We start from the raw sequence: 72,089 nt of genomic DNA, 5'->3' as shown, positions 1-72,089 counted from the left end.
GAATAAAGGAAAAAGATGTTCATGAATTTATCGATGGAAGCGTGGTTCTGAAATAATATCCACTCGTGAAAGTCTCACTTCAGAATAGGATCTTCCGATTACAATAACATACATAAACTAAGCAAAATTTAAGAAGGAAATAAAAATGTCAAAATAACTTCTGTTTCCCTAAAATTATGTGTTTAATCTGATCATAATAAACTTTGTATAGGCTAAACTCAGAATATTAAAGTGCCTAAACTATTCTTGAAGTAATTAGAGTTCAATTAGGAAAAATACTCCTAATTGCCCTAAAAAACGTAGCTGTCACATACAGGGATTTTTAGGTCTTGCAGAAGTCGTGTTGCAACATAGAGGGTGTATCGCGACACAGTATTGGCGTGTCGCGACACAGCAGACAGTTTCATTCCAGGACTTATTTTTTCTTTTTTCTTTAGTGTTGTGACATTGGTGTCTTGGTGTCGCGACATGGACATTAGTTTTGGTTTGAATATGCATCTTTAGCTCCTGATTTGTACTACAAGACCATGTAACTTTATTTAGATATATAAGATGTAATAAAAACTACTAAAAAGCATAAATTAGTACTTCAAACATGGAAACCTAAATATATACTAAGATGCTTTGATTTAACTATTAACCAAGCTAAAGTTATGTGTAGAAAGGGATGTAAATAATAGTGTTATTCATGGAAAATAAATAAGATGAGTGTAATGAAGAAAAGAAACATGAAGAATTGATGAAATCCTACAATTTCATGTTGAAAAAATGAAATATTTTGTGTGATGTTATGTAACACCCTTCACCCGACCCGATCGTCAGGTTTGAGCTATGGAATGCTATAGTCAATGCTAGAGTAAATACAATCAAATATAATACATTGTAAAATAAAAATAATTTAAACACAACAATTACATAACATAATCACATCATACAACCTTTCTCGAGTTTATATGAGCCTATGAATGCTCTAAGATTAACCCAAAATTGAAGCAGGACCAATTTGCATCATTTTTAAAATTTTTCATTTAACATCGTGATGTGGAGGGTTTTCTCGTCATGACGTGACTAAATGTTTTGACCTCATTGTGATGACAGGGTTCCTCATCATGCTATGGTCTAAAGTTCAAGCCTCATTGCGAAGACCATTGCTTGACATTGCGATGTGGACTCTATTTTTGGCTCGAACTATGTCTTTTGATACTTATTTCATTCAACCGAGCCATGGCATGCAATTGGTGCATCAACACTCACTCAAACCTGCATAAGGACATTCCAAAATATACCTATTCACCACATTCAACCAAATTCAAGTAACCAATCCAACCTAGCTTTCAGGTGATGCCAAACCATTCCAACTTAACTTATTTAAGTTCAACCTAACAAATCATACATTAGTTCATTCTAAAACTTTATTTACCATGTCATTTCCCATTCATTTGGTTATAAAAACATCACATACCTAGTTTGACACTTAGCCAAAACATACACAACTTTAAAATCCATAATCAAAGCTTAACCTAAAGTTCAAGCAAACCAACATTTCCAAGCTAGCACACTTTAATACATGTAACAACCCGATTTTCAATGGTGCCAGAAATGGTGGTTTTGAACCACGTTCTCCAATAATTGAGTCCATAAATATTATTAAGTAATATTTAAATTTATATTGAATTTTTTCTAGTGAAAATTTTTAATTGGATAGTTAGTTAAAGTACAAATGAATTGACCCTAAAGTTAATGGTGTCAAAAAATGAGGTATCAGGACCTTCAATTCCGTAAACCGAGCTCTTAAACATTTTTATTAAATATTTACAAAGTTATTGTATAGGAGAATTGAATTTTGGATTAGTAAATTTGTCGATTTAGCGATTAATTAAGCTATAAGAATTAAATCGTAAAAACCAAAAAAGTTAATCACTATTGATTTTTATTAGTTAAAAGGATTAATTAGTAAATGTTCAAGGATATATGAAGAAATTGAGAGCCTCGTCATTACGAGCCCTAGCCCAACCACTCGAAACAGTGTCTTCTCTTTTCCTCTGTTGTTTTTTTTGTTCTCCCGACACCTCAAGCACCCATAGTTCTTCAATTTTCTTGTTTCTAAACATTAATCCTTCAATTTTTAGTAATTTCTTTCATAAATATATCCTCCAAGTTGTAACACCCTTTGCTCGGCCCAGTTGTCGGACCTGAGTTATAGGATGTTACAATAAAACATGGACTTACAAAACCATTAGAAAAATCTTTTTTTAAGTCATTATAATTCAATATGAAATCTTTGAACAAAAACACGTTGCTAGAAAGGAAAGGAAAGGAAAATGAATTTCTACCACTGTCTATCCGTTAGAAAACTGTTGACCTGTCATCAAATGTAGCTGTTAATTTGGGTCAATTCCGCACTTAACGAGCTTGTTTTATAAGCAATTTAGGATTTTATACTATGTTTTCAGTAGTTAGGCCTTAAGAGTAAAAGTTAATAAAATAAGTGTTTTTAACACATTTTGTGGATGTTGTGACCTAATAGGCCGATATGAGCCTTAGGTTGTGCTAATATGTTCAATTGAGTAGGATGAAGATATAAAGGCCCAATTGACATGGAAGCAAAGGACGAGTGATGTGCAAGCCTCCTAGGACGTCAAAGTACCAAACAAATGACACAAGGCTGGAAGTGGGTGTTGTGTCACACCATTCAAGGGGTGTGGCGCGACACACATTGACGTGCTACCCAAGTTTATCAGGGTTATTTTTGTCCACGCAATTAAACTTATACAAAGACCTAAGACATGCTGAAGACTTAATTTGCATTGCCGAAACCTTTATAAATAAGACATTAGGGGTTGAATGTAACTAAGTCGTCCTAGATACCTTCAAAAAACCCCTAGTAGTTTAGGAGTAGGATTAGATTATTTTCTTTTCGGTTTTTTCAATACTTTTTGTTTTTCCTCTTGAAATCAGTTTTGATTCAAGAGTCTATCTATTTAATTCAAGTACTTCAGTTTGTGTGCTTTTGCAATTGATTTAATTCTTTATTCCAATAAAAAGATTTACTACTTTGTTACTCACTCGATATTCAATCCACGGTTATTCAAATCTCTTTTCTCTTTCGAGTCTATCATGTTCTTCACATGATTTGTTCAATCAAGGAAGAGAATATGAATAACGTAAGTAGCTAAATCCCTTAGAGGATATTAATGAGTGAATAGAGATGTGATTAATAAATGATTTAGGGTTTCTTGAGAAAGATTAGTTGGTATGAATTACGTATGTTTAATCCACTAGGATTGACAAAACTAAAAAGTTACCATAGGCTAGATGAGGTTGAGAGATAAGTTAAATTAATTAAATCGTAATTTATCTTAGTTGAGAAAGTGAGGTCAGGAGATAAGCGAGTATTAACCAATCGATTAGTTAATTAGAGACCAGGAGATAATAATTGGTTAATCGGTAGCTAATTCACCCTAAAACCCTAATCCAAAGTTAGTTACAAACCCTAAAGCGAGTTAATCTTCTTAATTGGTTTATTGATTTATTTCGTTTGTTTATTTTTCTTTATTTATTTATTTTTATCTCTTCAACTTATTTTATGGTTTATCGTAATATAGGGATTAATTACTATTACTTGGACTTGTTATTGTAAAAATGTTTTCATTATTTATTCCATCCTCCATTGAGTACAATCATCGGAATACTTTCAAGTATTTTATAAAACTATATTACAATTTGACTCGTGCACTTGTGGACACCACCGGTCTTAATTCTTATATTTTTGGTGTAATATTTATTCTATCAACGGTAACACATTTATAGAGGGTCAACTGTCCTCTAGGAATTTTGATAACGCTATGAGTGTTCGCCAAAACAATCCACCGATAATTATCCAGAAGTAAGTGCATATTTATCGCATGCAAATATTTCTATTTCAAGCGTACTAATAGTCTACGCTAACATTAAACAAGTATCACAATAGAGTAACTACATATATATACACCTCATTCAAAACATTGTCATTCTTTCACGTACAGTTCTGCTAAATGGACCCCATATATATGCCATTAACCTGGGTAGAGTTAAAAATAATTCTATCGAAACATAAGCTAGATAGTGTAAATTGTGGATCAATTTGCCTACTGAGTTCCACCAAAACTCTACAAGGAAAGGAAAAATTAAACGAGGTAAGCATTAAATATGCTTAGTAAGTTCATAGATTTTAATACATTAAACTCACCTAGCAAAACATTTAAACACACATATAACTTAACTAAATTCTTGATCCTGTTAACACATTACACATGTACAAGTTGAGTACATCCCATTCAAACATATAACCTATCCATCATTTCGTTACTCATTCATACATCAATTCATACAAATCATACTGTTAGCATTTTTATTTCAAGAACAATCAACATGATGAATCAACGTGAATACAAAGGAATACGTGGGTAACCATCCTGTAACCTCCCCAACCCGTTCTAGAAGTTATGGCCAGGTCATGAAGACTACATTATTAATCAAAATGACTAACCCCATAGACCATAAAAACCCTATTTTATTTCACTTTGGTAAAATTGCGGTTACATTAGAATTAGTTTGAAAACTTTCACTTATTTAGCCATCTATACTTAAGATCCATTTTACTAATGATAGTGACGTTTTTGGGAAATTCGTTGTTTATTGCTTTGTTTTGAAAAAAAAACTCATTATCTTTTAATGTAGTGGAAAGATACTAATCATGTTAGGCTTTAGTTAAGTCGAGCAACATATCTGATTTGTGGAATTCGATCAACTCTTTGTGGATTTCGTGCTTCAATTAAATACAATTCCGGATTCTCTTAAACCCTCGTCTCTTGATTTGCTATTAATGTTCATCTTCTACATAAAGTTTATTATGTTTTTGAAATCCATGAGGAACTAATCCTCTTATGGGGGATTAGTAAGTGGAGGTATGATTAATTGATTGTTGTGTAGAGTTTTCTTAGAGGATCAGTTGTTTGGGAGAGAAAGAACTTAAACCCTAGGCTTGACGACCTTAGGAACTCATCTAGGTGGGAATTAACCCAAAATTAGTATGGTCTATCCATGAACACCTTAGCTCCGAACTGGTCTGGACTATGAGGTTGAGAGATAACTAGTTTTCCCGACTCGTTATGCTGGTGGAAGATCGAGAGATCCTACTAGGGTAACGACAAGTTGATTGAATAAGGAACGTGAAGCAACAATTATTTATAACTACCAAAGCGAACTAATCACCCATGCTCAGATCTAATTCAGTTTCCATATCAAATTTCTCAGAGTCTTCCCTTTATAGTATTTTATTCTTAATTTATAAAAATACCCAAAAATCTTTCTTTATGTTTATTCGTAATATAATTTATTTAAAGTACTAATAAGCTCTATTTGTGCTTAATTTAGAATTAATTTAGTGCTTGCCTCCCTTTGGGATGATCCTCAAAGTACTCACCTACTTTGTTGTAACTATATTAAAACTTGACTCGTATACTTGGAGACAAGTCGGTACGTTAGGAGGCAGTCAAGTTGTTGGAATCATTTTCAAGGAGGCAACATCACTATATTGATTTTAATTTTTTTACTTAATAAAATAATTAGGAAATTAACAAATAATAGATATGGGTTCTATATTTTAACTTTATTGACACCCTATTATTTGTTTTTTTTGTTTGTTTGTTTTTATGATTTCAAGGTATAGGAAGACATTCGCAAGGATTCTTACATATCTAAAATGATTAGCAACTAATTCTTTACAGTTATACCATAGATCAAGCACCAATAATATTTGACCTTTGCAATCTAATAAGTAACCTTTAATGACATGATGCAAGCATTGGGAGTTTTTTTTATGCAGTGTGGTTGCGCTCTAGTATTACACGCCCCATTATTTATGGTCCTCATTTTGAATTAAATCATTCATTACTAACCTGGATTTCTAATAATGTCAAATTTAATAATTATAAAATAGAGGATCTTATAGCCTTCCTCTAGTAGTTTAAACACATATGCAACACTATTGCTTATGTTGGGGTTCCAACAGATACTATTAAATTATTACTAATACCATTCGCATTGGATGAGAAAGCGAAAGCCTAGTTAGATGCAGTTCTACCTAACACTATCATTACATGAGCTAATTTTGTGTGATTATTTCTTCGACAGGTTTTGCCTATGACTAAGGTATTTAGTATTTATGAAAAATTATTTTAATTCAAACAGTGCATTACTAAAACATTAGGGCAAGCATAGGAAATATTCAAAACAATTCTTGGGTCAGTGCTAAGAGGAGACATGCATTTTGCGGTCTAAATCCAACATTTCCACGATGGATTAGATAGCCAAAATAGGAAAAAAAATTTGACATTATAACTGGGGGAAGTATCTAGAAGAAAATTGAAAAGGAAGTCATGGAAATATTATAAGATTTTAGTGAAAATGAATGAATTTACCTGGGGGAAACATCAAGAGTTGGAAGCTGGGCAACTGGTAGAATCCAAGTCAGAAAAGCAAAAGTGCAACAAACTGCAATCGATCATAGCAAATTTGGCTGAGCACGGTAAATATGAATCGAAAGAAAAGAAATGGGATGATACAGAACAAGAAAATGACCAGATAGCTCAATTTGATCGATGGCGGTACAGCAAGGGACAACCATAACAAATCAATCTAAATACAATAAGAATGGTACCCTCCATTATCAAATTGCCCGAGTTAGAGTTAAAGCAATTACCAAAACACTTAAAGTATGGATATTTGGGGGAATAAAATACACTACTGTGATTATAGCTGCTAGGTTAAGTTCGAAGCAAGAAGAGGCCTTGTTAAGTATTTTAAAAACTCACAAAAAAGCCATTGGATTGACGATTGCTAATATTAAGGGAATCAATCTTGTACTTTCAACATAAGATTAGATTAGAAGAAGGGAGAAAACCAGTGGTAGATGCACAGCTCCGGTTAAATACGGCTATGAAAGAAGTGGTAAAAAAGAATTACTTAAATGGCTGGATGCGGGTACTATTTATGCAATATCTGATAGTAAATGGGTCAGTCCGACATAATACATCCCAAAGAAAGGGGGATTTAAGGTGGTTTAGAATGATAGGAATGAGTTAATACCAACAAGGACAATCACTAGTTGGAAGGTATGTATAGACTATCAAAAATTAAATGATGCAACAAAAAAAGATCATTTCTCACTTCCTTTTATTCATCAAATGCTCGTTAGATTAACAGAAAATAGCATTATTGTTTACTTGCCGGATATTTTGGATATCATCAAATTTTAATACATCCAAATGATTAAGAAAAAACCACATTTACATGTCCTTTTGGCACATATGCTTTTAGACGAATGTCATTCGGACTATGTAATGCTTATGTAGTGCATGTCTATTATTTTTGCTAATATGCTGGAAGAAGACCTGGATCCGTTCATGGATGATTTCTCAGTATATGAAGAATCCTTTCGAAAATGCTTGGATAACCTCGAGAAAGTTCTACAAAGATGCGAAGAAACCAATCTAGTACTCAATTGGGAAAAATGTCACTTTATGGTAAAAGAAAGATTGTTGCAGGGAAATCAAATATCAAGGAAAGGTCCAAAAGTACATAAGGCTAAGATCTAAGTTATCAAAAATATCCTAAACCCTACAACAGCTCGAGGAGTGAGAAAATTTTTGGGTAATACTGGATTCTACAAGTGATTCATAAAATATTTCGCTCACATTTCTAAACCATTGGATCAACTGCTTCAGAAGAAGATACCTTTTATATTTGATCATGATTGTATCAAAGCATTTAAGATAATAATAAAAAAAACTTATCTCTGCACCTATAATCATTACTCCTAACTAGTCAGAACCCTTTACTATAATGTACGACACTAGCGATTATGCCGTGGGAGTAGTATTGGGACAAAAGAGAAACAACATGTTTGGAGCTATTCATTATGCAAGTTAGAAACTTAATTTAGCATAATTTAATTATACTAATACTGAAAAAGAAATGCTTGCTATCATGTTTTCTTGTAAAAAAATTCACCCTTATTTGATGGCAATAGAGTTTATGTTTAAACTGACCACTCTACATTACAGTACGCCATGAAAAAGAAAGAAACAAAAGGCAGGTCAATGAGATGAGTATTACTACTTCAAGAATTTGACCTTTGGATAATAGATAGAAAATGAATAGAAAATCAAATCACAAACCATTTATCTAGAACAAAAAATGATTTAGAATAGCAAAACTCTAAAGAAATGAATGAGACTTTCATAGATGAACAATTATTTAGGATAGATGCCTAGCAAATGAGGGTCAGAAGTAATAGAACACCATGGTATGCAGATTATGTGAATTACATTGCTAAAGACGTTTTTCCACCACAAGTATCATGGCAACAAAAAAAGATGATCATGCATGAATCAAAAAATTATACTTGGGAAGATCCGTATGTATTCCAGCAGTGCACAGATCAATTAGTACTAAGATGTATGGAAAAAAAGAAGTAAACGATATTTTGCAAGAGTGTCATACATCACTATGTGGAGGTATTTCGACAAAAAAAGACAGTTTAGAAAGTACTGTAATCAGGATTTCGTTGGTCGACTATGAACAGAGATGCTTATGAATTTGTACAAGGATGTGATAGATGCCAAAGAACTAGAATTATATCGAGAAGAGATGAAATGCCACAAATTGAGATACTCGAAGTAGAAGGATTTGATGTTTGGGGAATTGACTTCATAGGACCCTTTTCCAAGTTCTTTTGGGAATCAATACATCCTATTAACTGTCGATTATGTTTCCAAATGGTTCGAAGTAGTGGCATTACCTACTAATCATACAAAATCAGTAGTTAGATTCTTAAGAAAAAAATATATTCGCTAGATTTGGAACACCTCTTACTTTGGTAAGTGATGAAGGATCTCATTTTTGCAGTAAACAGTTTGAAGCTACTCTAGTCAAGTACAGTGTGAGACATCGGATGATAACAGCATACCATCTATAAGCTAATGGCCAAGTAAAGGTGTCCAACCGGAAGATTAAATGAATTCTTGAAAAATGGTAAATCCAAGTAATCCAAGTAGGAAATATTGGTCGTCAAGATTAGACGATACGTAGGTGGCTACAGAACAACATACAAAACTCTGTTAGGAATGCCTCATTACATATTTGTTTATGGGAAAAATTTTCACTTGCCGGTTAAATTAGAAAAGAAAACATACTAGGCAATCAAATAACTGAAATTAGATCCAGAGTTAGCCAAGAAAGAGAGACTATTTCAATTACAAGAATTGGAAGAATTTCATTTTATGGCTTACGAAAACACCAAGCTATACAAGGAGAGAAGCGAACCTAGGTATGACGAAAAAATACGAAAATGTGAATTTTTTCCTAGACAAAAAGTGTTGTTTAATTCGATATTAAAATTATTCCCTAGTAAGTTGAAATCCAAATGGACTGGCCTATACACTATAAATCAGGTAACACCTCATGGGGCAATAGAACTTATTTTAAATGAAGGACAACTATTTTTGGTAAATGGATAGAGAGTAAAACATTATTTCGGGAGGACAACCAAGGAAATAATTGACACTCAAGCCTTACAATGCAAATTTTTATAGGAACGAGAGTATATTAGAAAGTGAATGAGAAATAAATGAAGAAAATGAGGCAACAGAAGATCCTAAGGTAGAGAAAGAGGACAGAAAAAACTGGCATCAACGTCGCGACACTAGCCATGCATGTTATGACACCATACAAAATTTAGCATAGGTAAATTGTCCTCAATGTCGCGACATTCATAGAAGATGTTGCGACACCTCTACGTAAGTTGTGGTCCATCTTTTAACTAACATCTGATGTTTTTATAATTGAATTTTAGTAGAATTTTTTAACTCTTCATTGATCAGGAATAATTTAACTAACATAACTATAACTCTTAATTATATCATTATCTTCCTCTAAGATAAATAGACCACCTAAATCTTTTCATTATCCCCAAACATTGTGTAAAGAATAAGATCTCTCTGTCTCTATTCAAAGAAACACCATAATCTCGGAGAGCCATACCACAACAACATTCAGATTTGAATAGTTATATATTTTGATATTACATTATAAATGCATTTGTTGAATTTTAGGAAAACAACATAGACAAATATCTATAACAATTACAGCCATACACATTCATCCAAGAATAAGGATTCGACCCATTAATGAGGAACTGTAAAGGAGTGTGGGAAATTGCAACAGAAAGAGAATGGACTAACTTTTGCTTGCCACTTGAAGAACCAACAATAATACCCGTGGTGCAGGAATTCTATTTTGCGTTAAAAGAGAGAGAATCGACAAGACCGTATTATGAGCTACGGACATATGTCTAAGTCAAAGGGTTAAACGTTCTGGTAACTGAAAGAAGTATTTGTCAATTTTATGATGCTTCGTATTGTTATCGAGATTACCTATACAAAATAGATCTCAAAGAATTTAAAAAAGTAGACATGGAGGAGGTTCTGAGATTTTTAACAGAAGGGAAAAAAGTATAGACGTATCAAACAAACACAGCAATACATGAGACATTCAACCAAGTGTTAATGACTCCAATAGCAAAAATATGGATAAAGTTTGTATGTTCGAGAATTTGGCCAATAGCCGACATCAACCCAACACAAATTTTTCTAGTTTATACAATCTTATAAAAGAAGCAAATATGTACTGGTAATTGGATATATCGAAACATGATTGAATGTTTAAGAAATCAGGCAAAAGGAACCTTCTTTCCACACCTTATAACGGAGTTGTGTAAAAGAGCCGGAGTACCTATGGAGGGGATGGATAAGGAGATAAACCTCCAAAAAACTTTCTCCAAAAAAGTTTCTAGGAGACAATGTTTATAAGCAATTTTTAATATTAGAGAGAAAACAAAAAGAAAAGAGGAGGAAAAGATGACTTCAAAGGGAAGATGAGTAATAAAATGTATATACTTATATATATAATAGGACAATTTTTAAGTTTAGTTTATTTTACGCTAGGAAAGTTACTTTTTTTCTTTTAGGATATTGTAATTAATCATATTTGATGAAATAGTAGAATTGAAAAAAATATATTGATGAATTTTTTAATAAAATCCCCACACAATAGAAGCACAAACATCGTAAATCAAAGGAGGAAGTACCCACCAGTAGCTTACGGAACTACCACGTTCAATCGTGTAACTTCTTTCCTTATCTTTTCAAGACTATACAGTGAGGACAATATGTTATCTAAATTGTGAAGGGGTAATATAGAAAATTTGTTTCAATGTTTATGTTTTTCTTGACAATGGTGTGCTTGAGCTTGTAGAAATACAAGTGATTGGTTAAGAGCATGTATATAGGTTGATTGTATTTACTATAAATTTGGCATGATAGTAGATTATTTTAAATTTTTTATTATTAGACTATATATTACACTGTAAATAGACATTGAGCAATTGAATGTACCATATGATATAAGAAATACAAGGAAATGAGTATGCTAGTATATATGATAAATTGTTGAATTTGTGATTGTTTGGTTGACTAAATTTGTGAATATTGAGATACTTAGGGATGACCTAATGTTTTGTTTAGTATACACCCAGAGCAAAAAAGTTAGCCCTATTTATTCATCCTTAGTACCTATATTTAAGCCAGAAAACACTTCTTGATGAACCTTCATGCAAAATTCGAGCAAAAAACATTCATTTGTATTTTCCCTTTTTCTTTGGTCATAAACTACACAACTATAGATGTCTGGCCATATGTATTAAGGGTTAAGTAGATACATTACAACAGAATTTTGTAAAAATATAGTGAAATAGGAAGGATCAGTGCGATAGAGTGATTACAGGTTAGTCAATACGTGCAGAAAAAGAAAAACTCATAAAGAAAATTAAAAACAAGTATAAAAAGTTCTTGAAATTAAAAGCAGTCGTGAATGAGAAATGTATTGAAAAAAAGGAAAGAAAAGTGGCAAAGTTACCAAAAATAGAAAGGCTCGTTCATTAGTGCACACAAACTCATGATCTAGCCATAGTTGTTGTACTATGTTGTGATTTCCTATGTGGAGAAATAAGGAAGGCGAGAGAAGGAGAAATAAGGTGGTGAACAAGTAAGGGTTGCTAGGGGGGAGAATAGTGAACAATACAATGTGCAAAACTATTTTCATGCTTGAAACTATTTGATGCTTACTGTTTTTGAATTCCATACTCGTTTTAAGCCTTAGAACATTACAAGCTGAAAAGTCCTATGTGATCTAAGTAGACTTATTTACGAATTGATATCATACTAATAATTGTATTTACAATTGTTTGTATTCTACTAGGCTAATTAAATTACCTGTATAACTTGTTGATGGATCCTTACATTTGAAACCCTTAATGTTTGTATGCTTTGTAATATACTGAACTTAGGTGTTTGATATCAAAAGTGGTAAGTCAGCTATATATCATGCCAAGATTATGTGTAAATATAAAATGCCTAGTCATGTGCTCCAAAACTAACATTTGTACCATATTTTTTAAAGGTCGTCCTTTAATTGCTGCTTTTGTTTGCTTTGCTTGAGGACAAGCAATGACTGAAGTGTAGGGGAGTTTGATCTGCTGTAATTCGGTGTAGCAAATTAAACTAGTTTTTGCATTTAAGAAGATTGAATACAAACGTTTTATTATGTTTTAGTTGAGTTTTTATAAGTTTATTTACATTCAATAAAAAGTGTAATTTGAGTCTTTTATTGACCTTAGGGGTCGAATGAGGCCTAAGGATGAGCTAATATACTTTGTGAGTGTGCATGAGCCATTAGAGGGCGTACCAATTTAATATTGGTCATTGTGTTGCAACACGGGGAGTTTGATGTCGCAACATAAGGAGTAGAGAGAAAGAATTCCAAGACCGCCTTCAGTGTCATGACATAACCAATGGATGTTGCGACACACCCTTGACGCTACCTTGAATACGAGTATATTGCCTTTGATGTCGCAACACAGGCACTAGGGTGTCGCAAAATCGGTCCTGTATGAGAAATACTTACAAGTTAGGGGCGTTTTGGTCTACACAATCGAACATTAAACATGAAAGTATCAGCTGACCTAGGGTTGAGGATAATGACAACCCTAACTCTATAAATAGGCTCATTTAACACTTGTTATGGATAGCTTTTGATACCTTATAATTTTCTTTGTAATTTTTAGTTTTTATTTTTTATTTTTTCTTAGGCTTTAGGTTATTGTCAGTTTTACGTTTGTCGGGAGATCTGATTTGTGGAACTTGATCAACTCTTTGTGGATTTAGTGCTTTAATTAAATATAATTTAGGATTCTCTTAAACCTTTGTCTCTTGATTTATTATTAATGTTCATCTTCTACGTCAAGTTTATTATGTTTTTGAGATCTATGAAAAACTAATCCTCTTATGGGGGATTAGCGAGTGAAGGTATGATTAATTGATTGTTGTGCAGATTTTTTTAGCGGATCAGTTATTGGGAGAGGAAGAACTTAAACCCTAGGCTTGACGACCCTAGGAAGTCATCTAGGTGGGAATTAACCCAAAATTGGTATGGCATGTTCGTGAGCACCTTAGCCCTGAATTTGTTTGGACTGTGCGGTCGAGAGATAAATTATTCTTATTGACTCATTATTCTGGTGGAAGATCGAGAGATCTTGCTAGGGTAACAACTAGTTGATTGAACAAGGAACTCGAACAAACAATTATTTATGCTTACCGAAGCGAGCTAAAATCACCCATGCTCAGATTTGATTCGGTTTCCATATCAAATTTCTCAAAGTCTTCCCTTTATAATATTTTATTCTTTATTTATTAAAACACAAAAAATCTTTCTTTATGTTTATTCGCAATATAATTTATTTAAAGTACTAATTAGCTCTATTTGTGCTTAGGTTGGGATTAATTTAGTGCTCGCCTCTCTTGGGTACGATCCTCAGAGTACTCACCTACTTCGTTGTAACTATATTACAACCTGACTCATATACTTGCAAACACCGCCTATTTGACATATTTTGTGCAGGTTTTTTACTCTGGACGTTGGTACATTCGGAGGCGGTCAAAAACAAACTAACACTAATAAGAAAACTAAAATTTATATTGATAATTGTTGTTAAAAAAAAGTCAATTTATCATAACATCGACCAAAATAAAAAAAACGAAAAATCATCCTCAAGTTTATCACTAATTTATCATTTCCACCCATACTACAATCTTTTACAAAGTCATTGAATCCTAAACCTATTATCATTCTAAACTCAACCTCTAGAACCAAATTTAACCCCTAAACCAACATAAAAAACAAAATAATTTTATCATTTCATTCATCAATACCCAAATAAAAAATACAACAGCCACTAAACCAACACCCCACATTATCTGTTCTTTCTTTCTTTCCATCTCTATTGCCTTGATTTTTCTTAACAACTAAATTATGACAACTCTTGCACGAGGACTCGTTGGATTATCAAACCAGGTGAAGAAGCAGAAACGTCTTCGACCACCATAGTTTCTACACTTAAAGAACCTTCTACCAGGGTTACTATTGGACCACAATGTCCTTAATGGTGCTGAAAATCCACAATAGCATATTGGGATGGCATGGACTTCTTTCATTGCGGCTTTCTTCCCTTCGAATCTTACACCTTCTCCTTTGCCTTGTATTCTCAATAGAAAGAAAATAATTTTTTAGGGGCTCTACCAGTATAAGTCCTTTTATAAACATTAAAAAAAATAAAGATTAATTTAATGATGTGTAAAAGTATATACACATGGGGTACAGTCAACTTTTTGTGGCGGCCTAATTAGCATTTCATTTGGGGTTTAACAAAGGAGTGGCTAAAATTATCAAAGTTCTTAACAATAATGCTTAATTTGACAAAAAAAATAGAGTACCAAAATAGGAACATTGTAATTTTAGATTGATTATTTAAGTAGTTTACTTTATATAAATTTTGTCAAATGCACAAGTATCCCATTGGGAAAAAAAGTGTCCAAGAGGGTCTATTTGGACATCACAAAGTAATTGGATGAAAATATAATTACTAGCTAATGTAATTAAAAAGAATGACTATTCTCTATATCATGTTTGGTAGTACAAATTGAATTACACAATTACATATTTTCAAAAAATATTAATTACTATATAAAAATTATCAGTACGATAAATTTTTTAAATGAGTAATGAATATTAATATCAAATAATCATATGCAATATGTTAATCCTAGAAAGCAATTGATAATACACTTACTAATAAAAATAACAAGAAAAATAAACACGTAAATAAATATATTATAACACTTTTATAACATTTAAGTTATTTTTTACAACATAGAAGATACCTTTAAGAAATCTTTTAGGATTTAAATAATATGATTTTTTATTATAACTTTATAAAATCAACATAAATTATTTTTGTAATATAATTTTTTTAATATTTATGATTTATACTTTAGAAAATTTTGGCCATAACCATCTTAAATACTTATATGTGTTCATACTTATAATATAATTTTTTATAGCTTAATCTTGTATAAAAATAATTTCCTAAGTTAAATAATGTACGAGTATTTGAAAAGCAATGGGATAATTAGATTTGGATGTAATTATCCAGGTAATTACTTCAATTACTCCTTCAAATCATTAGTTCAATTTCCACCATCTTCTAAGAATTGAAAAGTGTGATTGGATACTCCAATTATATCCTATTTAATGGGATTCACTAATTACAATGATTACTTAAACATGTTACTCCTATATAATTACAAGTAATTACATTAAAATTCAATGACTAGTAGCTTTCTAAACACTACTTAAGTATTAAATTATGTCCTTTTAAGTAAAATATTATATTTGATATACTGATAATATATATTTTTAGTCTACAAACAAATCAAAAAAACTGATATATGACTTTTTGCTAATATATATTTATTATAATAGATTAATATACCCTGTTAACTCCTTAATTATGAGTTTAGTGTACCAAATATTTTGCCCCTATTAAACACTGCTCTAAGTTCCAACTCAATCCGTAGAATAGAGTCGTTTGCTTGCTTGGGGGAAAAAGATAAAAGACTGAAAAAGACGGAAAAAAAAAAGCAAAAAAGTCAATGAAATTTCTTATTGGCTAAGCTATGCGAGCCGCTATAAATAAATAAACAAACCCAAACGAAAGAGGAAAAATAATATCTTTGGATTGAAACAGAAAAAAAGAGCTTCCGCCATAAGGAAAGGAACTCCGCGGCTTCCGTTCCGTATTTACTCGGCCACTCCCTTACAAAATAGAAACAGAACCCTTCATTACCTCAAATATTCGTCTCTCTATTACTCTTTTCCTCTAGGGTTAGGGTTTTCTTTCCCGATTCACCTCTTCATTTTCTTTTCCGTTCTCTTTCTTCTGATAAGCTATGGAATCTAATCTCGTTATCAAGGTTTGTTCTTTCATCTTTTTATAACCTTTTCATCTCCCTTTCCATACACAACACTGCAGTTTCAGTATTTTATCTTATGATAAGCTCCTTTTATTCTTTTTATTTGTTTATTTTTAATATTTTCTCTGTTTCCTCGGGAAAAATGTGGCTTTTTGTTTTGTTTTGTTTTTTAATTTTTAATTCGAGGCTGATTATGTCCATCCTGATTGTTTTGCTTATTTTGATTTGTGATTGTCAAATACAGTGAAGGCCTTTTGCCTTCAAATTCTGAGTTAATTTCATGAATATCAATCATGCACATATGATAATTGTAATGTCATTTTTAGAATGAATATCAATCATGCAGTGAAGGCTTTTTGCTTTAAATTTCTAGGTTGATTTCATTGAGTGTACATCATGCATAAATGATAACTTTTTTGTCAAATTTAGAATTAATTTATGATTAACCCTAATTGTTCCTTCTGATATATTTCTATTGATTTCTTGGTTCCCTAATCATAAAATGTTACCGATACCATAATTGTAGTCAGTTGTTAGAAAAAGATGCTTTGTTTATATTTTTTATTTATTAAATTTATTTTTTAGAATTCTTATACTATATATTGTTGCAAATGTGACGGATGCAGGTTAAGTATGGAAATACTCTAAGGCGTTTCAATGCTCGAATTGTTGATGGTGAACGCCTGGATCTTAATATGACTGGACTAAGGGCAAAAATTATGGGGCTTTTCAATTTTCCTTTTGATACTGAACTTACTCTGACATATATTGATGAAGATGGGGATATTGTTACCCTTGTTGATGATGATGATTTGTGTGATGTGATGAGGCAACGCCTTAAATTCTTGAGGATTAATGTGCAACTAAATAATGACAAGCTCAATAAACCTTACACAAGATCAAGTGGTGGTTCTACTCCCTTGAGATCCCCATCTGTTCAGCCTCCATTGCCAAGCTTTAATACTGCTTCTGCTGATGCACTGAATTCTGTACCAGTGCCTCTTCGTGATGCTCTAACTGAAGTTTTCTCAAAGCTTTCCGTAGAAGTTGCTTCGAAAGCTTCATCTGCCAGTCCATTGTTGGGTGATCTTTTGGAGTCCTTGTCTAAGATGGGACAATCCTACTTGAGTCCTGCTTCCCAACCTGGAGTTGGTGCTGATTCTGGCATTCCTGTTGGATCTTCTGAGAGCCCTTCTGGACCATATGCTCCAACTGGTGTTTTACCAAAATTTACAGCTGTTGATTCAAGCTTCAAGACTGGCAAGGAAGCCAACACTGAAAACGCAGCAGATGGTGTGGATGTACCTGCTGTTTCTGATCCAGCTGCTGTTGATTTGAATGCTGACCCTCTTTATGATGCCAACCTTACTGGATATACTACCATGCCCTCTGGACCATCTGCATCGAACATTTGTGCTCATAATGACAAGAAAAACACAAAGGAGAACAATGGACGTAACAAGGGGAAGAGTGTGAGCATGGATGCATCAACTCCCTTCTTTGATACTACAAGGAAAGATTATCCTTCAAATGAATGTCCCTTCAGTGGAGTGCCTGTAGCAAATGGCCCTACTGTGCCTCCGTTTTCGTACCATCCCTTCAGTCCAAGTAAAAGGAGCTTTGTATCGACTGATGGAAATGTCTTGTTTGGTACATTCCACAAGGGAGTTCAGTGTGATGGTTGTGGGGTTCTTCCCATTACTGGACCTCGGTTCAAGTCTAAAGTGTAAGAAATGTTATTAAGCACTGATCATTCCTTCTTGGACTTGATTTTTATTGATTTTATTACTCACTGAACTTGCGAATGCAGAAAAGACAACTATGATCTCTGCAGCATCTGCTTTTCTAAAATGGGAAATGAAGCTGATTATATAAGAATGGACAAGCCTATGCATTACCGGCATCCATGGTGTTTCAGGGCATCAAATGATCATGTAATTTTCTTTTCATGTTTGCTTGTTAACTGTTCTCTACCTTTCTATGATGTGGGGTCTATTTTTATTTATAGGTTCCAAGAGTTGGCCCAGCACTCCCTCATGTCTTGAGGAATCGTGTACTAAAGTTGTCTCGGCCTAAACTAGAAAGTCACTTTATCTTGGATGTCAATGTATTGGATGGGACTGTAATGGCTCCATCTACACCATTTACAAAGATCTGGCGAATGCGCAACAATGGTACTCTGCCCTGGTATCGTGGGATGCAACTTGTCTGGATTGGGGGAGACAAGTTAACAAATGCAATCTCGGTTGATATAGACGTAAAGTGTTCGATCTTCTGCATTTATTGCAATCTGCTATATCATTTCATGTGTACTCATTAACTAAATGATTTTATTGCTGTGCTTAATTATTTGTTTCTTCCTCCCCACTTATGACAGATTCCCGCCGAAGGTGTGCCTCTTGATGGGGACCTGGACATTGCTGTTGATTTTACTGCACCAGAGTTGCCTGGTCGGTATGTTTCTTACTGGAGGATGGCATCTGAATCTGGCATTAAGTTTGGACAACGTGTTTGGGTTCTTATCCATGTAAGTCTTGTATTTTCAAAGAGGTTGATATGCTTTTAGAGCTTTAGTTTTCTCAACAGTTGAGTCACTTCTAATTACAATTTGTTAATGCAGGTCGATGCTTCCCTGAAGGATTCAAGTTGTGATAACCTTCAGGATTTTAACTTGAATTTGCCGCCTGAAAGCAGTGGCCAAAAAGACTCTCACATTGCGGATATGAATGCTGATTTTGTTACTGAGCTTTGTAGCTCTGGTGCAGGCCCCGTGCCAGTGAAGCACATGGTTACTGAACAGTCAACAAAGGAGCAGACAGTAAACAACAGTGATGTCCCAGACCCTGTTCCTACATCCTCATTCGTGAGTTATCCCATCATTGATCAAGGTGTTGTAGTACCTGTTTCCCAACCACCTATACAATCTTCATCTGAGGCATATCCCATCAGTGACCAAGGCTTTTCAGTGCCTGCTGTTCCTCAAACTCCATCTTCATCTGTGTCTTATCCTATCATTGATTTTTCAGAAGCTGCTCCTGTTGGACCCTCTCAAGTGCCAGACCCTGCAATTAGCGTGCAAGCACCTAGTCAAGGGGAGAGTGAAAATGTTGTTGAGCAGTCTCTGCTTAAGGAACTTGAAGATATGGGGTTCAAGCAGGTTGATTTGAACAAGGACATTTTGAGGAGGAATGAATATGATCTGGAGAAGTCTGTTGATGATCTTTGTGGGGTGGCTGAATGGGATCCGATACTTGAGGAGTTGCAGGAAATGGTAATTATCTGCAACTATCATGGTCATGCACTTTTTTTTTTTGGGTGATGTCGATGACATTGGGTGTTTGTGTGGGTGCAGGGTTTCTGTGATGCTGAAACGAACAAGAAGCTGCTGAAGAAGAACAACGGAAGCATCAAGGGAGTTGTCATGGATCTGTTAACAGGAGAAGGTGCTTAAATTATTAATTATGGATGATGGCTCTTGGTTTCTAGGCATTTTATTATATAAATAAATGAGTGTGCGCATCTAAACCGTGTCTTTATGAAGTAGCTGCCTTTTAATTTCTAGTCTTCTGAAGTATGCAGGGGCTAAAGAAAAGAGCTGTAAACGTTTCTGTTTATTTGAACTTTGAAGCCTAAAGGCTATAACTACTTGTGTATATATAGTTATTTACATTAAATATATATTTGTCCCATTTGTCTTGAAAAATTAAATTCAAAAAATCGAGGGAAGGTGACACTTATCTAGCCATACATCGGATCATTATAATTTTGTGAAAGGGGACGAGTTATAAGGTTTGATTTTTATTTTTATTTTTATTTTTTTGACATTTTGAGCTCCTGTTTTCAATGAATAACTCAACTGTTTAGAAACATCTACACGTTTTAAATAATAACTTTGGGCTTTTAGTAATGCTTTTGTGTTTTACAAATTACTTTGTCTTAGAGAATTTTTCATGTTTGAAGTGACGCTCTCACTTGTTAAGTAATGTTTTATTCTCCATAAATTGGTTTCTTTGAATTCTTCATTTGTTAAGCAATCATCTTAGTTTACTTTGATTAAGAGGAAGCAGTTATCAGCGAAAAGAAGACGAGAGGATGGGAAAGTGACAATTAGTTTTGTACCCTTTGATGGACCCCTCTTGCTCCCTACAAGAATAAAATGAGACTATTAATTTCCTTATAGATCATCACATTGATGATGTGCAAATAAACACTAACAAGCTCAACTAGATTTGCATACAAATGAGAAGAACTTCCTTTGGGGAGGGTGATTGGATTGCTGAGATGGATGGACCATCTCTAAATTCTCTTCACAACGTTGAAACTTTTTGGCATCGTGAACAATAGTTACCTCCCAATAGTCCGGAGCATTGTTCTTGATCCATTCTCCTATCCCTTGCTTGTCTGAACAAAACATTTACAGACATCATCTTATATCATACATACATAAATAAGGTTTTAAGTTTGACAACATGATTTAAGCTTAGGCTTTTTGGTGCTTCAACCACTTTTATGAAACAATTAATATTCAATCATGAATAATGATGTGCGGTAGTGGGTGTTTTGTTCTGAAGACGAGGGTGGCCATGTTGAGTACTGGAATGAGTTGGTGAATTGGATTGGACATGGAATTGACTCTCAATCAGCATCCTATCCACCATCAACTGTGCATGGTGATTAAGCAAGAATACATTTTTATTTCCGTTCTTACAAATTGTTAAAATCCTTTTGGTTTAAATATGTCAGGGTCTCTGTATTCTTCTTTAATCATCATTTGAGACACCCAAGTCAAGTCATCTTTTCCAATCCTTATAATTTCCATCAGCAAAGTTCTTTCTCACTTGTCCAATCTCTGCCATTTCCGGAGACATCATTGTCCGAGTTTGCTGCCGGCACTACTTTTCTTCATCTATAGACATAAAGAACGAAAAGGTAGTGAAGTGGAGGGTGAAAGAAAGAGCCAAGATAACAAGATTTCGGCGTAAGCGGATTGGAAGTGTAATAGTCATTCTTTGCTCTCAATGCCACAAAACAAAGAGAGGGACATTCCCTAATTTTAATATGTCAAGGTTGTGGATTTGGATATATATCAAATAAGTCTCTGGACAAGATAGAAATAGAATAGCACGCCACAAAACAAAACAAATAAATAATAGGACGCTTCCCTTCTAAATTTCTACATTCTAGTTAAATATTTGTTAACATTTACTTTTATTTTCAATAATTTAATCCTTTTAATAATTAAATTTAAAAAATTAGGTTTAATTGTTATTATCATTAAAGTTATTCTATTAATTTCTCTAATGTTACATTTTGTTTTTAAAAAGGTTTATATAAAAAATAGGTGCTCAAACTGTACAACTTTTCTTATTTAAGTACCTAGAGTTTTTTTTTTGTCAAAGTACATACTTGAAGTTTTATCCCATTATCACTTTAAGTATCAACCCTTAAATTAAATAATTTAGTTTTAAATATTTTTTCAATTAAAAATGCTACACATCATAATTTGATTTTTCTTCTGCCATAAACACATAATTTGATTGGTTCAATCTTTTTTTTTTAATTGGAGTCAACGTTTTAAATAATTTTTATTTAATTAAAAATGATACATATTATAATTTGATTCGTTCAGAAGGTTTTTAACGGAAGGTAACGGTTGATACCTTAAGTGGTAACAAAATAAAACTTTAGGTATCAAAAATAAGAAAAATTGCATAGTGTGGGTACCTATTTTCATATAAGCCTAAAAAAATACACTTGGTATTCATGTACTAATAAAAATAGAGTTGAAAATATTGATTAAGATTTTTTCTTAAAAAACACTTATTTGAATTCATCATGATAAAATATAATTTTTTTTCTATTGGAATAGTGTTCTTAAGAAAAGTTTACATCATTTTGAATGAAATAATTAACAATAATAACTAATCAGACTAACTAATGAATTATAGGAGAGGGATCAAATTATGTTAAAAATTAAAGTATATAGATCAAATCACAAATTTCAATTTCAACATAATTTAGGAGTCAAAATTAAAATTTGATCATTGATTTATAAAATTAAAAGAAAAAGCGACACAAACTAGTCACATGTCAATCTCAAAAAACTTAAGACATTCAATATATAACAACTTAATATTTTGTTTGCAAAGTTAATGATACTAACTATTTCGACTAATTAATAACATTATAAAAATTAATGAATCAAATTATGATAAAAGTTGATGCATATGACTTAAATCTCAAATTTAGGCATAATAAAATGATCAAAATTAGAATTTAACCAATTTTTTAAAATGTAAAAAAGGAAAAAAATAAGGAGAGAGAAAAAGTCGACATGTGCCACATTGACAACAACATGTACACTACTTATTATATATTAGCTTCTAATATCACATATATCGCATGTAATTTTATGAAATATTGTATTTTCAATTGCAATAATTAACTTAAAATATTTTTTATTTGAATTATTTAATATAATTAAAATATATTAGCTTATCAATTCAAATATTATAATAGAAATTTTTCAAATCATAATTAAAATATTTTTTTAACATACTCAACATACAATATAGTTTTACTTTTTGTGATTAATGCAAAGTAACATTATTCAAAACAATAGTTCATTAATATACTCAACTCTAATATATTAATTAAGTGATAATTAAAATGCTTAAAATTCTATTCAAGTAATAAATCTATTTTACATCAATAAAATTAACACAACTTTTTTAAAATAAAATTAGCATAAATTTTTTACCTTAATTTTTTAATTAATAATTTTAATTTTACTTATCACAAATTTTTTCTTATATTTTCTATTCAAATAATAACTCTATTTCAAAATTAGCACAATGTTTTTAACTAACAATTGTAAATTAAATTGTTTTATTTTTAACTATGTAATAATTACCACAACTTTAATTAAATTATAATTATTTTTATAGGTATAATTATAGTTTAAATTGAATTTAATAATATGATGGAAAATAAATAATATTCTCATCAATTCAAAAGTTTTTCCAAATTTGTGCTTTTATATATACTAACTTCTAAGGTCACATCATTTAATATTTAAGTAATTTTTTAAATATTGTATTTTTAATTTCAATAATTAGCATAAAATAATATTTCTTAATTCAGTTATGAAATATAATTAAAATATATTACCTTTTCAATTCAAATACTATAATATAAAATTTTAAATAATAATTAAAGCATCTTTAGCTTTTCTTTTTTGCTAGAAAGCTTTTTTTAACATATTCAAAATACAATTTTATTTTATTTTATTTTATTTAATTAATGCAAAGTAATATTATTTAAAATAATAACTAACTAGCATAATTAACTCTAATATTAATTAAGTAATTATTAAGATGTTTAGAATTCTATTTAAGTAATAACTCCATTTTACATCAATAAAATTAGCACAACTTTTGTTTAAGTAAAAAATTTTAAACTAATAATTGTAAATTATAATTATAATTATAATATCACAACTTTTTTTCTATAGTTTATGTTTAGAGTTCTATATAATTCTATTTTAAAATTAGCATACTAAAAATTATAATTTTAATTAGTTTTAAATGTGTACTTCTATTAAATTATAATTATTTTAAATGTATAATTATCATTAATTTTATTTTATTTCAATTTTTTTAACTAATAGTTCTAAATTAAATATTATAATTATTTTTAAATGTGAATTTAGTAATTTTATGAAAAATAAATTATATGCTTGTGAGTTCAAAAAATTTTCCAAACTTTAAACATATAAAAATATTAATAGACATACACTCTTTTACAATCATGCAAATGTTGAAACTTTTCTTGGATTTATAGAAAAATTCACAATTAAGTAAAATTCAATTCTACAAATGTAGAATTCTAATATACATATTTTTTAGTATATATGATTTATGTATGGTTTGTGTCAATAAAGTTTTAAAATTTATTATTTAACCATGTAGCGTGGTGTTGCTCACTTCATCCTTTAATTATATGAAGTTCGGGCTTCGATCATTGTCCCTATAAATAGAGCACATTTCATGGAAAGTTGTTTACCTCCTTGGAGAGTACTAGTAACAAGGGGATTAATCACGGCTACAGGCGTCCGGCGGTGGATACCCTAGTTTCAACTGTAGGGAATTAACCCGTATATGCAATGAATAAGTAAACATAATAAAATCAAGAAGATTAAACACGTAAATTTTACATGGAAAACCTCCTTAAAAGAGGATAAAAATGTAACGACCTGAATTTTACCGTTACCGAAAAAGTGTATTTTCAGGTCTCCGTTTCTGAAAAACGGATTCTTAAATATTTATTAAAAATATTTACGAAGTAAAATGAGTGGTTAATTAGAGTTTAATTAAGTGAATTTAATTTAATTAAGAGTAATTAAGAAAAAGGACTAAATTGAATAAGGGGTAAAAGTTGAATTATAGATTAAAAGAAAATAAAAAGGACTAAAAGGGCAATTATACAAAAAGTATAAATTGAGGCGGTTTATCGTGAAAAAAATCTAAGATTTTTTTTATGTTTAGTATATTATTATATTATTATATTATTATATAATAAAGATATTTTATGTTTTAAATATATTATATTATATTATATTATATTATATTATATAAACTAAAGAAGAAAATGAAAGGAAATAGAAACAGAATGAAACGAAACAGAGAGCAGGGGAGAAAAAGAAAGAAAGAAAGGGAGAAAAGAGAAAATTTAAGGTTTGAAGCTTTAAGCTTTAATAGGTAAGTCAATCAAGCCATTTTTACTTAATTTTGATGTTTTAGAAGTTTTAGAACAAAGTTTTGATGAAATTAAGTTGATATTTTAAAAGTTATTAGATTTCTAGATATTGTCCATGTTAAATAAAATGATGAATTAAGGGCTAAATTGATAGAAATTCAAGTTAGAAATGATATAAGGATTGAATTGTAAAGTGATTCATAAGTTTTATGCTTTAAGGACTAAATTGAAAGAATTTCGAAATTATGGTTTTATGATGAAAAATAGATAATTATGTCTAAGTTTGGTTAAAAATTGAGTAGAAATAAAGTATGAATTAAGATAGAAAAGTAAGTGAATTTAGTTAGAATTAAATTGAAATTAAAGTAAATCAACATTTTGTACTAAGACTATTTTGGATAGCAGCAGTAGTCTAAAGTTTGAAAAATCACCAAAAATTGTAGAAATTGAATTAGAGGATGAGTAAAATATTGAATTAAAGATTATTGAGTCTAGTTTCTTATAGAAGAAACAATATAAGCAATTGAATTGTAAATTATGAGATATAATGAATTTTGTGAGACAAGGTCAGAATGAATTCGGGTTCCCCTGTTCTGACTTTGGAAAATCACCAAAAATTGAAGAAAAATAATTAGAGGCTTAAAGTTATATGTTTAGAATCCCTAATGAGTCTATTTTCAGGAGAAATCAACGGGAATAGGGGTGAATTTTTAGTGAAGAAGGGACGAAACTGTCAGACAGTAGAATAGGGGTGAATTTAAAGAATAAACTGTACTTAATGGCTAAACCAAAAATTCCGAAAATTTTATTGTAAGAAGATTTGTGAGTCTAGTTTCAGGAAAAATTAGCGGATCTTAATTTAGAATTCTGTAACTCAAGATATGAATTAGTAATGTATTAATGATTATGAATTGTATTAATTTCGTAGTCAATGTGTTACCGGAAATCTCGGCTACGAAAGGACAAGACAAAGTCAACGGGAGTTAGCTCGAAAATTACGGTTTGTATTTCTATAATCCGAAATTAGTTATTATTTGTTATATTTATATACATATGGCAATTTTTAGTATTAGAATTATGATGTTTTACAATTGGAATGGATTGATTTTGGTATGCAATGAATTTATTGAATTTATATTGATTGAAATTATTTTGATTGAATTTATATTGATTGAATTATATAATATATATGACTTATGTAGAAATTTGAATATTGAATGAATGTTATATTGAAAAATATATTGATTGGAAATATGAGGAAATTGATATGAATATATGAGATTGTGATATTTGAATATTTGGTATTGAAAAGTAAATTGAATTGTATTGAATTATGAATTAATGTGCATAATTGAAATATATTTGTTGAATTGAATGAAATTGTATGAATTGTGAAAATGGGTAAATATGTGTAATTATCGGAATGAGATATTGATGAAAGAATTATTAAATTGAGAAAGTGAATGAAATACCCTATTAACTAGTTGGGCTGAGTCAGATATAATTGGCATGCCATAGGATCTGGAAGTGTACGGGATTTGTCGGCTTTATCGATCAGGCACTTTATGTGTCGTATTTCAGGCACCTCGTGTGTCGTATCAGGCACCTCGTGTGTCGTTTTAGGCACTTTATGTGTCGTATACTGACCAGGTACTATGTACCGTTTTAGGCACAATGTGCCGTACTGGTGTGTTTGGATTGGAATCCGTGTATCCGTCAAAGTCCGGGTTTGTTAATAGGGGTAAATAAGTGAAAGATAGATCGAATAAATTTGATTGATCAAGCTATTGAAATGAAACGAGAAATTGAATTGAGAATTGAAAATTTAGATATGAAATCGAAAATATGAACCAAAGGTTCATGAAATGATTGGAGTTCGAATTGATGATATATGATGCCACTTGATGAATTGAAATGTGATTTGAGATATATGAATCGTATGTATATACTGAAAGCTATCAGGGATAGTAAGTTGATATGATATAAATGAAATTGACTGTTATTGAAATGAATTAAAATGGAATATGATTGATAAGTGTATAGTTGAATATAGTTTAATGATATTGAATTGTGAGTAAATTAATGAAAGCTATACCGAGTAGTAAGTGAAAGAATGGAGTAAATAATAATGGATTTAGTAAAGAATTGAACAATTATGTTATTGTGTTTATTATATGATTTGTATAAAATTTATATGGTAAGTAGTTGAAATTTATCTATGAATAAATAATTGAATAATTTTAATTGTTATTATGATATTAAGTATTTGTTATATTATTAATTGTTCGGATTATAGAAATACCACTGAGTATACCATACTCAGCGTACGGTTTGTTTCCGTGCGCAGGTTAAGTAAAGATAGTACGTTGAATCAGCATCCCAAGACGATCCCGAATTCATTAAGGTAAAGTATGTTGAGTATTGATAATGGCATGTACCAAGGATGTTTAATGAGAGTCATTTAGGTTGTAAAAGTATTGATCAAATGAGTAAATTATGGTTGGCAATGGTATGTAGTATGAATTTTGAAATTTACTAAAAATTCGTAGTGATTCTAAATTAGTCTCGAATTGAATTTACTGTTCATATTGGACCGCGAGGGCCCATTAAAGGGACAACATCTTAAAACTAGGATGTGTGTGAATATTTATTTTAATTAATGACCGAAATTGGATTGTATTGACTGGTAATGTCTCGTAACCCTGTTCCGGTGACGGTATAGGGTTAGGGGACGTTACAAAAAAACCCCGAGTAAAAGGAAATTTCAATGTAATAAAGGAGAGTACAAAAGGTTGAGAGAATTAAAGGAAAACCCGAAGCCCCAAAAACAAAACCTTTAAAACAAAGAACAAAATACTCTCAATCTAAATATTTTTGTTGTTGTTTAAACCTAGAGTAACTATGGCCTATTTATAGGATGAGATTCGTAACATATATGACTACAACAACCATAGGATAATAAAAAATTAAATAGAAAACTAAACACAGAGTTTAACCGAAAGAAGGAAGCCAAGAAAACTTAGACTGCACATCACCAAGTCGTGACGTGGCTTGATGTGTCGTTGGGACATGAAGGACCATTACATTGTCAGGATAAAGTTTTGTTGCTTATCGGGATGAGATGACCATCGCGCCATCTCGATAAATGAGTGCTGCTCGTCGGGATGTCATGTACTGTTTGGTCAAAATAAGAGGCATTCTCCTATAAATCTCCACCTTGACTCATATTTAGACTAAACTCCCTTGCCAAGCCCTATTATAGGCCTAACTGATTCTTTATCGGATACTTACCAAGTCCAAGCAATGCTTGAACTTTGAAACTAGAAGACTCTTTGTCAACATGTCGGTCGAATTGTGTTCTGTGCCAATTTTAAGAATTTGAACATCCCCTTGAATGATCACCTTTCGAACAAAGTGATAACTAATGTCTATGTGCTTCGTTCTCTCATGATGCATTTGATCTTTGGTGAGTTGTACGTCACTTTGACTGTCACAATATACGACAATTGCCCCTTTTTCACTTACCAATTCACTAATCAGGCCCCTTAACCAAATTATTTCTTTTACTGCTTCAGTAATTGCCATGTATTTTGCTTCAGTAGTCGACAAAGCCACTGTAGCTTGAAGTATAACTTTCTAGCTAATGGCACAATTCTCAAAAGCAAATAGGCAACATGTGAGAGACCTTTTTCTATTTAAGTCTCTTGCATAATCAGAACTAACATATCCGACTAAACCCTTTTAAATTCTTCTGAACTCTAAACACATGTTAGAAGTACCTCGCAAATATCTGAAAATCCATTTAACTACATGCCAGTGTGACTTACTGGGATTGGCTATGTATCGACTAACAATGCTAACAACATATGAAATATCAAGACGAGTGCATACTATTACATACATCAAACTTCCAACTACGCTTGAGTAAGGTACTTTTGACATTTACTTTTCATCTTTTTTATTTTATGGGGAATCTAAATTTGAGAGTTTAAAGTGTGCAGCTAAAGAAGTACTTATTGATTTTGGATTTTTCATCTCAAATCACTCAAGTATCTTTACAATGTACCTTTTTTGCGATAAAAATAATTTCCCAAAATGTCTATCTCTCTAAATTTCTATCCCTAAAATTTTCTTTGCTGCACATTAATCCTTCATCTCAAACTTAGAGTTAAGCATGGTTTTAAGACGATCAATTTCAAATGGAATCTTAGTTGCAATCAACATATCATCAACATAAAGCAACAAATATACAAAAGAACCATCATCAAGACATTGTAGGTAAACACAATTGTCATACTTACTTCGAGAAAAACCAATACTCAACATGAATGAGTTGAACTTTTTATACCACTACCAAGGAGACTGCTTTAAACCGTACAAAAACTTTTGTAAGAGACAAACATGATCTTCTTTACCTTCAAATTTGAAGCCTTCTGATTGTTGCATGTAGATGTCCCCCTCAATATCACTATGAAAGAAAGTAGTCTTCACATCTAACTGCTCTAATTTAAGATTGTTTGGTGCCACAAGAGCCAAAAGCATCCGAATAGACGTATGTTTCACAATGGGAGAGAAAACATCATGAAAAAAAATTTACTCTACCAGATTAGGGTTACAGGATGTTACGATAAATAAACAATCAAGAATATGCAAGTTCAATCCAAAAATTCAATTTAATCATTCATTAATAGATAAACATTCATAACCATACTATTCATATAAAATGAGACTTAAATTGAGGTTCTAAAACTCTAAAATCAATTTGGAAACAAGTAGGGACTAATTTGAAACAAAACAGAAGAGTAACGTAAAAACAAAAAACATGGGTCACATGGTTGTGTGGTCAGACCGTGTGATAGGTTTAGTTAGTGTGTGATATGGGACATAGCCGTGTTGTTCAACCATGTGTGAGGACTAAAATCGTGTGGAAAGAGACACACGGCCGTGTCTTCCAATCATGCAACTAATTGTTGTCGTGTGCGCAAAATGAAAACAAAAATTACACAGACCACACAATCGTGCCAATAACCCATGTATGGCACACGGCCGTATGTCAGGCCATGTCTCGGCCCATGTGACCTGAAATGTATCTTCAATAACAAGTCAAACTTTTCATGCTTACTTAACCTACAGTGTGCCATTTACCAATCATTCAACCTATTCAAATTACACCAAAAACATACCAAAACATGCCATTTGCCTAGTTCTAACCAATATGCCATAGGGTATCATCACAAACAATAATAATCTCAACTAACAGCCAAAGTTATTTCCTAATTAATTCAAGCTTGCCTAATAATGTTATACAAAGTGTCAAATGACCAAATAAACATTTTTAAAATCTACCGAAAAATAGTTGGATAGTGTGATCTTTAATTTTATCTGATTGCCCAGTTCCACAAAATGATATCTACAAGAAAATAGGAAAGAACAACACGAGTAAGCTTTAAGAAGCTTAGTAAGTTCACAGGTTGAAACGATATAACTTACCAAATTTATAGCTTAATAATTAGCAAACTCTTTAACTAATATTAACTCTATCAACCACAAAAATTCAATAGGTGAAGATCATATAAATGATTCATTTGATCATCTTATTTGTACGATATCAACATTACCAAGTCATGATATAATATCAGAAATCATGAAAATGTATACAAGTCATTAACAAGGCATCATAACCAAATATCAATTACATATCATAACCATGTCATTTAATCGTTGAAAATTTTTCTGATGAATGATATAAACAGATACGGATACACGGTTATCCACCCAAGACATGCCAAAATACTCAACCAAGCCAACCCAACCAAGAACATGTCTGAGCACTAAGTGCCTAACTCGAAGGCTAACATCTCTCCAGAAACATGCCTGGGCACCAAGTGCTAAGCCCAAAGGCTTTACATCCACCCCTAGAAACATGACAGAATCATTGTAAATATAACTCAGCAAACCGCAACAAATGTTGGAGTTCTATATATTTAATGTATAATAACAAATCAAGAATCATCATCTCAGCATAAGTCAATCTAGTACAGTGCGTAAATAACTTATTTGCATGTCAATTGTATCCTATCCTATGTTCATCAAGGCTCGATACATGTTTCAATATAACAATTTACATTTCAATCCACTTCTAACCTTATAATAATTACAACATTTAACACTCAAAATATATATTGAATTCAATAAAACATAATTAACATACACAAAACAATACTGTATGAACTTACTAGGTCTAAACTGCAGATATAGTAATATCATAAACTAGTTAGCAATTTTCATTTTTCCATGATTTTCTAACGGTTTTTGATCTATACAATGATTTAATTCAATTATCAGTCCCAAATACTTTATAATAATTCATTTAATGCATATGACTTCTTTATTGACATTGTACTTTATTCAATTTAGTCCCTAAAATTGAAACAAACTTAATTTTACAATTAATTTGTAAAATCATATTGCCGAATTCCTAATCATTCATAATCAGCCCTCTAATGTTGAAATTTTACAGGAAAACCATGCCAATTTAACATTTTTTAGTTTAGTCCTTAAACTTAAAAACTATACAAAATCTTTTTGCAAAATAGTCATAATTCATCATCAAACTTCAAATGAAACCATTAACAACTAAAAAGCCTCAAAAACATCAATGACAAGTTTTCAAAACTTTGACAGAATCACAAATTAGTCCTTAGCCTAGATAAATTAAGTTACAATGATCTCAAAAACATAAAATTCATGAAAAATTGACTAATGAAACATTTACATGCAAGGACAAAACTAATCGAATGCTTCAAGCTTTTCCTTCCACGGTTTCAGTCACAAAATGAAAAGAAGAAGAAGGGTGTTTTGTTTGTTTTTGTTTTATTATTTTTAATTACTTTAACCTTAAATTTTAATTAACATTTTTAATTATAAAACTTAATTAATAAGCACATGACCAACCATTAACATGCATCATGGTATAATTACTACATAAATCATCCTACTTTAATTATTTAAGCCATTTAGTTAAGAAAATCAATCAGAAGTAATTTTTGTAACTTTTATTATTTAGCCCTTTTTTCTTTAATTAGCTATCAAATCACTAAAATTTTCAGGCCAAACTTCAATATACTTATATAGTAACTCCGTAAATATTTTTATTTACGGGCTCGGTTTACAAAAACGAAGTCCTAATACCTCATTTTCTAAAACCACTTGACTTTAGGAATAACCTACTTGTACTTAACTATTCATTCAAATAGCAAAAATTATCAGTTTAAAATTTAATATGACACAAATGACCTTGTTAATATTAATTGTTTAATATTTACGGGCTCACCATCAGATTCGTGGTCTCGAAACCACTATTTCTGACACCACTGAAAAATAAGTTGTTATAAGAAATCTCCACTAGTTATGTTAAGTGGGAGGCTTTGATACCAATTATCGACCTCAAAGCAGTTTCCAATTAACAAGCTAAATATTAAAAGAAGTGACTGCAAAAGTTGGCACTTCCCCAAGCAATACAAAAACACATAGTAAATAGGGGACAACAAAGTTTATTTATGTAGTTTAGTTTTCTTACATCTATGAAGCCTAGCCTAGTGAGAAAATTCCACTATCTTCAAACAATTACAACCAATGATCCTAATCTATCAGACCTAGTGATAATTCCTCATTCTTGCACCTTTGAAGACTAGACCTCTCACCACTAAGTTCTCCTTTTGAGAACTTAATTTGTAAAATCCCAACACAAGTTTTAAAATCTCAAATACGCTTTCAAAAGTAATGTTCCTCACTTGCATAGATAAGTGCTCTCAATAATCAGTACATTAACCTATACAAACCTCTCAATTATATAAAGTTTTTTAAGACTTGCTAACATAATGAAGATCAATCATAATCCCTTTAATAGCTAAATTAGTTTAATACAATATAATAATAACAATCAAGGTAAACATGGACTATTGAAAGATATGTCTTCAATGTTTTGATCTGTTCCAACTTCTTTGATCTAAAGAATTTAATATACCTGATTCGATCTAATTTGATTCTCCAAATAAATTTCTGCAAGCGATATGATTTTCATTGATAGGTTAAATATAATCCACGATCTTAGCTTAGGCCAAAGATATGGTTCAATAAACTGTCAATCTCTTAAATATAAAGCACATTTTAATCCATCCATATTTTTCAATAAACACTTCTTCACCAAAGAAAAATTAGAAGCCTAAAAAATAGTAATAAATATACAAAGAAAATCATAAATATAATAAAGAGAAATTTATATGCAACATCATAATATTTTTACACTTCTAAAAGAAAATTAAATATTTAAATCAATTAAAATCCTCATATTAAATAAAAGTAATCATATATATATTTATCTCAAGTGTTTTATCAGTTGTTGTCATGGATCAACTAGACACCAACTCAATTATGAAATTATTAAAATACTCTTCCGTATACAAATTAAGATATATTTTAATGAAAGTGTTTTTGTCTTATTTTATATAATAAATCAATAAAAACTTATCATAATGAGATTTGAATCTAAAACACCATACATGATAAATAATTAACTTTATTATAACTAAAACATCAAATATTTTTTATGTGAATTTTTAATAAATATATTTCGTACATAATTTTTCCATCCACATTGTTATTTTATTATATAAATCTAGTATTAATTAAATGTTTGACACCCTTTTGACACTTGAAAGATTAGGGCTCAAACCTCTTTTTGTCATTCTTCTCCTCCAATTAGTAATATGTACCGAAAATAAGCATTTGGAAATTATTTTCAAATACATTGTTAGAATTAAGTGACCCAAATTCTTATTTAAATAAAATATGATGGAAAATAAAATAAAAGTAAAATCCATATAGAACTAGACTTCTTTTATTTTATTTTAGAATAAGGTTTTTAAACCTTATTAAACTCCATCTATTTTATATTGATTAGGATAAGGTGTTTCAATCCTATTAGAATATGGCTTTGCAAGCCTATAAATAGACATAGTCTATTCCTCTTGTATTTGATTCAAATTTTTCGACATAGTGAATTTTCTTCTCCTCTGCCCGTGGTTTTTTCCCGAAAGGGTTTCCACGTAAAATTTGTGTGTTCTTTATTTTATTTTATTTTATTTTATTTTTCACAAATTGGTATCAGAGCTTCTGGGTTATTCATCTCGATCACGGTAATGGCGTCTTTGAAGTATGAAATTCCGTTTTTGGATCGCAACACCAGATTTGCGTTGTGGCAAATTAAGATGCAAGCAGTTCTTGCACAGATGGATCTGGAGGATGCCCTGCTAGGGATAGATAAGATGCCTTCGACATTAACAGATAAAGAGAAGAAGCGTAAGGATCGAAAGGCATTAGGACAATTACATCTGCATTTATCCAACGAAATTTTGCAGGATGTGATGAAAGAAAAAACTGCCGCTGCATTATGGAAGAGGCTAGAACAAATATGTATGTCGAAAACTCTAACAAGCAAGTTGCATATGAAGTAGCGTCTTTATGCTCATCGTTTGGAGGAAGGTGCGTCTGTACACGAACACTTAACAGTGTTTAAAGAAATTCTCTCAAACTTGGAGGCCATGGAGGTTCAGTATGATAAGGAAGATCTAGGGTTGATTCTCCTTTGTTCGTTGCCCCCGTCTTATTCAACCTTTAGAGACACGATTTTATATAGCCGCGAGTCTCTCACAGTTGATGAGGTTTATGATTCTTTAACCTCATATGATAAGATGAAGCATCTTGTGGTTAAACCCGACTCTTAGGGAGAGGGTCTCATTATTCGTGGGAGACAAGATCGGAATGCTGATGATGATCGTGGTAGGACACAGGAACAGAATCCTCGTGGTAAATCTAAGGGTAGATCGAAGTCTTCAAACAGAGGTAAAACTTGTAACTTCTGCAAGAAGAAAGGGCACATTAAATCTGAGTGCTATAAGCTACAAAATAAGATTAAAACGGAGGCTGCGAATCAAAAGGGAAAACAACTAGAAAATTCTGGAGAAGCTGATGTTGTAGAAGACTACAGCGATGGTGAACTTCTAGTCGCTTCTGTCAATGATTCTAAAGTAAGCGAGGAGTGGATACTTGATTCAGGCTGCACCTTCCACATGAGTCCCAATCGGGATTGGTTTACAACTTACAAAACAGTATCTGAAGGTGTTGTTTTGATGGGAAATAATGCTTCGTGTAAAATCGCAGGTGTTGGAACAATTAAAGTTAAGATGTTTGATGGAGTTGTCAGAACACTTAGTGACGTGCGGCATGTTCCAGAATTGAAAAGAAATTTAATTTCTTTGAGTACTCTTGATTCAAAAGGGTACAGATACACAGCTGAAAGTGGGGTTTTAAAGATTTCCAAAGGGTTCCTTGTTGTGATGAAAGGGCAGAAAAAGATTGCCAAGTTATATGTTTTACAGGGTTCTACTGTTACTGGTGATGCAGCTGTTGCTTCCTCTTTCTTGTCAGATGATGATATTACTAAACTTTGGCATATGCGCCTAGGGCATATGAGTGAGAATGGCATGGCAGAATTAAGCAAAAGAGGACTTCTTAACGGGCAAGGAATTTGCAAACTGAATTTCTGTGAGCACTGTGTTTTTGGGAAGCAAAAGAGAGTTCGATTCACTAGAGGAATCCATAACACGAAGGGAACGTTGGAGTATATTCATTCTGATCTGTAGGGGCCATCCATAGTGTCTTCGAGAGGTAGAGCTAATTATATGCTAACCTTTATTGATGATTTTTCCAGAAAAGTTTGGGCGTTTTTTTTGAAGCATAAAAGCGATGTGTTTTCCGCATTTAAGTCTTGGAAAATTATGATTGAAAAAAAGAAGGGAAAACAGATAAAATACCTCTGTACAGACAATGGCTTAGAGTTTTGTTCTGATGAGTTTAATAGATTGTGCAAGTCAGAAGGGATCATGAGACACTTGACAGTTCGTCATACTCCACAGCAAAACGGCGTTGCAGAACGAATGAACAGAACGATCATGGAGAAGGTTCGATGTATGTTGTCAAATTCCAATTTACCGAAGGCATTTTGGGCAGAAGCGACCTCTACTGCATGTTTTTTGATCAACCGATCTCCATCCGTTGCCATCGAGAAAAAGACTCCACAAGAGGTATGGTCTGGTAATCCTGCTAATTATTCTGATTTAAAGATTTTTGGGTGTCCTGCGTATGCTCATGTTGATAATGGAAAATTGGAACTGAGATCTATTAAATGCATTTTTCTTGGTTATAAAGCTGGTGTAAAAGGGTATAAGTTATGGTGTCCTGAAAGTAGAAAAGTTGTGATTAGCAAAAATGTTGTTTTTGATGAAACTGCTATGCTACCTAACTTATCTCTTAAAGACTCTTCCAATAAAGAAAATCAAAAGCAGGTGGAGCATCAGATTAATACAGAGTCAACTCCTCAAGCCAGAACAAAAATTGAGAATAGAGTTGCTTCTTCACCACAATACTCTATCGCCAAAAACATAACTAGAAGAGAAATTAAACCTCTAAAGAAGTATGCTGAGGTTGATCTAGTTGCTTATGCTTTAAATGTGGCTGAAGATATAGATGCGAATCAAGAGCCATCTAATTATTCTGAGGCGGTTGGCTGTGAAGACTCAGAAAAGTGGATGTTTGCTATGCAAGAAGAGAGGGAATCACTCCACAAAAATAGAACATGGGACCTTGTGAAACTTCCTAAAGGTAAAAAGGTTGTTCATTGTAAGTGGGTGTTTAAAAAGAAAGAAGGGACTCTAGGAGTTGAAGAACCCAGATATAAAGCAAGGCTTGTTGCAAAGGGTTATAGTCAAATTCCAGGAGTGGACTTCACAGATGTGTTCTCTCCAGTTGTTAAGCATAGTTCGATTCGAGCTTTGCTTGGTATTGAGGAAGATATTTACATGCAACAACCAGAGGGTTTTATAATCTCAGAAAAAGAGGACTATGTTTGCTTGCTGAGAAAGTCCTTTTACGGTTTGAAACAGTAACCAAGACAGTGGTACAAGAGGTTTGATTCCTTTATGACTTCTCATGATTTCAAAAGAAGTAGTTTAGACAGTTGTGTTTACTTTAAGAAAAACAGTGATGGTTCTTTTGTGTATCTACTTCTTTATGTTGATGACATGTTGATAGCAGCAAAAGATAAAGGAGAGATAAGAAAGGTTAAAGCCCAACTAAGTGAAGAATTTGAGATGAAAGATTTAGGACCAGCAAAGAAGATACTTGGTATGGAGATTCTCAGAGATAGAAAAGCAAGTAAATTGTACCTAAGTCAGAAGGGGTACATTGAGAAAGTTTTTTGCAGGTTCAATATGCAGAGTGCTAAGCCTGTTAGTACTCCTTTAGCAGCCCATTTCAGACTTTCATCGGCCTTGTCTCCTCAATCAGATGATGAGATTGAGTACATGTCACATGTTTCATACTCTAGTGCAGTGGGATCTCTCATGTATGCTATGGTTTGTTCACGTCCAGATTTATCATATGCAGCCAGTGCAGTTAGCAGATATATGGAAAATCCTGGTAAAGAACATTGGAAAGCAGTTTAGTGGATTTTAAGATACTTACGAGGCACTACTGATGTTTGCTTACAGTTTGGAAGAATTAAAGATGGAGCTATAGGGTATGTTGATGCTGATTTTGCTGGAGACCTTGATAGAAGAAGATCTCTCACAGGTTACGTCATTACAATCGGAGGTTGTGCAATTAGTTGGAAAGCCACTTTGCAAACTACAGTCGTTTTGTCTACCACTGAAGCTGAGTACATGGCGATTACTGAGGCTTGTAAAGAAGCTATTTGGTTGAAGGGACTATTTAGTGAACTCAATGAAGACCTTCAAATCAACACAGTATTTTGTGACAGTCAGAGTGCCATCTTTCTTACAAAATAACAAATGTTTCATGAGAGAACAAAACACATTGATATTCGGTATCATTTTGTTCGTGATATTATTGCTCGTGGTGATATTATCGTGAACAAAATTAGTACTCATGAAAATCTTGCAGATATGATGACTAAGTCACTTCCTATAACCAAGTTTGAGCATTGCTTAGACTTGGTTGGTGTTCATTGTTGAAGTTAAACCCTTAAGGGGTTTTATGGAAGAGGTGGAGAACTTGTTTATTGAAAGTTCGCGATGAAGAACTTGTTCATTGAGAATTTGTGTCAAGGTGGAGATTGTTAGAATTAAGTGACCCAAATTCTTATTTAAATAAAATACGATGGAAAATAAAATAAAAGTAAAATCCATATAGAACTAGACTTCTTTTATTTTATTTTAGAATAAGGTTTTTAAACCTTATTAAACTCCATCTATTTGATATTGATTAGGATAAGGTGTTTCAATCCTATTAGAATATGGCTTTGCAAGCCTATAAATAGACATAGTCTATTCCTCTTGTATTTGATTCAAATTTTTTGACATAGTGAATTTTCTTCTCTTCTGCCCGTGGTTTTTTCCCGAAAGGGTTTCCACGTAAAATTTGTGTGTTCTTTATTTTATTTTATTTATTTTATTTTATTTTTCACATAAATTGTTGAGTGTTTTTCTCTATCTTCTTTAGATGGTAAGGTTGTATATTCATATGATATGGTTATTGTTTATTGATGTGATATCCTAGGTAGGTTCCATGCATGTCAACATGTACTCTACTCTAGACTTAACATGTAACGACCCGAATTTTATGGTTATCGAAAAAGTGTATTTTCGGGTCTCCGTTTCTGAAAAATGGATTCGAAAATATTTATTAGAAATATTTATGAAGTTAATTGTGAGGCTTGTTGTGTGTCTAATTAGGCTTTAATTAAGTGAATTTAGCTTAATTAAGAGAAATTAGGAAAAATGATTAAATTGAATAAAGGGTAAAAGTTTAATTATAGATTAAAGAAAAATTTAAGGGGCTAAATAAACAATTAGACTAATTGCTTAGAATGAGGCAGTTAATGAGTATAAAAATCTTGAGGTTTTGTTATTAATCTATTATTATAATAATTATTATTAATTATTATCATGGTTTTCTATTTAAATATTATTATTAATATTATTGTATTATGAAATAAAATAAATTAAGACAAGTGTATGATAATAAGATGGTACAAGTGTAATAATGTATATACATTCACTTGTATTATAATTATTTATTTACTTAAAATTTAAGTTAAAAGATATTTATTAATTAAATAATTATATTATAAGATTTTTGTATGATAAAAAATAAAAGAAAGACAAATGGATGGTTATGATTATATAAAAATGTAAAAATATTTATATGTACAATTGTGATATATGTATTTGTTATTAAATAGATATTTATTATAATTATTAGTTTTATATTAAATTATTAAATTAATATTAAATTATATTGTTATTATAATGTATTATTATTAATAATATTATTAACTAATATATAGATAAACTAAAGTAAAATAAAAATGAAACAAAACAAAGAAAGAAACATAATAGGTTGAAACGAACAGGGGAGAAAAGATGAAAAGAAAAGAGAAGGGAGAAATAGGGATTTTAAAGCTTGGAACTTAAATAGGTAAGTCAATTAAGTCTTTTTCTTTTAATTTTGATGTTTTTGAAGTTTTAAAAGAAGGTTTTGATAAAATTAAGTTAATATTTTAGAAGTTCATAGGTTTTCAAATATAGTTCATGTTGAACAAAATGATGAATTAGGGGTTTAATTGATAGAAATTTTAGTTAGAATTGACTAAAGGATTAAATTGCAAAAGAAGCTATTAGTTTTACATAGTAGGGACTAAATTGCAAGAAGTTTTAGATTAGGGTTTTATGATGAAATTTAGATAGTTATGTCTAAGTTTGGTTGAAAATTGAGTAGAAACAAGGTATGAATTGAGATGGAAAAGTAGGTGAATTTAGTTAAGATTAAAATTGAAATTAAAGCAGAAATTGAATAAGAAATTTAAATATTAAATGTAAATTAGTATTGTATTAACGATTATGAAAATTGTTTTAATTTTCGTAGTTAACGTTGTGCCGAAAAACCTTGGCTAAGGAAGGAAAATGCAAAGTCAACGAGGGTTAGCTCGAAAATTACGGTTGGAAATTACGGTTTGTATTTCTATAATTCGAACTTAATATTTAATAGTTGAAATTATTATTTATTATGTATGGTAAGTGCATTGAAATGATTATTTGAATTGGAGTGAACATTGGTTGAAATTGAAAAGTGAATTTAATTTTTAATGGTTGTATTTTGATTAAATGTTATGGTAAGTAATTAAGGTGAGAATTATTTGTATTGAGTTTTACAATTGAAATGGATTGATTTTGTATGTGATAAATTTATTGAATTTATATGGATATATGTAATTGATGTGGAAATTGAATATTGAATGTATGTTATATTGAAAATTAAATTGATTGGGAATGTGATGAAATAAATATGAATAGGTGATTATTGTGAAATTTGAGTGTATGCTAATGAAAAGTAAAGTGAATTGTATTGAATTACTAATTTATGTGATTAAATTGAAATGTATATTGATTGAATACTGAAAATTTATTAAAATCCTATTAACAGTATCGGGCTAAATCTGATATAATTGGCATGCCATAGGATTGGAAGTGTTCAGGGATACTTTGACCTTGAGTCAATGAGGCACTATAAGTGTCGTACTTTTACTTCAACTTCAAGTCGATTAGGCACCATGTGTATCGTACTGCTATTGTTACTTCGGTTTAATCCGATGAGGTACTGAGTACCGTACTACTGTTTACTTCGGCAATACCGATGAGGCACTGAGTGCCATACTGGTGTGTTGGTTGGATTCGTGTATCCGTCAATGTCTGAGTCATGTTAATAGGGTGGATAAAGGTACTGAATGACTAACTGTTACTGAATTATTGATTGTTACTGAATAACTGGTTGCTACTGAATAATTGATTGTTACTGAATGATACTGATAAATTGATTGATATTGAAAAATATTGACTAATATTGAGCTTGGAATAAAACGGATTACTGATTGAAATGTGAATTGTTGAATATTATTTATTGATATTGAACAGTGAACAGAAACATGATTAAAACACATGAATTTATGTAACTCTAAAAGGGATATAAGTGATTAATATATTTGTTCAAGTGAATTGTGATCATATTGTGGAAAATTATATAGGTTAGTAGATGAAAGAATTAATTGAGTTATAAAGGATTTATCTATGAATTGAACAATTATATAATTGTAATTGTTAAATGATTTTTAAATGAATGTTATATTTTCATATTATTAAGTGTTCGGATTATAGAAATACCATTGAGTTCATACTCAGCGTACGGTTTGTTTCTGTGCTCAAGATAAGTTAAAATCAGATCGTTGGATCAACATCCCAGGCCAATCCCAAACTCTAAGTGGAAAAGTTATAAAGGATTTATCTATGAATTGAACAATTATATAATTGTAATTGTTATATGATTTTTAAATGAATGTTATATTTTCATATTATTAAGTGTTCGGATTATAGAAATACCATTGAGTTCATACTCAGCGTACGGTTTGTTTCTGTGCGCAAGATAAGTTAAAATCAGATCGTTGGATCAACATCCCAGGCCAATCCCAAACTCTAAGTGGAAAAGTATATTATTTATTGGTAATGGCATGTATTTAGGATATCATATTCATATGAGTGTCATTTTGAATTATGAATGTAAAGGTGAAATAAGTAAACTTTAGATTTGGTAATGGTATATGGTAGGAATTAGCTTAATTAGTATGAATTTGAACTATTTGAAATGTATGTGAAATACTTAAAATGATTCATCATATAGGCACATAAAATATCTAATATGACATGTTTTGAGTAGGTTTGAATGAGATTTAAAGTAATTGAATGAATGATTATTGGAATATTTGGTATATTAAGTTGCAGGGCTGGTAAATTTGTTGTTTAAGGCTCATTTTGAGTCCACACGGTCTAGTACATGGGCGTGTGGACTGGCCGTGTGAAAAGTGTACAATAATAATTTCAAGTCAGAGAGTTACACGGGCTCTCAACACGGTCGTGTAACCTAGCAACATGGCCGTGTGAACTAGTGACACAGTCGTGTGAGTCACATGGGCAATCCGCACTAGTGTGTGGGTATTGTTCATAAGGAAAATTTTGAAATTTTGAGAAAAATTCATAGTGATTTTAGATTAGTCCCGAATTGATTTTACTGTTCATATTAGGCTTCGAGGGCCCATTAAAGGGACGATATATTAAATTTATGATAAGTGTAAACAATTGTTTTAATTAATGACCGTAATTGAACTGTATTGACTGGTAATGCCCCGTAATCCTGTTCTGGGGACGGATAAGGGTTAGGGGGTGTTACATAACACTTATTTATACGATGTGGGTTCACCTATATAGTGACGTACAAACCCACATCAAACAGTCCCATGTGTGATATCGTAGGAGTGTAACACCTTTAACCCGTATCCGTTGCCAGGATAGGGTTACGAGGCATTAACAATCAAAGTACAACTCAGAACAAACATTCATTTCAATTCATGCGTCAAATAATATAATCATTTCAATACTAATCATCTAGTAAATTTTTTAAATCAGTTTAACATGCTTAGATTCTAAAATTCATACACTTCCCAAATTAATATTCAAACATTATAACCAATGAATCATGGCAATCAGATACTTAACTTATAACTAAGTATAGTTCATTTCATATACCGATCATATATTAAGACATACACTAATATAAATATAAGTCATTAACTACTTTTCAAAAACACTATTTACTAATATGCTCTTCTTCACATTTTACTAAGTCAAGCCAAACCACATGATTTATTAATCATATATATATATACAACATTAACAACTTCACATAAAATCAAGTATAAAATTTGGTTTTACCAAATTATGCACATTTTATCAAAATATTAACTACCAATTTACATATAAATGCCGAATCAAATGGTACCATAATTACAATATCACTTGACTAATGAAATATCCAAAACACCTATCTATCATTTACCAAATTCATAAACCACATATATAAGGCACATTTTAAACACAAGCATTTAACTTAACAACTTAACCTTTAATATCTAAATAATGAACAAAACATATCATAGGCATGTAAAAGTATATTTTACCTATTGTTAGCCAAATATACACACCCCTTTATAATTTCCAAAATACATATGCATAGCCAAGCTTTTAACCATATATTTGGTCATAAAATTTATTCTTCGATAATTCAACCAATTTCACAATTTAAATCAAAACTAATTGCACCATTTATAACCGTACCTAAATGACCATCAAATAGTTTACAAAACATATTCATACTTTAACATTTCAAACCGTACATTAACAAACAATATGCAAGCTATCACATATACATAACCTAGCTTATATGAATAGATGAATTATATCAAAAACACATTATTTACCATTTTCAAACCGTTACCCATCATAAATTATACATCCAAAATAGGTCAATAATAAACCACAACTGAAACATATCCATCAACCATATTTACCTCTCTTCTTCTATATACCATAATTGAATATGCTTAAATACCAAATCATATAATAACATCTTAACAAAACATAACAATAAAGTTCACATATATATTTATCTGTGTATAAACCACAACCGAATCACCAAAACTACAACCAAACATAACCATAATTTGATCATACCTTGAAACCAAACTTAACAAAATAAACAAGCCATTTTCGCATGGCTTATATATATACATAACAAAATCGACATATCCAAATATAATCTAGCCTATACATGCCATAGATTCGAAATTCAACTTATAAAGTATCGAAAACAGTCAATAGTGTGATAAACTTCGCTGACGATCCCCGAGCTTGTAACTTGACTCCAAAATCTATAAAACAGAAGCAAACATACACATACAATAAGTTATCACAGCTTAGTAAGTTATAAGCAAATAACAAATCAATGAAATTATAAATCAATACAACAAAATCGAATTTTGCTATTATGTTCATATACAATTTCAAACTTGCAATTACAATTATCAAACATATAATTATGCCACAAATTCAAATTGGCCGAATTGACATATAGATTATAACATAATTAATTTTTCACTTCTAAGATCATATATATATATTCACTTTATCATATACAATTTGTATCACATACCAAACAACCAACCTACCTTACTTTTAAATAGGAAATTAACTATCACATACTTGATCGCTTTAGCTCGATTACACATTATACATTTTGTATCACATACCAAACAGCCAACTTACCTTAATTTCAAATAGGAAATTAACTATCACATACCTGATCACTTTAGCTCGATTACACATTCGATCACAACTTATCATTACCCGTTGAACCGTTCGAAATTGAATAGGATAATCTGATAATCACACATATCGTACAATGCCAACGTCCCAGACGTGGTCTTACATGTAATCACATATATCGGAATCACATATCGATGCCAACGTATTAAACGTGGTCTTACTCGTACACATATATCGGAATCATATATCGATGCCAACGTATTAAACGTGGTCTTACTCCCATAGATATATCGATTCCACGTTCTTACCCACACATCACATATCGGAATCCTATGTTATGACATATATATTCTATCTATTCCTAAGGCTCATACAGGGCTTTCGGATGTCGTAACTCGATCGAATCGAACTCGTAACCATTGCTCTCAAACATATATCATTTCGGCACATTCTTAAACAATTATAATAATTCAATCCAACATTTATAATATACATATATTGAAATTTACAACATCTATTTGCCTATAAATTTACCTCGGACAACAGTAATTGGAACGGAATGACTATTTGACAACTTTGGTTTTTCCCCGATCCAAATCCGATTTCTTTAGTTCTTGATTTAAAAATATTCAAATTAAACTCATTCAAACATAACTCTATTCAATTTAGTCCAAAAACACATAAATGGGCAAATTACCATTTTACCCTTTACATTTTACATTTTTTTTTACAATTTAGTCCAAATTGCACAAAACACAAAACATGCAAAATTTGCACACACCATGCTTAGGCCGAATGTTATCCATGTTCATAAAAGTCCATATATTTCATTTATTTCACATTTTAGTCCCTCAATTTATTATTTTTGCAATTTAGCCCTAATTAATCAAAATCATCAAAAATTCCAATACAAAACATATTAATTCAAAACATATCTTTCATAATTCATCATCTAACATCACAAAGCTCAATTATTCATCAATGGCATAACTCAAAATATTCATCAAAATAAAAAATTCAAGCATGGGCTTTGTATATTACACTGCAACGATCTCGAAAACGTAAAAATTATCAAAAACTGAGCTAGTTACATACCTTAATCAAACTCAACAATGGCCGAAACTTTGAAAACCTTTTTCTTTCTCTTTTATTTTAACATTCGGTTATGAAGAATGAATGACAAATGAATGATATTATATTATATGTTTTATTATAATAACATTTTATTATTCATTTACCATAATAACCTTAATGATTTAATATAACAGCTTAATAATGCATGCCATTACCGTCCATTCATTTATTCAATGGCATAATTGCAACATAAATACTTCAAATTATAAAGACACGTTCAATTCGGTTCTTACACATTAAACCATCAAATTTTCATTTTACGCGATTAAGTCCTTTTATTAAATCGGGCACTCAAACGACAAAATTAAAACACGAAAATTTCACAAATATTAATTCACACATAATAAACATAGAAAATAATTTTTAAATATTTTTCTGAGTTGGATTCATGGTCCCGTTCCGAATAGGGTCTAAATCGAACTATTACAGGGAGGGTGTAAGTTCCCCTCTTACGAACACTCAGTGTCATGCGATCTCAATATGCGAATCGTGTGGAATCTGACCCATAAAGGGATGTTCTAGGCAACACGGCCACTTCCTCTAGTCCTAGCCATGATGTGCTAACAAAAGCTACAAAGAAAAATTGAAAGAACGATGGAAATTTTAAGAAGATTACCTCTGAAATCACTCTCCTTAACAATCACTTTTTTTCAAAGCTCATATTCAAATAATGTGATGTTTAGGGCTCTGGTAACCTCCTTTTAAAAGGGTTTTTCTTCGCACTTTAACGATTCATATGACTAAGAAAGAGGGCATAATCAGCTGCACCAAGGGTACGTTGCAAATTAAAATATCAAACATATTCAATAAGTTTTTCCTTATGTTATTTTTTGCTTCATTGAACCAAGATTCAAGAAGAGTCACTTTATAACTATTCTTCGAACCAAGCGAGGGACAAATTGTTATGATACTTACTATTATCGACCTGTAATTGGAATAGGTCTGGATTAGATTCTACACGGTTTGCATATCAAGCTCATGTATCAAGCTCGTATGACACAAAGTGTTCGCAGGAGGGGAACTTACACCCTCCCACGAGACCACATGTGAGATCACACATGTGACCGTGCGATGTGGATTCGCATGTCACTATATAGGCGAACCCACATTGTGTAAACACATGTTAAGTCTAAAGTGGAGTACGTGTTGGCATGTATGGAACCTACCTAGGATATCACATTAATAAACAGTAACTATATCATATAAATATACAACCTTACCATCTAAAGAAGATAGAGAAAAACACTAACAATATTAATGGTCAACGTTTGAAATAGAGCTGATTATGGGTTGGGCCGTCCAACCCGGCCCGAAGGCTTGGCCGAAAAATAGGAGGGTTTGGGCAAAAATATAGGCCCAAAAAATGGGCTTGGACAAAAAAACGAGACCCGTTTAAAAAACAGGCCGGGCCTCGAACAAGATTTTTTGGCTCGGGTCCGGCCCGAATTATATAATAATTTATATTTTATTTTCTTTTTTATCATTTTAAATTTTTAATATAACCACTTTTTATTATATTTTTAATTTGTGTATTGTTTTAATATCATTTTTTATTTGTTTTAATATTTATTTTTATGTTTTTAAATGTATTTCATTTATTATATTTTAAATTTTTTATTTAATAAAATAAGCTAAAAAATTTTTAATATGGGCCAGGCTGGGCTGGTTCGGGCTCGGGCTTAGTAATTTTATTTTGGGCTAGACTTGAATAATTTTTTAGGCCCATATTTCGGGCCGGGCTGGGCCCGAGCCCAAAAATTGGGCCTAAAATTTTGTTTGAGTCCGGCCCGAATCTAGCCCAACCCGGCCCAAGATTAGCTCTAGTTTGAAATTAAGTTATTTTTAGGTTAATTCCAAATTATTTCCAAATAAAAGTAATAGTATATATTAAATTTTGAAATAAATAAAATTAACTGTTTTCAAATTAAATTCTTACATTTAAAAGAAATTGATTCCAAAGTTAAATGAAAATATAATTTATTATGGTTTTAATTATTAGTTTAATATTCTAGAATGTTGAGATGTCAATAAATGAGGTCCGTTATTTCTTTCGCTCAAGGTTTTTTTATTATGCATGAAAACTTTACTTTAAATAATACATAAATATGATATAAATAATAATGAGTTGTAATTATAATTGATTTTTTTAAAAAAAAGAAAGAATGGTATAAAAATTAATAATTGACATGACACATGATGAATTTTAAAGCCACCTACATGTTAAAAAACTTGGACTCGCATGTAAGGTTGTTTCAATTTTATTTTGTAGCCAATTGGGTTTTAATATAAGATAAGATATACATATATTAATTATTGACCAACATATAATTTTGGAAGATATTAGCTAGTGGAAGTAGGTGAGGTGAGTGAGCTGGGATTAAAGCAAAACAGTGTGAATATGAATAGAAAAACATAAACATGGACCATTTATCCATTTAGTGGATGCTCACTTGGCATCGATTGTTCATTGCCTGTTAATTAGTTTCCAGGATGTACTTCCACCATCAAAGAAAAGAGCAACTTCACTTCCCATTCAGTCCCATGTAATTTTTTACTGAAATATAGGATTAATTTGGAGGGATTGCAAATAAATATATACATTTTGGAGGGGTTAATTATATATTATCTTAATTTATGATAATAATTTATCGTTTGATTATTAATGTAATAATATAAGAAAAATTTATTTATTACATATATATTATTATAATTAGACATAAAATAAAAAAATAAATAAAATTTTTTATAAAAAATAAGACCCGTTTAAAATTTCTTTAATATTAATAAATTAATTTATATAATTAAACATTTATTTATTTTACATTTTTACATCAATCCTTTTTTTCAATCACTTTCATAATAATATGGGTGCACTCAAATCATGGGTCATTTCAACTTCAATAAAAAAGGTTTGTTTAATATTTACGCCAAAAGAGAAGGTTATTCATTAATTGTATTTACATAATGCAAGATTCTGGACATACATGTGGACAACGATTCCAACATTCACTTTTTTTTTAATATTAATTAAAGATTCTGAATAGAGAATAGATAAGGACGAGTCCAGTGATCAAGTAGAGGTATCTATTCATTAATTATTTGTTAAACAATACGTAATTACAAAGGCCATTATCGAATTCAATTAGAATAATATCTATCCATGTTGGTCTGACTCATTTATTCATATTTGGTTTAAGTCTTTTACTATTTCAAAAAAAAAAAATCAAAGTTTTTCTACATAAAATATTTTCAATTAAGCTTTCAAACCTTAAATTGCATTAATTAAAATTTTTTATTAACAATTTTTATCGTTGGCTATTAATATCACCCTTAATGATCGCATCCAATATTGTAAAATTTAATATTTTAAATATTACTTAAATATAAATATTATTGTTTTTAACTATGGTAAAGATTACTTTATAACTATTGTTATACTATTGTCTTGATTGGTACACGTGGCAATACGAGAATTAATCAGAGAGACATGCAAATAACTCTCCGCTTTATACTGTTTAGATGGTTACTCAGTGACCAACCACCCATGTGCTTCGTACCATCCACAGGAGGGACCATTCATCCTTAACCACCCGATTGGACTCTCTGTTAAGTCACCTTAAGAGGAGACCACCCAAGAACCATGACCTACGTATAAATACCCCAAAACACAATATAAAGAAGACTCTCTCATTCCTTCTCTACAAATCCTAATAGCCTTAGCTTTCCATTCTCCTCTCTATTCTTTGACTTTTCCGACTCTCGATCATGACGTGGGTGAACGACCTCTTCTCCTCTTTTTCCACCCTTATTGATACTATGTATCAAAAAATATATAAGTTTAATTTTAATGATATTAGACTAAATTTAAATAAACAAAATTTCAATTTTATTTTTAAATCATAAATATTATAATTGTAGATTGCATGAAATTCTATTTTTATTTATCATTTCTAACTTAAATTCAATTATTAATTAGTGAAGAGATTGTTAATTATTGTGACTACTAAATTATATAATAATAAAAAAGCGAAGGTGTTTATATTGGAATTTTCCCCTTCGCAAATGCTTATTTTCTTTCATTATCATATGTCAACTTTTTATAGTGTGAACACATTTGAAATTTAAAGACTTTATAATATAATATAATATATATGATGTTAAAATTATTAAAAAAATATTGTTTCGTGCTTTGCATGAGTTTAAATATTGGTTTGTAAATATTTTTGTTGTAATTGTAATGTGTGGGTTTCCTTTCCACCATGTGCTTTAGGTGGGTTTTGTTTGATTCTTTTAGATTAATCTAATTTTTGCCTAGTTCTTCGTTTGTTGTGAATTATATTGGTTGGATTCTACATTGTAGTTAGATTTAAGCACTCTTTTCATTTCCTTTGATTTAAGAGTTTTGGATAAAGTAGGTATTGTATAAGAAAAAATAAAAATATCTTCCTCTCATACCATCCAATATAAAAATACAGCTTCAATTTAATTATTATATTATTATGTCTACGGATAATTATTTGATATACTGACAGTGCCTTTATAACTCCACAAATGGTGTTAAAATATTGCCAAATGTCTTTAAACGAAGTTTACAAAATGAAATAAATAAATAAATAAATTGGACATATGGTGACATCTTAATCCTCTATTTAATGCCCAATTAATTAATGTTTTGTAGGGATATTTCAAAAAATAAAAACAATTAAGAGTGATATTATTTGATTAATACCATTATAGAAATAGGGGTAAATTGTACCACAGGTTACTTTAAAATAATGTCATTTCTATTTTGGTCATTTTAATTTGTTTTGTCAATTAGTCACTCTAATTAAAATAATTGCTCGAATTGGTCACTGTCATTAAAATTCCGTTAATCCACTAACAGATTGTTGAGGTGACATTTTTTTTTACTTTTGACTATAGCTAGGGACCTCTTTATAATCAATTTAAAACATTTTTATTTATTTATTTGTAACATGAAGATTTCAATAGTAGCATCATCAATATTTGAATCTCTATAAGAAGAGGGAATCCAACGATGGTGACGGCGAACCATAACTATGGCCCCACCCTTTTCGATGAGTCCATTTGTCAGTATAACACCACTTAGTCACCCTATTGCCACCAATGATCATGACGGCATTGTCTCTATTGTTACTTCAAGTAAAACTACTCTTGATTACTTATTTTTTTTGGTTTATTTTATAATTATATTTTTTCCGCAATTTAGGAAAAGAAAACCTATTACAAATGTTACAGAGGATTGAAGAACTAATCTCCAAAAATAAATTGTGCGATAGTTGCTTTGAACCAAAACTCAAATTCGCTTCCTACAGTTATCCAAAGCACTATAACATATTGGTTATTTATGTTTAAATTTGATTTCATAAAATTTGAAACAGAATTTCAAAAAGCATCATCTAATTCTTAAAGTTAAATCCTCTAAAAGAAAGAAATATGAAACAGTTAAATCTAATTTTCCAAATATAAAATTGTAAAAAAAAATAGTTATCAAACAAACAAAAAAAATGGAAGTAAAAGAGATAAATTTACTTGAAGTAACAATATTGTCATGGTCATTGATGGCTATAGGGTGATCGATAGTGTTATACTGGAAAATTGGCTCATCAGAAAGGGTAGGGTCATGATCATAATTTGTCGTCGCTGTAATTGGATTCCCTATTCTTAAAGAGCATTTAAATGACGATGTCACTATTGAAATCTTCGCGTTGTAAATAAATAAAAAAATGGAATAATTATGTAGAGGTCCCTAACTTAAGTTAAAAGTAAAAAAAATATCACATCAACAATCTGTTAGTAGATTAATAAAACTTTTAACGATAGTGATCAATTCGAATAATTATCTTAATTAGAGTGATAAAAAAATTTAAAAGAATGAAGGTAGTTTATCCTAAAAGTAAAATAAGAGTAAGTAAAGAAAGCAGTGGCGTGGGCCGTAGCCCACAAGTAAAAGTGAATATAGAGAAATTAAGTCCTTATAAATAAATAAGAGGAAGTTGTACGGCCTTATCAGGCTAACATTAGGATCCTCCTATCAGTGCATGTATCACCCCTTATCCACTCAAAATGATCCCTCTTATAAATCATTATTATAAGCTCCCCACCCAAAATCCTACAAAAACATAAAACAAAAGTAGGGCCATCACCTTATGGCCCATATCTACCACCATCAGTTTTAGTTTTGTTATTATCTGGCGTTAAGAAAAAAAGAGTAAAATGGGTCACCTATGATCTCCCGTCCAATAAATCAATAAAAATAGAGGGAGTGAGTTGAGAGTGAGATGGATGCACGGGGTTTCTGTACTTTCTCTTATATAGGAATAGGAGTAGAATAGTATATAAAGCCCTTCTATTCCCTTAACTTTTTCTCCGTCTATCCAACTCTACCATTGATTTTTTTTTCCTTTTTTCCTTTTGTTTTGTTTCTGGTTCTGGTTTCCTTTTTCTCTTCACATTTCTTTCTCCCGATGAGCAAACGCTCCTTTGTCGTTACAATTAGAGTTTATTGCCACTCAACTCACCACTATTTGATCTGACCTTGGTTATTTCTGCTTCAGTTTTTTCTCTTTTAATTTTTCTTGTATTTTCTTGAAGCTTCTTTCCAACGGAGAAATAGATAGAAGAGAGAGGGAGAGCCAGAGAGAGTCAACTGAGAAAGTTTTGCTGTATGTCAGTAGATTGTATTGAGACTTACTGCGGTGGATTTGGCGAGCTTGCAAACCCTTTACAATGGCCTCAGCTAAGAAAAAGACGACGCTTCTTTCTTCTTCATCTTCTTCCCCTTCTTCATGTTGCGCATCGCACTCTGTTGTTTCCGCCGCGCCTCCTGCTTCTTCATCTGCCTCCGCCTCCGCCTCCAATCTGCTGCACGAGTGGACCCTCGGTTCTACGGATCGCCGCGACGATAGCAGCGCCACCAAAGCTGCCATGGCGTCCTTGATTCGCCCCGTTGATTCTCTTCCTGACACTTCCACCAAAGGCATCTCTCTCTCTCCCTGTCTCTTTCGTTGTTGTAAGAAATGTGTTGGTGTTTCAGATGATCCTCAATTTAGATCCTAGCCGTTTTACATGTTGCTATGTATTTCTTTTTCTATCATCTCATGTTTTTCGGACTTTTTTTTATTTTCTGCATCGTTCCTCGTGCATTAATCATCCACGAATATCATGAACTACAGTTTCAGACTTCGATATATATATTCTTTTTGGAAAAAAAAAAGAAAAAAGAAAAAGGAATTAACTGCGGTTTAGTTTGTACCAAATGCATGTATATTTCTTTCTTTTATTTATCTATCTTTTATAGTTATATTGGAAGAATCTTGAAAGTGTAAGATTTATTTCGAGAAAGGACGATCAATTCATTACTTAATGCTTCACTTTGACCTTTTATTTTTATTTGCTCTGCTGCTTGTTGACCGATTTCTTTTTCCTAAAAAACATCCAAGTGAATAACTGCAACAGTTTTGTGTTTAACCGAACGTGTTTGAGAGTTATGCTGGTATTTAGTTATTTAGCACTCTGATGTCGACAAGGATTTTTCTCTCTATAATGTTCAATAAGATTGTTTGGTTGATTGTGCAGGCATCCAAATCTTGACAAGGCCTCAAACCAGTCATCCTTTGGACCCTTTATCTGCTGCTGAGATCTCTGTTGCAGTTGCTACAGTCAGAGCTGCTGGTGCCACTCCTGAGGTTGCAAATTTTTATATAATGCCTTTATTTTGTTGTCCTCCATTATATCATTTCCAAACCATTGTGCTTAAGATTTTTGATGTTTCTATGTTGTTTAAAATGTTGAGCTAAGTAATATTCTTATTTTTCTTTTTCCAGGTAAGAGATAGCATGCGCTTCGTTGAAGTGGTTCTTTTGGAGCCAGACAAGCATGTTGTTGCTCTGGCAGATGCTTATTTCTTCCCACCTTTCCAACCCTCATTACTTCCCAGGACCAAAAATGGCCCAGTGATATCTACCAAGCTCCCTCTCAGGCGAGCTAGATTGGTTGTCTATAACAAGAAGTCCAATGAAACAAGTATATGGATTGTTGAGTTATCTGAAGTACATGCAGTAACTCGAGGAGGGCACCACAGGGGAAAAGTAATATCATCTCAAGTTGTACCAGATGTTCAGCCTCCTATGGTAAGTCTCATTGCATGGACAGTTGTACTTTATGTTTTTCCCGTTTGCTAGATTTTAGAATTCTAGACTTATTGCAGTTAAGTGTTATGTTGTTTAAGACTCTTTATATCCCTTGAATTCTCCTACTTACATGTGTATGGATGTTTGGCCTTTCAGAAATATTTAAAAACTTTACCTTAAATTGAACGTACCTGTTTGGGACAAATGCTTATAATCTGACCCCTCTCCCAGTCCAAGTGCAAAGGTTAGGTTAAGTTGAACTACCAATTCATATTTTATTTCTCAGTTTTGAATTCCTTTCAGGATGCTATGGAATATGCTGAATGTGAAGCTGTTGTAAAAGACTTTCCTCCATTCCGAGAAGCAATGAAGAAGAGGGGTATTGAGGACATGGACCTTGTGATGGTTGATCCCTGGTTTGTTAAATCCACATCTTGATTGTATATAAAATGTTTGCCTTTTTTATCTGTGTCATGTTCTGGTGCTTATACATTTGGGTTTTAAATCCATTTTCAACAGGTTTGTTGGTTATCATAGTGATGCTGATTCTCCAAGCAGAAGACTTGCTAAACCACTTATATTCTGTAGAACTGAAAGTGACTGCCCCATGGAAAATGGCTATGCTCGCCCAGTTGAGGGGATTTATGTACTTGTTGATATGCAAAAGATGAAGGTGATTGAGTTTGAGGACCGTAAATTTGTTCCTTTACCTCCGGCTGATCCTTTGAGGAACTATACTTCTGGAGAAACAAGGGGTGGTGTTGATCGTAGTGATGTGAAACCCTTGCAGATTGTTCAGCCTGAAGGTCCAAGCTTTCGTGTTAATGGATGTTTCGTTGAGTGGCAGAAGGTAGGTCTGCATTTTTCAATTGATTATACTTTTTGCTAAATTCAGAAGCTCATATGAATGTTCTCCTTTCTTGTCTATTGTTGATAGTGGAATTTCCGTCTTGGTTTCACCCCAAAGGAGGGTTTGGTTATATACTCAGTTGCTTATGTTGATGGTAGTCGAGGTCGAAGGCCTGTTGCTCATAGGTTGAGTTTTGTGGAGATGGTTGTGCCATACGGGGATCCAAATGATCCACATTACCGAAAGAATGCTTTCGATGCTGGGGAAGATGGCCTTGGTAAAAATGCTCATTCTCTCAAGAAGGTTTGCCCATTATCCTGCCTACTCTTTATATTATAAATTTTAGTTTATCTAGTGCTGTTTTTCAACTGCAGTTAAAGTTTGTTCTACACAAAAATGCTGTTACAGGGATGTGATTGTCTCGGCTATATCAAATACTTCGATGCTCACTTTACAAATTTCACTGGAGGTGTTGAAACGATTGAAAATTGTGTCTGTTTGCATGAAGAGGATCATGGGATTTTATGGAAGCATCAAGATTGGAGAACAGGTTTGGCAGAAGTCCGAAGGTCTAGAAGGCTAACAGTGTCATTCATATGCACTGTTGCTAACTATGAGTATGGATTTTACTGGCACTTTTATCAGGCAAGTCTATTTCCATCTCCACATATTCTAAATTGTGATGCCAGCAAGGAAATATAATTTATGTTTATAAACAGATCACTGTTGAAAATGTTTAGAATTTCTCAAGGTGCATTCAGGGAATTTTCATAATGAATTTTAGCTTTGCTGCAAACTTCAATGTTGTTATACCTTTGTATGCCTTTTGAAGATTTTCTTGACCTTTATTATTGGTCACTACAGGATGGAAAGATTGAAGCTGAAGTTAAGCTTACTGGAATTCTTAGCTTAGGAGCATTACAACCTGGGGAATCTCGAAAATATGGTACAATGATTGCCCCGGGTTTATATGCACCTGTTCATCAACACTTCTTTGTTGCTCGTATGGACATGGCTATCGATTGCAAACCAGGCGAAGCTTTCAATCAGGTATGTTGCTTTGTATTTTGATATTGTTATTTCCTTAAAACGTTTCTCTACTATATGATATAATTTCAACTATATTCCTAGGTTGTTGAGGTTAATGCTAAAGTTGAGGAACCTGGGGAAAATAACATTCATAATAATGCATTCTATGCGGAAGAAACCCTGCTTAAAACAGAACTCCAAGCAATGCGTGATTGTAATCCCTTAACAGCTCGCCACTGGATTGTAAGTTTCTGTGTCTTTGGTGTTGAATTGCCTGTACGTGTTGCTTGTTTCACCTTAGTTCTATTCCTAGTATGCCTTTGGTGTTCCATATAATCAGCAAAAAATTTCTACTGCCTTCAATTTTGTATGTAGGTGCTTTTACTGCGTAGAAGTACTTAGATTTTATGTTCTCTAGAAAATTGTAGCGACTTACTTCTGTTTCTCCTTTCTTGCAAAGTGTCTAGTTTTCTTTTGGTCACATGCTACTTTCTAGTATTCACATGATTTTTGTCCTTCTCTTACTACTGAAGTTGTTAGTATTACCATCTCACCAGTGGATGTACCATTTTGTTTAGATGTTTTAGTATTCTCTCTCTCTCTCTCACACACACATAACCCATTTCCAAGCTCCTTAACAAAATATGTACATAAGAACAATTCTTCATTTTTTGCATCAATATGCTTATATGAAAGTATAATATTTTAAAAAAAATTAATAAAATATACTGAAATATTGGAAAAATATAGTAAATTGTTATTAAATAGGTTAAATAGCCTAACTTTAATGAACATCTTTTATTTGAATGAAATTATGAAAAAAGTAAAATTGATAATGAGTGAAAAAATTAGGAATTGATTGAAAGAAACTAAAAAAAAAAAAATCTGGATCCGACCGTTACTGTACCAGTTTTCCTCGAAACTGATCTGTCCTAGCTTGTACCACTGATAACCATGGTTGTCCTTATCATTTAGTTTTCAAACTCTTGATCAAGTTTTAATCCATTGCAAGCTTAAAAATATTTGATGAACTTTTCTTGGAATGATCGTTGTTCCTGTTTCTGGGTTGGTTGTGATGTTTTTTAGTCCTCAGTCATCCTCAAAGATTATATTCTAGCTTACAGCTGTCAATGGTCATTTTAACATATAAATGTTGGTTTTATTGGTTTCATCATATGCTTGTAGCCTCAGGAGTGGTGTATCCAGCAGGTTGATCTAAGAGTCAATTGCACCTGGGGAACATATTCAATAAGAGTTAATTGAGGCAAAGTAATATTTTACCAGAAATAAAAGTTAAAAAAAAAAAAGTTTTTTACATTCATTGATTTGTCTTAAGAGTAAGTATTTTTGTTAATTTTTCTCAGTTGTGTTTCAGTATGTTGATAAAAGTAAGATGTGTGGCATGGGACTTCAATTTCTGGATACTAGTATTGTGATTGTGTAATCTTAATCGTGCCTATCCTTTTATTTTATCTTATAAATAAGTGATAGTGTGATACATATTTATGTGCTCAATGAATGCATAATTGCAATATGGCAGGTGAGGAATACAAGGACAGTAAACAGGAGTGGTCAACTGACTGGTTATAAACTTGTACCTGGCTCCAACTGTCTACCACTAGCTGGTTCTGAGGCCAAGTTTTTAAGAAGAGCTGCTTTCTTGAAGCATAACCTTTGGGTTACTCAGTGTGCTCCTAATGAGATGTTTCCTGGAGGAGAGTTTCCTAATCAAAATCCACGTGCTGGTGAAGGATTGGCTACATGGGTCAAGCAGGATCGTTCTCTGGAGGAAACTGATATTGTTCTCTGGTTTGTTGAATTGGTCTTTCTTATTAAAGCATTTACTTTTTAACACTTTATGCTTCACAGCTGTTTGCCAATACAGCACTGGTGTCATGTCAAATTGCTGAAAGAAGAAGGCAGTGTCCTTTTCCTTTAAAATCTTCTTTATGATTGGGCTATGGAGACTTGTGGTTTTGTCCCTGTAGCATAATAGGGGAGAATGGTTGTGGTCTTGACTTCTTTCTAAATAAAAATGCATTTTCTTTGATCCGTTTTGTTTGGACCAACCATAACGAGTTATTACTACTGCAGGTATGTTTTCGGAATTACCCATGTCCCTCGACTGGAAGACTGGCCTGTGATGCCAGTGGAGCGCATTGGTTTCATGCTGATGGTAACCATCTAATTGAGTTCAGACTCCAGCCATTTATTAGAATTGCTTTAGTACTCTCATATGCTTTGTTTATGCTTATGATCACTTGTTCTGCTAGCTTATAAAGGCCTTTGATGGGGCTTCCTTTCTCACAAGCAATTAGGGAAAGTTGTTGCCACCTTGAAAAACTAGTAAAATTTACGTTTTTTTTATTGTTGAACATTTATTTAACGATAAGGTTAATGCATTATTTGGGGCTGAACTTTGGCAAATGTTCTCACATAAGGACCTAAACTTTCTCTGAACTTGGCAATTATTCTCGCATAGGGGACTAACTTAGACAAAAATAAAGTTTAGGTTTCAATGTGAGAACAATTACTTAATTCAGGCCCCAAAAAATGGATTAACCTAGAACGAAAAATAGTAACGGATGTTGGCTTTTCTGTTTCTTGTTAGTGGAAATTATTTGATGTGATGAGCAGGTGTTAATTAATTAGTTGTCTGTTGTGTTGGCTTTATATTCAGCCGCATGGATTCTTTAACTGCTCTCCTGCTGTGGATGTCCCTCCAAATGCGTGCGAATTGGATACGAAAGACAATGATATCAAGGAAAATGTGGTACCCAAGTCTATGCAGAATGGTCTGATGTCAAAACTTTGAGCATATATTCGGCCCTGGAGGCATTGCATTTGTGTGCAATAAAAACATGGTACTATCAATTACCATCACTGCTGTAGAATTTCATATAAATTTGTCTGCTTTTTAAGGGTTTGTGTACTAGGATGTGTGAATTATTATTGTAAAAGAATACTTTTTTTTTCTTCAACAAAACAGAAAAATCTATATTTTTCTTTGTAAAAATGACTTTGATAAGCATAGCATGCTTATGCCACTTGTTTGGAGTGTGGTAGTAGGTAGGGTTGGAAATGATTTGAGGTTGAACGACTAATAGTTTGTTTACTTTTATGTTAGTTTGTGCCCTTTGTGTTTGTTAAGAATTTTAAATTATGTTTGTTCTCCTTGTATTTGTTTGTTTAAATTAATTGAATTTTATTGTGAACAATAAATAAACATATGAACAAATAAATGCATTTTTATATATATATAATAATAGAACATAAATATTAATAATTACATTATAAATAAATAAAAGATTATTAATTTTAATATTAATTATATAATAATTGAAAAAGAATTCACTAGAACTCTCTCAACGTGGGTATTGGTAGAGCGACTAAGATGGTCGCTGCAGGGAGGATGATCCTATTGACACGGGTGATCCGACGAATTGAGTCTGTTGAGGGAACTCGGTCTTCTTTCAAGGATATGCTCCTGGGAGGTGGTATTACCAAGTTGGAGGCTCGCGAAGTGGATAACTTGGAAGTTACAGGAAGGGGAAGTAATCACGACAGTCATAAATGGTATACCGTCTATATGTTTCTCTGAGAGAAATTCACTTGTTGGTTGAGAGAAGTATGTGTCTTTCAATGGTTATCAAAATGGGAAGGAAAGTTTATTCCAACGCCTTATTAAGGTGTATTTTCTCTAGAAATCAAAGTTGACAATTCAATTGATGGATTTTGAGAATGATTACTATTGGGTGAAATTTAAGGAAGAAAAAGAATACATTAAAGCTTTGACTGAGGGTTCATGGGTAACATAGACACTATTTGACGATTCCTCCATCGTCGTTGTTTTCCACAAGTCAAGATTATCTGCGAAGGATTACTGTTTGGATTCATCTTCCGTGAATCTTCCTATGTTTCATCGAACGAATCATCTCCTTTAGATGCGGTGTTCATCTTTTGCTAACTTTTAGGTAAGTTCTTTTACCATTTCTGTTAGATTTCGTACTTTATTCCTAAGTTTCTCAAGGTCTTGGTTGTCACGTCCTTGATCCATGAGAGTGGCAAGGCTCTTGGTCCTTTGCTTCTTGGGCTGGCCGTCCTCAGCGTGGACATGGAAGTTGTCCTTGTCTTGCTTCATTCGTGCCTTGGGAAATTTTTTTTGCCCATCACCTCTTTAGAGGCATACTTCTTGATTTTTCCTCGAACAAAATGTTGTGGATGAGAAAGTTCCACTGTTCATAGCGGTGAAGGTTCACGAACAAGGTGTGCTAGATATTAGGATGGAGTAAACAAAAACTTATGAAGACGTCCAATGTAAGTAGGGAGAACCTTTGTTCATCATGGTAATGTCTTGAGCCTTTGATAGTATTAAAAAAGTGACTGACTATCGTAATAGAATCTCAAATAAATGTAGATGTCAAGAATACTACAAGGTAGTGAGAAATGATCATGATGGGACCTTGGACAAGCATAGTCGCTTAGAGTACTTTAAGAGAGTGAGCAACAATCGTGGTGAGGCCTTCAGGAATAAGTGGATTCCTAAAGTGTTGTAAGGGAGTGAACAACAATTGTGGTAGGACCTCATATGGATGTAGGCACCAAGAGTGCTTCAAGGGAGTGAGCAATTATCATGGTAGGGTCTTAGACAAGGAATGACATCAAGGATGAAAGGCTCGTCCTTTTTTCGTATTTGTTTTGTGGTGAACATTCCTTAGACACCTTGAAAGAGGAAACAATCGCAAGTAAGCATAAGAGGTTGCTTTTATGGCATACTTCAACGATTAAGTCAACTTATCAAACAAGAATAAGTAAATCAAATGAAAAATAATTTAAGTATGAGAATCAAATTTGATGCGCTTGTCTGGCAAGCATGGTGATACCCTCGACCGATGCTTAAAGCCTAAAGTAATGGATTTTGTTCGTAGGGGCCTAGAATTTTAGAAAGATAGAGAGCACTAAAGAGAGGTACTCTTAAAATAGAGAAGAATGTGAAAATGAGTGAAGATTTTAAGAACGAGATTTGTAAAATGAGTTGTGTATGAGATATGTAGATTCTCCTATTTATACCCAAGTTCGTGGCCAAGTAACTTTTCCTATTTGCACAAAGTTACCGGTCACGTAGCTCTCACTGAATAGGGAGAGAACTGTGTGCTTAAGTTCATACACCTCGGTTATTGTCTAAGGATGTGAGTGATCCCTTATCCCTATGAGAAACCAAATGAATTTTCTGACTTCACGTGAGCTTTATAAGCCCAAGTGTTGAGCCCATGAAAGCCCATTGATGGATTTTCACACTTGATGGTTCTAAGAATGGCTTCGGATTGATATCAAAAGTGACCTACAAAATATTCCTCCTATGACTATTCTAGATATGTCTGTCAGCACTATAGAGACTCAGTTTCACCTTGTTCAATGGTGATGAGCCATGTAAGTGGAGAAGCCAGTAAATTTGTGGATTACACTTGATGTTTGCATATCATCAGTGATCTCATAATAAATGATCCTAAATCTCCAGGCAACTCTTCCATTGCATATTTTTCCAATGTCTCCATTGATTTCAACTAACATATTCTGGTTTACCTCGCAGCAAGTATTCAAGAGGATCGACGTCTATGTGAAGACAATTGTAAATTATCTAAATTGGAAAGCTGTCCGGAAAGCTCTTCATGCTCAGCTTGTTGGGGTTAAGAAATGGACTGTCTGCAGTAAGTACTACTTCTTACTTTGAGCTAAAAAATACTCCGTAATATAAGAAAAGTTGGTTGGATCTTGCTTGAGCCATATGCTGCTAAATTAGTTTATTCTTGTATTAGTTGACCAATACTCAATTTTTAACTTTCTTTTGCAGAAATGTAGACTACTTCCAATTGCAGTCGAGGGAACTGAAAAGAAGACTACAGTAGAGAGCTGAAGAAAACCGTGTTAAAATCTAATGATTTTTCTGCGTATTCTTGCATCTACCAGACCCAAGAAAAGGAAGAAGCCAAATAACATAGATACACGAACTACGAATAACCAAATATATAATCCGGTAATGACCAGGACGCTTAGCCGCTTTAACTATGAACAAATGTTTTCCAGATAGTAGAAGTGGAACATAATCACATTAGAACGTATTTCAATATAATTCAAAACAATATATCCAAACAGTTTATTGTGAAGTTAAATTCTAAACTAACACTACCAGTATCTTTTTTGCCCCTTCCAATTAAGCAGGCGATTTGAAGTGTCAGAAATACACCTTCAATGCCAACGGGCAAGCTAGCGATGACTTTCAATTCAACTGCCAAGTAGTCCTTTCAATGAAAACGGAAAGGTAAAATGAGCATATATCCAAAAAAGGCTATTTGGTTAAACGACTGAAATTGGATCGCCCAATGACTCAGGCGTACCGCTGCTACCATTGAGAACCGTAACATTTCCATCGGAGTCAACATCAACGATTACTGAATCACCCTCCTTGATTTCCCTGGCAAGCATTTTCTCGGCCATGCTGTCCTCGAGAAGTCTCATAATGGCTCTTCTCAAAGGCCTTGCACCATAGCTCGGGTTGTATCCTTCTTCCACCACCCTTTCCCTAAATCTTTCAGTCACTTGAAGCTCTATCTCTTTGTCTTTAAGCCTGTCAAACACCTCCTTAAGCATTATATCTGCTATCTCCTTCACCTCCAACTTGGTGAGCTGCCTGAAAACAATCATTTCGTCCAATCTATTCAAGAACTCAGGCCGGAAATATTGTTTCAGCTCTTCCGTCACCAAGCTCTTTATTCTATTGTAACTGCTGTCTTTCTCATCATAATCAAGATCAAAACCTATCCGTCGGCCACCCTTCTCAATTACACTGCTTCCAACATTAGATGTCATTATCAGAAGGGTATTCTTGAAATCCACAGTTCGTCCTTTACTGTCTGTCAACCTTCCATCCTCGAGTATCTGAAGCATCATGTTGAAGACGTCAGGATGGGCCTTCTCAATTTCATCAAAAAGTACTACAGTGTACGGACGTCTTCTAACAGCCTCAGTTAGCTGACCACCCTCAGTGTAACCAACATACCCAGGAGGTGAACCAATGAGCTTGGACACTGTGTGCCTTTCCATGAACTCACTCATATCAAGTCGGATCATAGCTTCTTCAGAGCCGAAATAGTAAGCAGCTAGAGCCTTTGCTAGTTCTGACTTTCCTACACCAGTTGGTCCAGAAAAGATGAAGCTAGCAATTGGCCGGTTGGGGTTCTTGAGACCTACACGGGCACGTCGGATAGCGCGGCTAATGGCTATAACAGCTTCATCCTGACCAATGACTCGCTTATGAAGTGTCTCTTCCATCTTAAGGAGACGATCAGATTCATCAGTTGATACTTTCTCAACAGGAATACCAGTCCATGAAGAGACTATATGCTGGATGTCCACTTCTGTCACAACAGGACCTCCATCTCCTGCCTCAGCCTCAGCCTTGTTCATCTCCTTGTCTTTCTCCTGAATTGCAGTGATCTGAGCCCTAAGTTCAATTTCTCGATCACGTAATTCCCCGGCCTGTTTAAAGAAAGTAGTATGCATTGAGCTAAACCAAATTTTGTAAAAACCAAAAAGGAAAAAGAAATGGTGACTACTTAACAGCATTATAAGAAATCAAAATTTTGAGACCATCAAACAATCAAATACAAAAATGTTAAGACCCAAAGGAGGACCATTAATATATTTTGATCCACCCTCTAGAAGAAATAATGGGCCCATAAAACTAGAAAAACTTTTGTACCTTCTCAAAGTCCTGGCTGCGGACTGCTTCATTCTTTGACTTTGTGATCTGCCTCAGCTCTTTTTCAAGCTCTTTAGCTTCCTCAGGGAGCTGCACCAACAAGAATGCCATCAAATAAACTTAAGACAGAAAGGCAAACAAGAGTCACTTACGGCTAGATTTAAGAGAAGCACACCTGTGCATGACGAAGGCGAACACGAGAACCGGCTTCATCAATCAAGTCAATTGCTTTGTCAGGTAGAAAACGGTCACTGAAATTTACATAAATCAAAGTGAGAAATTTAGCGACTAAGAAATTGCAAATACTTTATGAAATAAGATGATCACATGCCTGATGTACTGGTATGACAGCTGTGCAGCAGAAATTAAGGCCTCATCTGTGTACCGAAGCTTATGGTGTATCTCATAACGTTCTCGCAAACCTTTCAAAATCTGTATAGTTTCATCAACAGATGGTTCAGGCACTTTGACCGGTTGGAATCTTCTTTCCAATGCTGGGTCTTTCTCAATATGCTTTCTGTATTCGTCCAGTGTTGTTGCTCCAATACACTGCATGAATTCAAATACCAATAGTTTGCATTAACCCAATACTGTTTTCAACAGTAGCACAAATACCAGATATAACAATATGCCTCACTTCACCTTGCTAAACAGAAAATCCTGACATAAGCAGGCAGCAATAGACAGGCCCCAAATAATTCAGACAGAAGTGAGATCATGACAATCAAGTTTAGGCTCTTACAATTGTAATATTTAGTGAAACTATAAACAGAAAATTGGCCTAGTATATTGATATGCAGCGCCAGCTCAACCCAAACCTAAAAAAGACTGACAAAAAATATTTTTCTATTTCCTTACTCTATTTGCTGACTTAAAATTAATATACAGACTACAATCTGCATTGCAAGAACAAGATTTACCTGCAATTCACCTCTTGCAAGAGCTGGCTTCAAGATATTGGCAGCATCAATAGCACCTTCTGCAGCTCCTGCTCCAATTAAGGTGTGCACCTCATCAATAAACAATATAATTTCATCACTTTGCTTGATTTCCTCCATTAGCTTCTTCAATCTTTCCTCAAATTCTCCACGATATTTAGTTCCAGCAACCAGGAGACCCATATCAAGTGTAATAACCTAACAAGAAAAGAGGGTCAATGAGCATTAGTCATTGAAAAAATAATAGAAAAAACAGTTACAAAAAACTTAATGTATCTTTGGGAGCTCGGGAAAACATGGGGAACTAGGTAAAAAAGGAAACCTTAGTGCTGAGAGAAACGAGCACCTCACTTATCATTTTTAACTAGCTTTGCACAAGACCCTTGCAGTTTGAATATCTCAAATTTCTTGAAAGTAATAACATACAAGTTCAGAATATAAGGCACTAAAATCTCCATGAATAATTTTTTCATGTCATGTACATTAATGCAGTAAAATCCACGGAGAATTACTCAATGCAGATAAATGTTATGCACGGATTTTAGTATGCAACTTGTGCAATGGAAGGAAGTTTAAGGCAGTTCTAATGGGAACATGCAAAAGAAATACCAGATCTGCAAGTCAGGACAAAGGCACAATTCTAAAAATGAAAAAAGAAATACCCTCAATTCTTTAATCCCTGTGATAAGATAAAGTGTGTATAAGAAAAAGAGACATTTTACGCACCTTCTTTCCCTCAATTGTATCAGGAACATCACCACTGGCAATACGTTGAGCAAGACCTTCTGCAATTGCAGTTTTACCAACACCAGGTTCTCCAATAAGACACGGATTGTTTTTGGTTCGTCTACCCAATATTTGGACAACACGTTCTATTTGATCCTGCCTCCCAACAACAGGATCCAATTTACCCTGAAAGTGGAAAAGACCTGCTTAGAAACGAGCACATATAAATACTAGGATATAAAACAGATAAACAAATTCTTTGCCTCCTCAGCTAGCTTAGTCAGATTGGTCCCATATTCCTCAAGTGTTGGCATCTTCGTGTTTCCACCTGATCCTCCAGTAACAACACTAACTTCATTGCCCTCACCAACCATACGGATAACCTAGATAATCAAATGAATAATTAACCCCATTGATTTTTATATTGAAAAAAAATGAACCAGAAATTTGAAACAAGATCAAATCTAAAGGCATTCTTACCTGGGTGCGGATATTACTTGGGTCAGCACCTAAATTCTCAAGAACACGGGCTGCTACACCTTCACCTTCACGAAGCAACCCAAGAAGAAGATGCTCTGATCCAATATAATTATGGCCTGAAATTTTCATAAGATAAGATTTACCAATTAATCAAAGTAACTTTTCCAAGTCAAGTCCATAATACTTGTTTTATAAACAAAATGAATAGAGGAGAAAGTCCTAAATGACAATTAGGGATTTCATGAGGCAAGCTAAGAGCTTACACCTACACATTATGGTTGTTTAAATAAGGAAAAGCCTCCTGACTACAACAATCCTTCGGTATTTTCCCAGCTTCATCAAGTCAAAAGTTTTTCCTATAGGTTAAGGAAAATGGAAAATTTGATTCCTTCAACTTGCCCCAAATAAATAAATTCTAACACAGATGCACATGACAGTATGAATTGTCATATAAGTAACCAACTCAAATAAAATGAAATTTGATAAAATGGTTTGAGTAACTCTCGATGCTAGCTAAATTCCCAGTTTAAAAGATGGCATAAATAATAAAAATCGAAAAAGGAGAAACTAAAAGATAGAGATACCAAGCTGGCGAGCTTCTTCCAACGAGAGTTCCAGAACACGTTTTGCGCGAGGAGTAAAAGGAATCTCCACAGCGACAAATCCACTTCCCCTTCCAATTATCTTCTCCACTTCTACACGTGCATCTTTAAGATTGATTCCCATGGATTTAAGAACTTTTGCAGCAATGCCAGTACCTTCACCAATAAGGCCCAATAAAATTTGCTCAGTACCAACAAAATTATGGCCAAGCCGTCTGGCTTCCTCTTGTGCAAGCATAATTACTTTAATCGCTTTCTCAGTGAAGCGCTCAAACATGGCCTTAGGTACGCATCTGCTACCTCTTCCCCGTTGAGAAGATATTGAAATTCCAACCTTAGAATGGAAATCTTGGCCATATCTGACAATATTATCTAAAGAATTTGAGCCTCGCAACCCAGAAAAACTCCTTATCCTCAATCCAGGAGTTTGTAAACTGCACATCATTTTGGCAGACCTCTTTGGTTTTCCAGATTCTTTAGACGCACCATGGCTACGACTAGAAAGTAGAGTAGGAACAATAGCAGACTGAGCCAGAATCTTAGCCATCACTCCTATGCAATCTACATTTGGTAATAAAACAAGTCAATTGAAACTAATACTTCAAAAGACACAATCCAAAAACTTGCATCATTCGCAAATTACAAGACTCCACTAAGCATGAATAAAGGTATAAAGCATTCACCAACAATCGCTTCAAAAGAACACAGTTGAACAAAAAAACAAGACAGCATATAGTCTCAAAGTCAACCAAAAGAGAAAAAAACCAGGTGCTTGTCTATAGATAATTTTAATTACCATAGTTATAGCACTTCATCGAGCAAAACATAAATTCATAGCATTTCGTCAAGAAACATTAACCAAATATACTCATCTTACCCTAATATATGCACCTTCAGATAACAAAGTTATCAGCATATGTATAAATAATTGATATAAAGCTAAGGTGCAATAATTAAATCTAAAAAAATGAAATAAAACGACTTACAAAAAAGCTTCGCACTTTCAATGGGCTTAATTTATTTAAGCATGGCTACTCACCTTATTCATAAGCAATCACCACAGAAAACAAAAAAAAAGAAAAAGAAAAAAAATACACAAATTAAAACCCAACCAAACACCATACCAAAACCCCAAATCAGATCTTTTGAAAAAAAACGAACAAAGACAGACAAAGATGAAAATCCAAACATTCAAAAAGCTCATAAAGGCATAAGAAAACATTAAATTAGAGCTAAAGAAAAACCCAGCAAAAAATATAAAAAACTCACCTAAATAAAAAGAAAGAGTCGGTGAAGAATTTAAAAAGCAGAGAAACTAAAATAGAAAAAAAAAAAGGGTATTCTCTTTCAGAAGCAGCAGAGTAGAAGAGACCCTTTCTCTTTTTTCCTTTTATCTTCTGGGAGTGGTCGGCCGAAAGATAAAATGAAGAAGATAGATGTGGTTTGTATTAACATTTTCTTTTTATTTAGTACTTCAGATATGTATACATATGATAATAACTACTCAAATCTAATATAATATTACCACAGATGGCACTTTTAATCTATTACCACATCATTTATATTTTTAAAAATTAAATTAAATAAACAATATTTAAAAAATTGTTAATTAGATAAATTAAAATATATTTAACATTATTAAATAAAAAATTGTTAATTAGATAAATTAAAATATATTTAACATTATTAAATAAAAAATTGTTAATTAGATAAATTAAAATATATTTAACATTATTAAATTAAATTAGATAGATAATTTTTTGTTTAAAATAAATTAGATAAATTTTTAAGTAGATAACGAGAAATTTTGAAAATTAGATAAAAATTTAATTAGATAATTTATACATTTGATTTAATTTAAATACTTTGTATGTATATTATATATATTATTATTTATTTTTTAAATTTTGGTTTTAACTTAACTTTTTTAAAAATTAATTATCACATTTTTAAAAGAGTATTTTTTAAATTACATAATTTATTTATTAATCATATTTTATGATTATTTTAAAAAAATTACTTTAAAATCATTATTATATGTTTGCTAGAACTTTTCATACTTCATCGGTAGAAGTATTCATGGGTTGGATTAGATTGGGTCTAAGTATGATATTAACATACATTGTGCTTACTCAAGCTCGGCCCAGCCTCAAATATGAGTTTAAAATTTTACCTAAACTCGCTCATATTTACAAAACACTAATTCAAACTAATTTTAAGCCAGGTCATATTATTTCTAATTTTTTTTAATATTTATGTTATATTATATTACTATTTAATAATTTTATACATTTCTATTTATTGAAATTTTTTATATAGTCATCTTAACATTATTTTAATGTTTACATTGGAGTAGTATTATATATTTAGTATAGGTTTATTTTTTTAATGTGTTCTAAATTACATAATATATATAAATAACATAATACAAAATAATATAAATTTAAAAATAGGTAGGGCTAGAGCACGAGCCCAGCCCATATTTTAAACGGGCCTATTTTTTTACCCAAACTCATTTTTCGAGCTTAATATTTTTATCTAAACCCTCAAAATTTCAGGCGGGCCTTCAAGTTTGGTCAGGTAGCCCGATCTATAAATAGGTCTATTCGCCGAGGATTTAAAAAGTATAATATATACTAGAAATCCTACTAGATACATATGTGTGTGAAAATCACAAATTTAGAATATAAATATGTATTTAGAAAGAGCTTTCAATACATAATGAAACATATGGTTTAAAACTAATTAATCATAATAACATATAAAATATGCACATTATTAGAATAAAAATTTTAGATTAAAATGTGAGATAATAAATTGCGTATGCTAAAATAAAATTGTATAAAATACATTAAATGAAGCTTTGGTTCAGTGGTAAGTTTAATATTTTATTAATTTAATTGATATAGGTTCAAATTTTACCATATGTATATTTTTATTGGTTGTTGTTAAAATAAAATGATTAAAGTATCCTCAAATAATATAAATTATTTTTATATTTTTATATAAAAGCAATAATTTAAATTACAATTATTTATTTATATTTTTATATGATTCATAAAAAGTTACATTTTTATATGAATTTCTTTAATTTGAATATTTCTATATTTATTTTTTTATTCTCCCAATCCTTTCATATGATCTTAAAATTAAATTTTAAATATTTAAATTATAAACATTTTCTTGAAAGTTATTTTTTTATTTTTCATGAGCTTTCAAGAAAAAAAATGTCAGTATGCCCTCTTCTTCAAATAGGTTTCAAAAGTGTTTTTTCCATCGCAGAAGTAATAAAGAATACGAAATTTTTGAGGTCAAAATTTTAGTAGAAAAGTGATTTTTCACCCAAACATAAAAACTGGGATATAATTGCTTTTGGCTTTTGTGTTTAGGGTGAAAATTATCAAAATACTCTTATTTATATTAATTATTTAAAAGGTATACAAAATATTATATTAATTTATATTTTATGTATCATTAGTTTTACAAATAATTTATATTTATTACTTAAAGGTATTTACAAATTAATTAATTAATTTTTAGTTTTTCACTATCATGTTCAAAAAAGACATTTTGAGCTTTCAACTACAATTAAAAATTAAAGCATTTTTTTACCACACTTTTCAAAAAACACTTTTTAATCTCAACAACAATGAAGAGTTAGCCTATATAAAGTTTAGATAGGCATTTAAACGTAATCTATTTGGGGATTGTTTTTAATTATAGGTATAGATATTATCTTAAATAATTATTATTCAGAAGAATAAAATTGAATATATGAGTCATTATAAATATTTTTTATTTAATAATTAAATAGTTCAAAAATTTAAAATTAAAACCAAAATATATTATCTAAACTTAAATAATCAAATATATATTGAATTTATTTCAATTCAAATATAAATAGATGTTATAATTTGATGTTTCGAAAAAAAATATTATTTAGTCATATATATCTTTTTAGGGAGAGTTTCCATCTCTTCAGCATGAAGAAAAGAAAAAATCATTATTTAATCATATATTTATTTTCAGTTGTTTTTTAGGCAGAGTTTCCACCTCTTTGCGTGAAGAAAATAAATTGATGGTAGAAGTTAAGGAGAAGGTCAATATTAAAAATAAGAAACATTGGTGCCAAATAGTTGAGTTATTGATAGCTTTCTAGTCATGAATATACGATATGTATGATTATTTTATCATTTTAAGTATATTTACATTAATGAGCTAATATTTTTATTATTTATCGAAAAAGATCGATTTTGACAAAACGCGTTGATATAAACGTGCTTTTCTAACATGACGATAAAAATACGTTAACGTGAACATACTTTTGCCTGTTCTCAAATTAAATTGTCATTTTTTAAAAAAATTATAAAAATAGACTAATTTTTTTGAAAATTTACAAGAATGAGTCTTTATAAAGACCCAAAGTGGCAACACCATTTTTTTTATTTTAAGGTGTCACCAATTAATATGAAAATAAAATTAACAAAGCAGATCTTTATATAGACCCAAAATCTCATTTCTCTTGTTTTATTAAGCAATGTGGGATATGTTACATGTGTATACATAGACTCGTGAATAAGTTTGCAGATTGTTCTTAAACAATATGGGATTCATTCATCTTTTAACTAACAACATAAGTTTAAAGGGTATTTTATATTTTTTTACTTATAGAGTTTAAATTTTTTTACAAAAATTTAACATTTGTTACATTATAAATAAAACTTTTAAACTCTATAAGTAAAAAAATTATAAAATATAAAATGGGTATGGTAAAATATTAAAAAATAAATATGTAAAAAATTACTAATAGTTGAGTGATCATTTTGTAAGTTTTTATAATTTGATAGCCAAAAAATCATAGTTAAGTGACTACTAATTTAATTTAATCTAGATATAAAATTATGAAAAATAATTATTATATTTTATGTATATTATATATTTCTATAAAAAACTTATTTAACATAATTATATACTATGTTTAAATAGATTATCTATCTAGTCAAAATACATCTGAAATAAATTTATCATCATTCATTAGGTGAAGAAAATTAAATTAAAATTAGGATTAAAAAATTAATGAGTATAGTAAAATAGATATATTAATTTTTTAAAATTACAAAAAAATACTATTTGAGTACCAAATACTCATCATTTATTTATTAATCAAACATTCATAATATAAAATAAAAAAAATTAAAAGTATAACTTCTAAATTTAAATAATGGAAAATTATTTTAAAAATTAGAATTGCATGTATATTAACTTCAAACATTTAAAACTGAATAGAAAATTATTGCATTTACAAGTTTCATATGTGTAATATATTTTTTTAATAGCCTTTTTGTATATGCTAACAATTCTAAAATGCAACAAGATTAAAGATCTCAAAAGATAATTTATAATATGAGAAAATGTTAACAAAATATAAAAAATAGAAATTGTTTTGTAAAAAAATATAAAATATAGTGTAGCCTTTAATCTTATGTTGTTAGTTAAAATATGAAGGAATTCCACATTGTTTAGGAACAAGCTGCAAACCTATTCACGAGTCTATATATACAAATGTCTCATATCCCACATTACTTAAGAAAACAAGGGAAATAAAACTTTAGGTTTATATAAAGATCTGCTTTGTTAGTTTTATTTCTATATTAATTGGTGACACCTTAAAATAAAAAAAAATAGTGTTGCCACTTTGGGTCTTTATAAAGGCTTATTCTTGTAAATTTTCAAAAAAATTAGTCTATTTTTATAATTTTTTAAAAAATGACTTTTTTTAAAAATTTAATCTAAGGACAGGCAAAAGTGCGTCCACCTTAGCATGTTTTGTGCTGAAATGGCAAAATCGCTCCCCTAGGGGTGCATTTTGCTGAAATTTCCCCCTAAAACGCTCCTACGTGGACGCGTTT

The 72,089-nt window shown here is 31.8% G+C and overlaps 3 protein-coding genes and 2 long non-coding RNA genes across 6 annotated transcripts; 3 read left to right on the top strand and 2 right to left on the bottom strand.

The window, feature by feature from the left end:
- The first annotated feature begins 16,192 nt into the window (after positions 1-16,192).
- LOC107886212 (protein NBR1 homolog) lies at positions 16,193-20,169 on the top strand. The gene is made up of 7 exons (XM_016810083.2): positions 16,193-16,466; positions 17,093-18,192; positions 18,277-18,400; positions 18,475-18,723; positions 18,844-18,993; positions 19,087-19,737; positions 19,819-20,169. The coding sequence occupies exons 1-7, from the start codon at positions 16,443-16,445 to the stop codon at positions 19,915-19,917; spliced, it is 2,397 nt and encodes a 798-aa protein (XP_016665572.2). The 5' UTR covers positions 16,193-16,442; the 3' UTR covers positions 19,918-20,169.
- Positions 20,170-43,815: 23,646 nt separating this feature from the next.
- On the bottom strand, positions 43,816-45,671 carry LOC121225038 (uncharacterized). The gene is made up of 2 exons (XR_005922706.1): positions 45,605-45,671; positions 43,816-44,115 (listed from the first exon to the last, which is right to left on the bottom strand). It is a non-coding gene; the product is annotated as an uncharacterized lncRNA (long non-coding RNA).
- Positions 45,672-51,888: 6,217 nt separating this feature from the next.
- Positions 51,889-58,838, top strand: LOC107886210 (copper methylamine oxidase). Of its 2 annotated transcripts, none has more exons than XR_005922704.1 (12): positions 51,889-52,643; positions 53,243-53,352; positions 53,491-53,796; positions 54,100-54,212; positions 54,316-54,646; positions 54,734-54,949; positions 55,055-55,291; positions 55,511-55,696; positions 55,778-55,918; positions 57,216-57,484; positions 57,561-57,680; positions 57,770-57,851. XR_005922704.1 is itself a non-coding variant. In XM_016810081.2 (12 exons), exons 1-12 carry the CDS (start codon positions 52,394-52,396, stop codon positions 58,488-58,490), a joined length of 2,376 nt encoding a protein of 791 aa, XP_016665570.1. In that variant the 5' UTR covers positions 51,889-52,393; the 3' UTR covers positions 58,491-58,838. The 2 variants fall into 2 exon arrangements, 1 of the variants encoding a protein (XP_016665570.1); XM_016810081.2 differs by lacking the exon at positions 57,561-57,680 and adding an exon at positions 58,356-58,838.
- A 187-nt stretch (positions 58,839-59,025) lies between these two features.
- LOC107886211 (uncharacterized) lies at positions 59,026-61,709 on the top strand. The gene is made up of 3 exons (XR_001680665.2): positions 59,026-59,649; positions 61,266-61,383; positions 61,527-61,709. It is a non-coding gene; the product is annotated as an uncharacterized lncRNA (long non-coding RNA).
- Positions 61,710-61,760: 51 nt separating this feature from the next.
- On the bottom strand, positions 61,761-67,712 carry LOC107886209 (chaperone protein ClpC1, chloroplastic). The gene is made up of 10 exons (XM_016810080.2): positions 67,450-67,712; positions 66,163-66,741; positions 65,579-65,694; positions 65,362-65,481; positions 65,099-65,284; positions 64,355-64,570; positions 63,766-63,983; positions 63,610-63,685; positions 63,435-63,524; positions 61,761-63,211 (listed from the first exon to the last, which is right to left on the bottom strand). Exons 2-10 carry the CDS (start codon positions 66,725-66,727, stop codon positions 62,030-62,032), a joined length of 2,769 nt encoding a protein of 922 aa, XP_016665569.1. The 5' UTR covers positions 66,728-66,741; positions 67,450-67,712; the 3' UTR covers positions 61,761-62,029.
- Between the last annotated feature and the right edge of the window lie 4,377 nt (positions 67,713-72,089).

This window comes from Gossypium hirsutum, chromosome A03, assembly GCF_007990345.1.
Source record: "Gossypium hirsutum isolate 1008001.06 chromosome A03, Gossypium_hirsutum_v2.1, whole genome shotgun sequence".
Classification (NCBI taxonomy): domain Eukaryota; kingdom Viridiplantae; phylum Streptophyta; class Magnoliopsida; order Malvales; family Malvaceae; genus Gossypium; species Gossypium hirsutum.
Note: the sequence above shows the minus strand (reverse complement) of the source record. Positions and strands in the feature narration are given on the sequence as shown.

Coding starts and splice junctions, on each gene's coding strand:
- LOC107886209 (XM_016810080.2), bottom strand. CDS start 66,727: ATGGCTAAGATTCTGGCTCAGTCTGCTATTGTTCCTACTCTACTTTCT. Junction 65,285..65,361: donor TGACTAAGCTAGCTGAGGAG/GCAAAGAATTTG, acceptor TTCCACTTTCAG/GGTAAATTGGATCCTGTTGT. Junction 63,984..64,354: donor TTGCAAGAGGTGAATTGCAG/GTAAATCTTGTT, acceptor GAATTCATGCAG/TGTATTGGAGCAACAACACT.
- LOC107886210 (XM_016810081.2), top strand. CDS start 52,394: ATGGCCTCAGCTAAGAAAAAGACGACGCTTCTTTCTTCTTCATCTTCT. Junction 52,644..53,242: donor TCCTGACACTTCCACCAAAG/GCATCTCTCTCT, acceptor TTGATTGTGCAG/GCATCCAAATCTTGACAAGG. Junction 57,485..57,769: donor GAAACTGATATTGTTCTCTG/GTTTGTTGAATT, acceptor TTACTACTGCAG/GTATGTTTTCGGAATTACCC.
- LOC107886212 (XM_016810083.2), top strand. CDS start 16,443: ATGGAATCTAATCTCGTTATCAAG. Junction 18,193..18,276: donor CCTCGGTTCAAGTCTAAAGT/GTAAGAAATGTT, acceptor TTGCGAATGCAG/AAAAGACAACTATGATCTCT. Junction 18,401..18,474: donor TCAGGGCATCAAATGATCAT/GTAATTTTCTTT, acceptor TTTTATTTATAG/GTTCCAAGAGTTGGCCCAGC.